A 72,089-nucleotide genomic window follows, 5' to 3' on the forward strand; every position below is an offset into this window, starting at 1 on the left:
CTAGGAGCATGCATGTACTACTTTGTTTCGATAGCTAATAGATTTTTGCAATAAGTATGTGAGTTATTTATGACTAATATTGAGTCCATGGATTATAAGCACTCTCACCCTTCCATCATTGCTATCTTCTTCAGTGTCGTGCAATGCCCTTTATCACCTTGAAAGTCGGTGCAAAATTCGCCGGTGCATCCAAACCCCGTGATATGATACGCTCTATCACACATAAGCCTCGTTATATCTTCCTCAAAACAGCCACCATACCTACCTATCATGGCATTTTGATGACCCACAGGTCTAGGGGATCTATCGTAGTCCTTTTGATAAGTAAGAGTGTCAAACCCAACGAGGAGCAGAAGGAAATGACAAGCGGTTTTCAGTAAGGTATTCTCTGCAAGCACTGAAATTATCGGTAACAGATAGTTTTATGATAAGGTAATTTGTAACGGGTAACAAGCAATGAAAGTAAATAAGGTGCAGCAAGGTGGCCCAATCCTTTTTGTAGCAAAGGACAAGCCTGGACGAATTCTTATAATGAGAAAAGCGCTCCCGACGACACATGGGAATTATCGTCAAGCTAGTTTTCATCACGCTCATATGATTCGCGTTTGTACTTTGATAATTTGATATGTGGGTGGGCTGGTGCTTGGGTGCTGCCCTTTCTTGGACAAGCATCCCACTTATGATTAACCCCTATTGCAAGCATCCGCAACTACAAAATAAGTATTAAGGTAAACCTAACCACAGCATGAAACATATGGATCCAAATCAGCCCCTTACGAAGCAACTTATAAACTAGGGTTTAAGCTTCTATCACTCTAACAACCCATCATCTACTTAGTACTTCCCAATGCCTTCCTCTAGGCCCAAATAATGGTGAAGTGTCATGTAGTCGATGTTCACATAACACCACTAGAGGAGAGACAACATACATCTCATAAAAATATCGAACGAATACCAAATTCACATGACTACTAATAGCAAGACTTCACCCATGTCCTCAGGAACAAATGTAACTACTCACAAAGCATATTCATGTTCATGATGAGGAGTATTAATATGCATTAAGGATCTGAACAAATAATCTTCCACTGGAGAAACCAACTAGCATCAACTACAAGGAGTAATCAACACTACTAGCAACCCACAGGTACCAATCTGAGGTTTAGGTACAAAGATTAGATACAAGAGATGAACTAGGGTTTGAGAGGAGATGGCACTAGTGAAGATGTTGATGGAGATTGACCCCCTCCCAATGAGAGGATTGTTGGTGATGATGATGGTGATGATTTCTCCCTCCCGGAGGGAAGTTTTCCTGGCAGAACAGCTCCGCCGGAGCCCTAGATTGGTTCCGCCAAGGTTCCGCCTCGTGGCGGCGGACTTTCGTCCCGTAAGCTTGATTATGATTTTTTCCAGGGTAAAAGACTTCATATAGCAGAAGATAGGCACCAGAGGGCTGCCAGGGGGCCCACGAGGCAGGGGGACGCACCCTGTAAGGGTGGGCGCGGACCCCACCCTCGTGGACGGTGGGTAGCCCCCCTCAGTTATTTCTTCTGCTGAATAATGATCATTAATTCCAAAAATGACTTTCGTGGAGTTTCAGGATTTTTGGAGCTGTGCAGAATAGGTCTCCAATATTTGCTCCTTTTCCAGCTGAGAATCCCAGCTGTCGGCATTCTCCCTCTTCATGTTAAACCTTGTAAAATAAGAGAGAATAGCCATAAGTATTGTGACATAACGTGAAATAACAACCCATAATGCAATAAATGTCGATATAAAAGCATGATGCAAAATGGACGTATCAACTCCCCCAAGCTTAGACCTCGCTTGTCCTCAAGCGGAAGCCGATATCGAAGAATATGTCCACATGTTTAGAGATAGAGGTGTCGATAAAAATAAAATACGGACATGAGGGCATCATGATCATTCTTATAATAGTAACATATATATATATATATATATATATATATATATATATATTGTCATATGATTACTTATGCTCAAGTGACAAGCTATTCACAATGTCAAGTATGATTCAGAAACTTCATTGAGAACTAACAAACTATAATCTCAGTCATTGAAGCAATTGCAATTTATCATAACATCAGAAAGAGTCAATAATAGAGCTTTTCAGCAAGTCCACATACTCAACTATCATTTAATCTTTCATAATTGCTAACACTCACTCAATACTTATGGTTATGGAGTTTTAATTGGACACAGAGAAAGATAGGGGCTTAGAGTGTTGCCTCCCAACCTTCTACCTCAAGGGTAATGTCAACAATAATAGTTCATGCTAACTTACATCCAATTGGATATATATATATATATATATATATATATATATAGTGTTACTATTCATCACCCAGGGTGCAGAGTAAGTTATTCTTCACCCGAGGCAATCTTACGATTATTTTATAAATAAATTATGTTTCAAATACAAATAATTACCGTAATGTTGATTCGCTGCGTAAAATTTGGCATAAAAAAGTCAAAAGACCAGAAAAATTACATTTTATGTACATTTTACACTATGTTTTTACATCTGTAATTTACGTAACATAAAGTATTTTTTATGGTGATTATATATTTTCTTACTTTCTCTTTTTACATCTGAAATAAGACAAATTTACGGAACGTAAAATTACGGTGCATTGATGTCAAAATAGAGGGGGGTGAAGAATAACTATTCCTCACCCAGGATGACGAATAGCGCGACCCTATATATATCAGGATCTTTCCAACACGAGGTGCTTGCCAAAGGATAAAATATAAAAAGGAAAGGTGAAGATCACCATGACTCTTAATGTAAGACAAGAAGTAAAAGATAGGCCCTTCGCAGAGGGAAGTAGAGGTTGTCATGTGCTTTTTGGTTGGATGCACGAAATCTTAATGCAAAAGAACATCACTTTATATTGCCACTTGTGATATGAACCTTTATTATGCAGTCTGTCGCTTTTATTCTTCCATATCACAAGATCGTATAAAGCTTATTTTCTCCACATTAATACGTCATACATATTTAGAGAGCAATTTTTATTGCATGCAACATGACAACTTACTTGAAGGATCTTACTCAATCCATAGGTAGGTATGGTGGACTCTCATGGCAAAACTGGTTTGAGGATATTTGGAAGCACAAGTAGTATCTCTACTTGGTGCAAGGAATTTGGCTAGCACGAGGGGGAAAGGCAAGCTCAACATGTTGGACAGACAATATACTTTAACTGAGATGTGAGAAAACAGAACCCATTATGTTGTCTTCCTTATCGAACATCAACTCTTTAGCATGTCATACTTTAATGAGTGCTCACAATCATAAAAGATGTCCAACATAGTGTATTTATATGTGAAAACCTCTCTTTCTTTATTACTTCCTATTAATTGCAGCGATGACCAAAACTATTCTTGCCAACTCTCAACAACTTTTAAGCCTCATACTCTCTATATGTGAAGTCATTACTATCCATAAGATCAATATGAACCCTTTTATTTCTTTTTATTCTTTTATCCACTCAAGATCATGGTAAGATACTAAAGCCCTTGACTCAACACTAATCTTTATTATATATAGCTCACGAACTCGATTACATAAAGGGATCACAAAGCAAAACTCAAAACTAATTCATACCAAAACTTTATTCTACTAGACTAAGATATTACCAAAAGGATCAAATTAAGTAAAACGGTAAATATAGGAGTGTGATGGTGATACGATACCGGGGCACCTCCCCCAAGCTTGGCAGTTGCCAAGGGGAGTGCCCATACCCATATGATTATGTCTCATTTGCTGGTGAAGAAGGTGGTGATGATGATGGATAGTCGCACATCGAGTGTAGAAGCTCTTCCAATTTGCGGATAATGCCCTTAAGTGCGACGATATGCTCCTTCAACAAAAAAATTTCCTGTGTGAGATACTTGTTTTGTATGCGAGCTAACTCAATCATCTTGAAAGCTTCAATCTCAGTTGAGGTAAAGAGGTTAGGTAGAGGTTGAGGGATGTTTTCTTCTTCTGCCGCCGGAACTTGATCCTCCATGGCCTTCTTGATCCCTTCATCCTTGTTGATCTCCTCGGGTTCTTCTCTCTTCAGCTCTATCTTCAATAGCCAAGCATCCTTGTCTTCATTGTTGGAGGAGGGTGCCATCATGATGCTCAAGATCAGTCAGAAAAACAGCTCGAAACAAAGACATAAGATTTTTGCGTGATACAGTGGTCAAAACCTTCGGGTGATTATATAATGAATTTTTGCCGACCAAAAGAAGTATCGTGCAAGAAAACAGAGTCTGGAGAGCACACGAGGTGCCCACAAGGTAGGGGGCGCGCCTAGTAAGGTAGGGTGCACCCTCCACCCTCGTGGATGCCTCGTGTCCTTCCCGGACTACTTCTTATTTTTCTATTTTCTTAAATATTCCAAAACGGAGAAAAATTGCTATTAGAACTGTTTTGGAGTCGGTTTACTTACCGTACCACATACCTATTCCTTTTTGGAGTCTGAAACGTTCTAGAAAGTGTCTCTTATGTATTCCTCCGGGGTCACGGTTTCAATAATATCAGATTCAATATTTATTGGGTTACCTGAGATATAATGTTTGATTCTTTGACCGTTCACCACCTTCGGATTTGTGCCTTCGAAGTTGTTAATTTTTATGGCACCAAAACGGTAGAATTCCTCGATGACGTAAGGACCTTCCCATTTAGAGAGAAGTTTTCCTACAAAAACTCGTAAACGAGAGTTGAAAAGCAAAACATAATCACCTACATTAAACTCACGCTTTTGTATCCTTTTGCCATGCCATCTTTTAACTTTTTCTTTAAACAGTTTGGCATTCTCGTAGGCTTGGGTTCTCCATTCATCAAGTGAGCTAATATCAAATAACCTCTTCTCACTGGCAAGTTTGAAATCATAATTGAGCTCTTTAATGGCCCAATATGCCTTATGTTCAAGTTCGAGAGGTAAGTGACATGCTTTTCCGTAAACCATTTTATACGGAGACATACCCATAGGATTCTTATATGCAGTTCTATAGGCCCATAATGCATCATCAAGTTTCTTGGACCAATTCTTTCTAGACCTATTAACGGTCTTTTGCAAAATTAATTTGAGCTCTCTATTACTCAATTCTACTTGACCACTAGACTGTGGGTGATAAGGAGATGCAATTCTATGATTAACATCATACTTAGAAAGCATTTTACGAACAGCGCCATGAATAAAATGTGAACCACCATTAGTCATTAAGTATCTAAGGACTCCAAACCTCAGAAAAATAACTTCTTTAAGCATATTAATAGAGGTGTTATGATCAGCACTACTAGTTGGAATAGCTTCTACCCACTTAGTAACGTAATCAACATCAACTAAAATATGTGTATACCCATTGGAGGCAGGAAACAGTCCCATATAATCAAAACCCCAAACATCAACTGGTTCGATAACAAGAGAATAATTCATAGGCATTTCTTGACGTCTACTAATATTACCAATTCTTTGACATTCATTGCAAGACAAGACAAACTTACGGGCATCTTTGAAGAGAGTAGGCCAATAAAAACCGGATTGCAATACCTTATGTGCAGTTTTATCTCCAACGTGGTGTCCAACATATGCCTCGGAGTGACACTTGCATAGGATCTGTTCCGGTTCATGCTCAGGTACACAACATGTAATAACACCATCTACTCCTTCTTTATAAAGGTGTGGGTCATCCCAAAAGTAATGTCTTAAATCATAAAAGAACTTTTTCTTTTGTTGGTTTGTGAAACTAGGTGGTATAAATTTAGCAACAATGTAATTAGCATAATCAACATACCATGGAGCAGTACGAGAAGCATTTATGACATCTAATTGTTCATCAGGAAAGTTATCATCAATAGGTAGTGGGTCATCAAGAACATTCTCTAACCTAGACAAGTTGTTTGCAACGGGGTTCTCAACTCCCTTTCTATCAATAATATGCAAATCAAATTCTTGCAGCAAGAGAACCCATCTAATAAGTCTAGGTTTAGCATCTTCTTTTCCATGAGATATTTAATAGCAGCATGATCAGTGTGAGTAGTTACTTTAGAATCAACAATATAAGGTCTGAACTTATCACAAGCAAATACAACTGCTAAGAATTCTTTTTCAGTAGTAGCATAATTTCTCTGGGCAGTGTCTAGAGTTTTACTAGCATATTGAATAACATTTAGTTTCTTATCAACTCTTTGCCCTAGAACAGCACCTACAACATAATCACTAGCATCACACATAATTTCAAAGGGTAAGTTCCAATCAGGTGGCTGAACAATAGGTGCAGAAATCAAAGCTTTCTTAAGTATTTGAAACGCTTCTACACAATCATCATCAAAGACAAAGGGAATATCTTTTTGCAATAAATTAGTCAGAGGCCTAGAGATTTTAGAAAATACCTTAATGAACCTCCTATAAAAACCGACATGACCAAGGAAAATTCTTATACCTTTAATGTCCTTGGGACACGGCATCTTTTCAATAGCATCAACTTTAGCTTTATCAACTTCAATACCTCTTTCAGAAATTTTATGCCCCAAGACAATGCCTTCATTAACCATAAAGTGGCACTTTTCCCAATTGAAGACGAGACTAGTATCTTCACATCTTTGCAAAACTCGATCAAGGTTGCTCAAGCAATCATCAAAAGAGGGTCCGTAGACGGAGAAATCATCCATGAATACCTCACAAATCTTTTCACAAAAGTCAGAGAATATAGCCATCATGCATCTTTGAAAGGTAGCAGGTGCATTACATAAACCAAAAGGCATACGTCTATAAGAAAAAGTACTGAAAGGGCAAGTAAAAGTGGTCTTTGCTTGATCGTCCGCTGACACACGTATTTGAGAGAAACTAGAGTAACCATATAGAAAGCAAAAATGTGTATGTTTGGATAGTCTTTCTAGCATTTGATCAATAAAAGGTAAAGGGTAATGATCTTTCTTAGTTGCTTTATTTAATTTGCGGAAATAAATTACCTCCTATAACCTGTAATAATTCTTTGCGGGATCAATTCATCTTTATCATTAGGAACAACAGTAATACCTCCCTTCTTAGGGACACAATGGACAGGACTTACCCACTGACTATCAGCAACGGGATAAATTATACCTGCCTCGAGGAACTTTAGTATTTCCTTTCTTACCACTTCTTTCATCTTAGGATTTAACTGTCGTTGATAATCTCTAACAGGTTTGGCATCTTCTTCCAAATTTATTTTGTGTTGGCATAAGGTGGGACTAATGCCCTTAAGATCATCAAGAGTATATCCAATAGCAGAGCGGTGCTTCTTCAGAGTTTTCAATAATCTTTCCTCTTCCTGCTCTGAAAGGTTAGTACTAATAATAACAGGATATATCTTCTTTTCATCAAGATAAGCATATTTAAGAGTATCAGGCAATGGTTTAAGCTCAAACATGGGATCACCCTCGGGTGGAGGGGGATCCCCTAGGATTTCAACAGGCAAGTTGTGTTTCAGAATAGGACCCTGTTTAAAGAATACTTCATCTATCTCCCTTCTTTCATTCATAAACAAATCATTTTCATGGTCTAGCAAATATTGTTCTAAAGGATCAGTAGGAGGCACGGCAATAGAAGCAAGACCAATTATTTCATCCTTACTAGGAAATTCCTTATCATGTGGTTGTCTACGAAATTTAGCAAAATTAAACTCATGAGACATATCTCCTAAGCCAAGCGTAACAACATCCTTTTGCAATCTATCCTAGCATTAGCAGTATTCAAGAAGGGTCTACCAAATATAATGGGACAAAAGCTATCTTGTGGGGAACCAAGAACAAGAAAATCAGAAGGATATTTAACTTTCCCACACAAGACTTCAACATCTCTAACAATCCCAATTGGTGAAATAGTATCTCTATTGGCAAGCTTAATTGTAACATCAATCTCTTCTAACTCAGCAGGTGCAATATCATGCATAATTTATTCATATAAGGAAAAAGGTATTGCACTAGCACTATCACCCATATCACTAGCACTATCACCCATATTAGCAGCTTCAACACAGAAATAAATAACATGCCCATCAATATTATCGGCCAAGAGATCTTTAACCATAGCAATACTAGGTTCAACTTTAATTTGCTCAGGACGTGTATATGTTCTAGTATTACTTTTGCGAACAACAGTTGAAGCTTTAGCATGATCCTTTATTCTAATAGGGAAAGGTGGTTTCTCAACATAAGTAGTAGGATCAATAGGATCATTATAAGTGATAGTCTTTTCTTCAATTGAATAGGTGAAACTACTTTTAGTTTAGTGGGTGGATTATATTTAAACCACTTCTCCTTAGGGAGATCAACGTGAGTAGCAAATGATTCACAGAAAGAAGCTACTATCTCAGAGTCAAGTCCATATTTAGTGCTAAATCCATGAAAAGCATCGGTATCCATAAAAGATTTAACACAATCAAACTTAGGTGTCATACCTAACTCCTTACCATCGTCGGAATCCCAATCTTTAGAGTTGCATTTAATTCTTTCCAATAAGTCCCACTTGAATTCAATAGTCTTCATCATATAAGAACCAGCACAAGAAGTATCGAGCATGGTGCGATCATTGAGAGAAAGCCGAGCATAAAATTTTTGAATAATCATTTCTCTTGAGAGATCATGATTGGGGCATGAATATAACATTGACTTAAGCCTCCCCCAAGCTTGAGCGATGCTTTCTCCTTCGCGAGGCAAAAAATTATATATATAATTACGATCACGATGAACAAGATGCATAGGATAAAACTTCTGGTGAAATTCCAATTTCAATCGTTTATAGTCCCAAGATCCCATATCATCACATAGCCTATACCATGTGAATGCATCTCCCTTCAAAGATAAAGGGAAGACCTTCTTCTTAACAACATCATCGGGCATACCTGCAAGCTTAAATAATCCACAAACTTCATCCACATAGATAGGTGTAAATCAGGATGCAATGGTCCATCTCCTGCAAAGGGATTAGCTAGCAGTTTCTCTATCATACCCGAAGGAATTTCAAAGTAAACATTTTCAGCAGGTTCAGTAGGTAGAGGAGAAACTCTTTTCTCTACTGGTCGGGGTGAAGATACCTCGAACAAGCCCCACAAAGGATTAGTTTCCATAGTAATAAGTGACACTAAATTTCAGCACACTATATAAATGTTTCCTTACCAAGTTCCACTCACCAAAGGCGCTTCACTCCCTGGCAACGGCGCCAGAAAAGAGTCTTGATGACCCACAAGTGTAGGGGATCTATCATAGTCCTTTGGATAAGTAAGAGTGTCGAACCCAACGAGGAGCAGAAGAAAATGACAAGCGGTTTTCAGTAAGGTATTCTCTGCAAGCACTGAAATTATCGGTAACAGATAGTTTTGTGATAAGGTAATTTGTAACGGGTAACAAGCAATGAAAGTAAATAAGGTGTAGAAAGGTGGCCCAATCCTTTTTGTAGCAAAGGACAAGCCTGGACAAATTCTTATAATGAGTAAAGCGCTCCCGAGGACACATGGGAATTATCGTCAAGCTAGTTTTCATCACGCTCATATGATTCGCGTTTGTTACTTTGATAATTTGATATATGGGTGGACCGGTGCTTGGGTGCTGCCCTTTCTTGGACAAGCATCCCACTCATGATTAACCCCTATTTCAAGCATCCGCAACTACAAAATAAGTATTAAGGTAAACCTAACCACAGCATGAAACATATGGACCAAATCAGCCCCTTACGAAGCAACTTATAAACTAGGGTTTAAGCTTCTGTCACTCTAGCAACCCATCATCTACTTATTACTTCCCAATGCCTTCCTCTAGGCCCAAATAATAGTGAAGTGTCATGTAGTAGATGTTCACATAACACCACTAGAGGAGAGACAACATACATCTCATCAAAATATCGAACGAATACCGAATTCACATGATAAATAATAGCAAGACTTCACCCATGTCCTCAGGAACAAACATAAATACTCGCAAAGCATATTCATGTTCATGATCAGAGGTGTATTAATATGCATTAAGGAACTGAACAAATAATCTTCCACCGGATAAACAAACTAGCATCAACTATAAGGAGTAATCAACACTAATAGCAATCCACAGGTACCAATCTGAGGTTTAGGTACAAATATTGGATACAAGAGATGAATTAGGGTTTGAGAGGAGATGGTGCTAGTGAAGATGTTGATGGAGATTGACCCCCTCCCGATGAGAGGATCGTTGGTGATGGCGATGGTGATGATTTCCCCCTCCCAAAGGGATGTTTCCCCGGCAGAACAGCTCCGCCGGAGCCCTAGATTGGTTCCGCCAAGGTTCCGCCTCGTGGCGGCGTTTCATGCCGTAAGCTTGCTTATGATTTTTTTCCAGGGTAAAATACTTCATATAGCAGAAGATGGGTACCGGAGGGCTGCCAGGGGGCCCATGAGGCAGGGTGCGCGCCCTGTAAGGGTGGGCACGCCCCCCACCCTCGTGAACGGTGGGTGGCCCCCCTCAAGTATTTCTTCCGCTGAATAATTATCATTAATTCCAAAAATGACTTCCGTGGAGTTTCAGGATTTTTGGAGCTGTACAGAATAGGTCTCCAATATTTGCTCCTTTTCCAGCCCAGAATCCCAGCTGCCGGCATTCTCCCTCTTCATGTTAAACCTTGTAAAATAAGAGAGAATAGCCATAAGTATTGTGACATAATGTGAAATAACAGCTCATAATGCAATAAATATCAATATAAAAGCATGATGCAAAATGGACGTATCACATTTCCATAGCCATTCCGAGATATATTGCCATGCAACTTACTCATCAACATATACATGACTTAAGAATTCATTGTCATATTGATTTGCATGATCGTAAGATAGCTAGCATGATATTTTCATAGCTTGTCCATTTGCTGATATCTTTACTATGTTAGATCACTGCCCATCCTGGTACACCGCCAGATGCATTCATATAGAGTCATATTTTGTTCTAGTATTGAGTTGTAAGTAAATAAATGTGTGATGATCATCATTATTAGAGCATTGTGATAACCTACAAGTATAGGGGATCACAGCAGTTTTCAAGGGTAGAGTATTCAACCCAAATTTATAGATTCGACACAAGGGGAGCCAAAGAATATTCTCAAGTATTAGCAGCTGAGTTGTCAATTCAACCACACTTGAAAGACTTAATATCTGTAGCAAAGTATTTAGCATCAAAGAAAGTAACGGTAATGGTGGCCAAAGTAACAGTAACAGTTTTGTAGCAATCGTAACAGTGGCAACGGAGAAGTAACTAAGCAAGGATCAATATGTGAAAAGCTCATAGGCAATGGATCAATGATGGATAATTATGTCGGATGCAATTCATCGTGCAATAGTTATAACATAGGGTGACACAGAACTAGCTCCAGTTTGTCAATGTAATGTAGGCATGTATTCTGAATATAGTCATACGTGCTTATGGAAAAGAACTTGCATGACATCGTTTGCCCTGCCCTCCCGTGGCAGCGGGGGTCCTATTGGAAACAAAGGGGTATTGAGGCCTCCTTTTACTAGAGTACCGGACCAAAGCATTAGCACTTAGTGAATACATGAACTCCTGAAACTACGGTCATCACCGGGAAGTGTCCCGACTATTGTCACTCCGGGGTTTGCCGGGTCATAACACGTAGTAGGTGACTATAACTTGCAAGATAGGATCAAGAACTCACATATACTCATGAAAACATAATAGGTTCAGATCTGAAATCATGGCACTCGGGCCCTAGTGACAAGCATTAAGCATGGCAAAGTCATAGCAACATCAATCTTAGAACATAATGGATACTAGGGATCAAACCCTTACAAAACTAACTCGATTATGGTAAATCTCATCCAACCCAACACCGTCTAGCAAGCCTACGATGGGATTACTCACGCATGGCAGTGAGCATCATGAAATTGGTGATGGAGGATGGTTGATGATGATGATGGAGAAGGATTCCCCTCTCTGGAGCCCTGAACGAACTCCAGATCAGCCCTCCCAAGGAAGATTAGGGCTTGGCGGTGGCTCCGTATCGTAAAACATGATGAATCCTTCTCTCTGATTTTTTCTCCCTGAACGTGAATATATGGAGTTGGAGTTGAGGTTGGTGGAGGTCTAGGGTGCCCACGAGGTAGGGGGCACCCCCAGGGGGGTGGGCACGCCCTACACCCTCGTGGACAGGGTGTGGGACCCCTCTGTTGATTCTTTCACCAATATTTTTTATTAATTCCAAAACATGACTCCGTGGAGTTCTAGGCAATTCCGACAACTTTTATTTCTGCACAAAAATAACACCATGGCAATTCTGCTGAAAACAGCGTCAGTCTGGGTTAGTTCCATTCAAATCATGCAAGTTAGAGTCCAAAACAAGGGCAAAAGTGTTTGGAAAAGTAGATATGTTGGAGACGTATCAACTCACCCAAGCTTAAACCTTTGCTTGTCCTCAAGCAATTCAGTTGACAAACTGAAAGTGGTAAAGAAAAACATTTACAAACTCCGTTTGATCTTGTTGTTGCAAATATGTAAAGTCAGCATTCAAGTTTTCAGCAAAGGTTATGAACTAACCATATTCACAATAACACTTAGGTCTCACATTTACTCATTATCAATGGCATAATCAACTAGCGAGCAATAATAATAAATCTCGGATAACAACACTTTCTCAAAACAATCATAATATGATATAACAAAATGGTATATTGCTAGCCCTTTCTGAGACCACAAAACATAAATGCAGAGCACCCCTGAAGATCAAGGACTGACTAGACATTGTAATTCATGGCAAAAGAGATCCAGTCATAGTCATACTCAATGTAAATTAATAACAACGCATACAAATGCCAGCGGTGCTCTCCAACTGGTGCTTTTTAATAAGAGGATGATGACTCAACATAAAAGTAAATAGATAGGCCCTTCGCAGAGGGAAGCAGGGATTTGCAGAGGTGCCAGAGCTCGAGTTTTGAAATAGAGATAAATAATATTTTGAGCGGCATACTTTCATTGTCAACATAACAACCAAGAGATCTCGAAATCTTCCATGCTACATACATTATAGGCGGTTCCCAATAGAATGGTAAATTTTATACTCCCCCACCACCAACGAGCACATTCCTTGGCTAGCCCGAAACAACGGGTGCTGTCCAACTAACAAGAATCCTGGGGGAGTTTCGTTTGCAATTATTTTTATTTGATTTGAGCATGGGACTAGGCATCCCGGTTACCGGCCATTTTCTCGTGAATCATGAGCGGAGTCCACTCATCGCGAGAATAACCCACCTAGCATGGAAGATATAGATAGTCCTAGTTGATACATGAGCTATTCGAGCATACAAAATGGAATTTCATTTGAAGGTTTAGAGTTTGGCACATGCAAATTTACTTGGAACGACAGGTAAATACCGCATATATGAAGGTATGGTGGACTCAGATGGAATAACTTATGGGTTTATGGAAGTGGATGCACAAGCAGTATTCTCTCTTAGTACAAGTGAAGGATAGAAAGAGACTGAGAAGCGACCAACTAGAGAGCGACAATAATCATGGACATGCATTAAAATTAACCAACAATGAGTGCAAGCATGAGTCAGATATAAATCACCATGAACATAAATATCGTGGAGGCTATGTTGATTTTGTTTCAACTACATGTGTGAACATGTGCCAAGTCAAGCCACTCGAATCATTCAAAGGAGGATACCACCCTATCATACCACATCACAACCGTTTTAATAGCATGTTGGCACGCAAGGTAAACCGTTACAAACTCCTAGCTAATTAAGCATGGCATGAGCAACTATAATCTCTAATCATCATTGCAAACATGTTTCATTCATAATAGGCTGAATCAGGAACGATGAACTAGTCATATTTACAAAAACAAGATAGGTCGAGTTCATGCCAGCTTCTCTCATCTCAATCATTTCATCATATATCGTCATTTTTTCCTTTCACTTGCACGACCGAATGGTGTGGATAATAATAATAGTGCACGTGCATTGGACTAAGCTGGAATCTGCAAGCATTTAATACAAAGGAGAAGACAAGGTAATATGGGCTCTTGGTTAGATCAACAGTAATGCATATGAGAGCCACTCAACATTCTCATCGTGGTCTTCTCCTCTCGACCCCCAAAGAAAAGAAAAGAAATTCAAACAAAAATAAAACTATTTACACGGGAAAGCTCCCAACAAGAAAAAGAAGAACGGGAAATCTTTTTGGGTTTTCTTTTAATTACTACCACAAGCATGAAAAGTAAACTAGCTAAAAGCTACAACTAATTTTTTTTGTTTTTTAACAAAGTTTTTCAAACACACAAGAAGAAAGCAAGAAAATAAAATAAAGTAGCATGGATAGTACAATGCAAAAGTATGAACACCAACAACTGGAATGAGTGTGTGAATGATTGTAATGTCGGTGAGAAATACGTACTCCCCCAAGCTTAGGCTTTTGGCCTAAGTTGGTCTATGGCCACGGCTGGCCTGGTGGATATCCAAAGTCGTAATCAGGGTTGTACTGGGATGCATCAGCTACTGCCTGGAGAGTTGCAGCCTGGAGGCGAGCCGCCTCCATCCTCCTCTCGTATTCATTTGCCTCCTCCCTGGTTATAAAATATCTCCTGTTTGCCTGCAAGTTAAAGAAAGTAGGAGTGGGGAGAGTAATATGGACAATACGCCATCTGTCAAAGATTAGTCGGTACTGAAGGAACTGGTCGTTCCTCTCAAGAAACTGATGGTGAACCATAGCATTATAATCTAGATAAGCAGGTGGCAACTCAATATCATTTCCATTATGGGTACACCAAGATAATCAGCTAAACGAGTTGCATAAATTCCACCAAACAAATCTCCACTTTTATCATTAAGATGTAACCTCCGTGCAACAATGGCCCCAAGTTATATTATTTATCACCTAATACGCACTCTTGAGGACACTAAGATCTAGAACGCACATGTGACAAAGCTCATCTTTACTGTTAATGCATCTACCTATAAAGAGGGCAAAGTAATGTATGGAAGGGAAATGAATGCTCCCTATGGTAACTTGTGTGATCTCTCTAGTTTCTCCCACAATGATACTAACAAGAAAATCTTTATATTCATATTTGCGAGTTTCACTAAAGTTACCCCATTGTGGGATTTTACAAGCAGTGTTAAAATCTTCAAGGTCCATGGTATATGATTTATCATAGAGGTCAAATAAAACAGTGTGAGTGTTGCGCGTGGATGAAAATTTAAACCTCCTCACAAAGGAATCAGTGAGGTAATAGTATTGTTGGCACTTATCTGATATGAAGTCCTCAAGATCAGCATTACGTACATACGCATCAAATTCATCCTTGAAGCCTGCTTGGACCATAAACTCTTCCGACGGCCATTCACAAGGCCGCACTTGAGCTTACCTTGGTGGTTTAAGGTCCGGCTCACGTATCGCGAGCCTTGGTTCTTGCTTCCTTGCAGAACCACCTTCGTACATTTTCCTAAACATTTTTCTTCCTCTGAAAAATTTCTGAATTTTTTAGTGATTCAAAATAAAAGTGAACCGAACTCAACAAGATTGATAGTGACTACTCCCACAAGTGCCTAGAGGCTATATGATGCATTAAAACTACTTTGGACCATAAAAATTTGACATGCAAGCTCAAGAACAGGGTCACCTCAGTAGCAAAAAATTGCAATAAATAAAGCACTTGAACAAAAACTAATTAGACCATTGGAGGAGTCACATACCAAAGAACAATCCCCCAAAGCAGTTCTGTGAATGGAGCTTTGACCAAGGAGATCAAAAATGGCAGCAAAACGAGCTAGAACATGGGTTTGAGCTACGGGATGATTTTTTCTGGAGGAAGACGAAGTGTGTGGGTGCTGGAATAAGTGGAGGGGGTCAACGTGGGGCCCACGAGGCAGGGGGCGCGCCCAAGGGGGGTGGCCGCACCCTGTACCCTCGTGGCCAAATGCTGGGTCCCCATGGTGTGTTCTAAGTGCCAGAAATTCTTAAATATTCTACAAAAAATCATACTCCATTTTGAGGGTATTTGGAGAACTTTTATTTTTGGGGTATTTTTTTATTGCACGCATAATTCAGAAAACAGAAAGAAAATAGTATTTTTTTTATTTATTTAATCTAAATAACAGAAAGTAAAAGGAGGGTACAGAGAGTTGTGCTTTCTAACTTCATCCATCTCATGCTCCTCAAAAGGAATCCACTAACAAGGTTGATCAAGTCTTGTTAACAAACTTCTTCCGAATAACATGAAACCGGAGAATTTTCGAATAACACTAGGTTACCTCAACGGGGATATGCATGTCCCCAACAATAAGAATATCATATTTCTTTTTTACATTAGGAAGAGGGAATTCAAAACCTCCAATAGTAATCGTTGAAAATTTTCCAATAGAATTGATACTATGAACTTGAGGTTGTTTCTTCGGCAAGTGTATCGTATGCTCATTACCATTAACATGAAAAGTGGCATTGCCTTTGTTGCAACCAATAACAGCCCCTATAGTATTTAGAAAAGCTCTACCAAGAATGATCGGCCTACTTTCGTCCTCGGGAATATCAAGAACAACAAAGTCCGTTAAAGATAGTAACGTTTGCAACCACAACAAGCACGTCCTCACAAATACCAACGGGTATAGTAGTTGATTTATCGGCCATTTGCAAAGAGATTTTAGTAGGTGTCAACTTATCCAAATCAAGTCTATGATATAAACAGAGAGGCATAACACTAACACCGGCTCCAAGATCACATAAAGCAGTTTTAACATAGTTTCTTTTAATGGAGCATGGTATAGTTGGTACTCCTAGATCTCCTAGTTTCTTCGGTATTCCACCCTTAAAGGTATAATTAGCAAGCACGGTGGAAATTTTAGCTTCCGGTATCTTTCTTTTATTTGTAACAATATCTTTTATATACTTAGCATAAGGATTCATTTTAAGCATATCAGTCAAACGCATACGCAAAAAGATAGGTCTAATCATTTCAACAAAGCGCTCAAATTCCTCATCATCCTTTTTATTGGATGGCTTAGGAGGAAAAGGCATGGGTTTCTGAACCCATGGTTCTCTTTCTTTACCATGCCTCCTAGCAACAAAGTCTCTCCTATCATAACGTTGATTCTTTGATTGTGGGTTATCAAGATCAACAACAGGGTCAATCTCTAAATCATTGTTATTACTAGGTTGAGCATCAACATGAACATCATCATTAACATTATCACTAGGTTCATGTTCATTACCAGATTGTGTTTCAGCATCAGAAATAGAAATATCATTGGGGCTCTCAGGTGTGTCAATAACAGGTTCACTAGAAGCATGCAAAGTCCTATCATCTTTCTTTTTCTTTTTATTACAAGGACTAGGTGCATCAACATTAGTTCTTTGAGAATCTTGCTCAACTCTCTTAGAATGGCCCTTAGGATACAAAGGTTCTAGGGTCATTCTACCACCTCTAGTCATAACTCTAATAGCGTATCATTTTTTTAATTATTTAATTCATTGAGAAAATCATCTTGTGCCTTCAGCACTTGTTCTACTTGAGCGGTAACCATGGATGCATGTTTACTAATAAGCTTAAGGTCGCCCTTAACTCTAGACATATAATGGCTCAAGTGTTCAACCATATAAGCATTATGTTTCAATTGTCTACCAATATAAGCATTGAAGTTTTCTTGTTTAACAATGAAATTATCAAACTCATCCAAGCATTGACTGGCAAACTTAGTAGATGGGATTTCACACTTATCAAAACTATAGAGAGAATTTACCTTTACTACCTGTGTTGGGTTATCAAGATCATGTATTTCTTCAATAGGTGGTAAATTCTTAACATCTTCGGCTTTAATACCTTTTTCTTTCATAGATTTCTTTGCCTCTTGCATATCTTCAGGACTGAGAAAGAGAATACCCCTTTTCTTCGTAGTTGGCTTGGGAATTGGTTCAGGAAGTGTCCAATCATTATCATTGCTCAATATATTATTCAATAGCAATGCAGCTTGCTCAACAGTTCTTTCCCTAAAAACACAACCAGCACAACTATCCAGGTGGTCTCTGGAAGCATCGGTTAGTCCATTATAAAAGATATCAAGTATTTCATTTTTCTTGAGAGGATGATTAGGCAAAGCATTAAGTAATCGGAGAAGCCTCCCCCAAGCTTGTGGTAGACTCTCTTCTTCAATTTGCACAAAACTAAATATTTCCCTTAAGGCAGCTTGTTTCTTATGAGCGGGGAAGTATTTTGCTGAGAAGTAAAAAAATCATATCCCGGGGACTACGCACACGACCAGGAGCAAGAGAATTAAACCATATCTTAGCATCACCCTTCAATGAGAAAGGAAACAATTTAAGGATATAATAATAGCAAATTTTTTCCTCATGAGTAAATAGGGTGGCTATATCATTCAATTTAGTAAGATGTGCCACAACAGTTTCAGATTCATAGCCATACAAAGGATCAGATTCAACCAAAGTAATTAACTCAGGATGGACAGAGAATTCATAATCCTTATTAGTAACACAGATAGGTGAAGTAGAAAAAGCAGGGTCATATTCCATTCTAGCATTAAGAGACTTTTCTTTCAGCTTAGCTAACAGTTTCTTAAGACCATATCTATCACTACAAGCAAAAAGGTCTCTAGCAGTTTCTTCATCCATAACATAACCTTCACGCACAACAGGCAATTCATATCTTGGGGGAGAATCGTCATCATCACTTTCATTAATATCATCAGTTTCAATAATTTCATTCTCTCTAACGCTAGCAAGTTGTTCATCAAGAAATTCACCTAATGGCACAGTATTATCAAGCAGAGAAGTAGTTTCATCATAAGCATCATGCATAGCATAAGTGACATCATCAATAACATGCGACATATCAGAATCAATAGCAGGTGCAGGTGTAGGTGTCGCAAGTTTACTCATAACAGAAGGTGAATCAAGTGCAGAGCTAGATGGCAGTTCCTTACCTCCCCTCGTAGTTAAGGGAAAAATATTGGTTCTTTCATCTTTCAAGATCCTCATAGTGATCAACAGATATAAATCCCAAGTGACTCAAAGAATAGAGCTATGCTCCCCGACAACAGCGCTAGAAAAAGGTCTTGATAACCCACAAGTATAGGGGATCGCAACAGTTTTCGAGGGTAGAGTATTCAACCCAAATTTATTGATTAGACACAAGGGGAGCAAAAGAATATTCTCAAGTATTAGCAGCCGAGTTGTCAATTCAACCACACCTGAAAGACTTAATATCTGCAACAAAGTATTTACTAGCAAAGTAGGATGGAAGTAACGGTAACGGTAGCAAAAGTAACGGTAACAATTTTATAGCAATTGTAACAGTGGCAACTGAGAAGTAACTAAGCAAGGATTAATATGTGAAAAGATCATAGGCAATGGATCAATGATGGATAATTATGTCGGATACAATTCATCGTGCAACAGCTATAACATAGGCTGACACGGAAGTAGCTCCAGTTCGTCAATGTAATGTAGGCATGTATTTCGAATATAGTCATACGTGCTTATGGAAAAGAACTTGCATGACATCTTTTGTCCTACCCTCCCATGGCAGTGGCGTCCTCTTGAAAACTAAGGGATATTAAGGCCTCCTTTTAATAGAGTACCGGACCCAAGCATTAGCACTTAGTGAATACATGAACTCCTCAAACTACGGTCATCACCGGGAAGTGTCCCGACTATTGTCACTCCGGGGTTTGCCAGATCATAACACGTAGTAGGTGACTATAAATTGTAATATAGGATCAAGAACTCACATATATTCATGAAAACATAATAGGTTCAGATCTGAAATCATGGCACTCGGGCCCTAGTGACAAGCATTAAGCATGGCAAAGTCATAGCAACATCAATCTTAGAACATAATGGATATCGAGGATCAAACCCTAACAAAACTAACTCGATTACATGGTAAATATCATCCAACCCATCACCGTCCAGCAAGCCTATGATGGGATTACTCATGCACGGCGGTGAGCATCATGAAATTGGTGATGGAGGATGGTTGATGATGACGATGGCGACGGATTCCCCTCCCCGGAGCCTAGAATGGACTCCAGATTAGCCCTCCCGAGGAAGATTAGGGCTTGGTGGTGGCTCCGTATCATAAAACACGATGAATCCTTCTCTCTGATTTTTTTTCTCCCCGAACGTGAATATATGGAGTTGGAGTTGAGGTCGGTGGAGGTCCAGGGGGCCCACGAGGCATGGGGCGCGCCCCAGGGGGGTGGGCGCGCCTTGGACCCTCGTGGACTGGGTGTGGGCCTCCTCTGTTGATTCTTTTGCCAGTATTTGTTATTAATTCCAAAACATGACTCCGTCGAGTTTCAGGTCATTCCGAGAACTTTTATTTGTGCACAAAAATAACACCATGGCAATTCTGCTGAAAACAACGCCAGTCCGAGTTAGTTCCATTCAAATCATGCAAGTTAGAGTCCAAAACAAGGGCAAAAGTGTTTGGAAAAGTAGATACGTTGGAGACGTATCACATTTCCCCTGTGAGGAAAGGATGATGGAGACTGTGATTGCCCCACAAGTCGGGATGAGACTCCCGACGAAAAACAAGAAGAGGCCAAAAAAAGAGGAGCCCAAAAAAACAAAAAGAAAAAGAAAAAAATTGAGAGAAAAAGAGAGAAGGGGCAATGGTACTATCCTTTTATGACACTTGTGCTTCACAGTAGCATCATGTTCTTCATATAGAGAGTCTCTTGAGTTGTCACTTTCATATACTAGTGGGAACTTTCATTATAGAACTTGGCTTGTATATTCTGATGATGGGCTTCCTCAAATGTGCGAGATCTTCATGAGCAAGCAAGTTGTATGCACACCCACTTAGTTTCTTTTTGAGCTTTCATAAACTTATAGCTCTAGTGCATCCGTTCCATGGCAATCCCTACTCATTCACATTGATATCTATTGATGTGCATCACCATAGCCCATTGATAGGCCTAGTTGATGTGAGACTATCTCCTTCTTTTTGTCTTCTCCACAACCACCATATTCTATTCCACCTATAGTGTTAGGTCCATGGCTCATGCTCATGTATTGTGTGAAAGTTGAAAAAGTTTGAGAACGTCAAAAGTATGAAACAATTGCTTGGCTTGTCATTAGGGTTGTGCATGATTTGAATACTTTGTGTGATGAAGATGGATCATAGCCAGACTATATGATTTTGTAGGGATAAATTTCTTTGGCCATGTTATTTCGAGAAGACATGATTGCTTTATTAGTATGCTTGAAGTATTATTGTCTTTATGTCAAATGATAGACTATTGCTTTGAATCACTCGTGTCTTAATATTCATGTCATGATTATATTATGTGATCAAGATTATGCTAGGTAGCATTTCATATCAAAAATTATCTTTGTTATCATTTACCTACTCGAGGACGAGCAAGAATTAAGCTTGGGGATGCTGACATGTCTTTGTCATATCCATAATTTTTAATTGTTTCATGCCAATATTCTACAACTTTCATACACTTTTGGCAACTTTTATACTATTTTTGGGACTAACAGAGATTTTATGTTTGTTGCAATCGCCTAACAGAGTGCCCAGTGTCAGTTCCTGTTTGTTGCATGTTTTATGTTTCGCAAAAAATCCATATCAACCTAAGTCCAAACGTGATAAATACTTACAGAGATTTTTTTGGAATATATGTAATTTTTGGGAATTGGAATCAATGCGAGACGATGACTGTCGGTGTCAAAACCCGCGGATCTCGGGTAGGGGGTCCCGAACTGTGCGTCTAGGCGGATGGTAACAGGAGACAAGGGACACGATGTTTTACCCAGGTTCGGGCCCTCTTGATGGAGGTAAAACCCTACGTCCTGCTTGATTAGTATTGATGATATGGGTAGTACAAGAGTGGATCTACCACGAGATCAAGGAGGCTAAACCCTAGAAGCTAGCCTATGGTATGATTGTTGTAATGTATGTTGTGTCCTACGGACTAAAGCCCTCCGGTTTAGATAGACACCGGAGAGGGCTAGGGTTACACAGAGTCGGTTACAATGGTAGGAGATCTACATATCCGTATCGCCAAGCTTGCCTTCCACGCCAAGGAAAGTCCCATCCGGACACGGGATGGAGTCTTCAATCTTGTATCTTCGTAGTCTTGGAGTCCGGCGGTAGCCCCTGAACCAGGCTTCAATCTTGTATCAATCTTGTATCTTCGTAGTCTTGGAGTCCGGACACCCCCTAGTCCAGGACTCCTTCAGTAGCCCCTGAACCAGGCTTCAATGACGATAAGTCCGGCGCGCATAATGTTCGGCATTGCAAGGCGGGTTCCTCCTTTGAATAATCCAGTGAAGATCATGAACACCAGGATAGTGTCCGGCTCTGCAAAATAAATTCCACATTCCACCGTAGAGAGAATAAAATGTACACAAGCTCAATCTGCTGACGTATTTTGCGGCATGACGTCACACCACTATCAAGCCTTTACTTGAATTGTTTTTTATTATACCACCTCAGCACGTTTAGCGAAGCGGTTTCCTTGGCACGTCTTGTCGAAGCAGAGATCGTGTTCCCCTTATTCCGGGATTCTCATCAATACGGACGTGGGTAAGCCAACCGTGCCCGTCGCCATGCCTCCTCTATCGAAGGTGAATCCCGAACGGTCACGGAGACGGCTCTTGGTATTTTCCCTCTTTATAAGAGGACCAAGGCTCGTTTCTTTTCTTCAATCTTCCATCGAATCTTCTCACTGCTCCAAGTTCCAACACCTAGAGCCCCAGATTCGAGCGCTTCGGACCTTGAACAATGTCCGGCTCCGACCTTCAGGGTCGGTGGATGCCCTCCTCCGTCACGGAGGAGGACGTGTTAAAGCTGCGTGAGGCCAAGTACCTGTCTTACGAGATTTCGCACAGGTTGCCCGCCCAAGGGCAGGCCGTACCTACTCCCGAGCCCGGTGTGTACGTCGTCTTCCTATCCCACCTCCGTCGGGGTTTAGGCTTCTCGACGGACCCCTTCGTGAGAGGGCTCATGTTCTACTACGGGCTGGATTTTCACGACTGGGCTCCGGAGTCCATCCTCCATATTTCCGCATTCATTATCGTCTGCGAAGCCTTCCTCCGCGTCACCCCACACTTCGGCCTGTGGCTGAAGACCTTCAATGTGGAGCCGAAGATGATCGGGGGGCGTCAAGCAGAGTGCGGCGGGGCGGCCATAAGCAGGAGGACCGATGCCCCGTGGCCCGAGGGCTCCTTCCAAGAGGAGCTCGGCTTGTGGCAGCAGGAGTGGTTCTATATCACCGCTCCGAAGGGCAGCAGGCAAAAGCCGCCGCCTTCATTCCGCCCGGGACCTCCACGACGGCTGATGTCGTGGGTCAACCAAGGGCTCAATTGGGGGCCGTCAGAAGACATGCCCCTATTGCAGGGCCGGATTCGAGACCTCCAAGCGAGGGAGATCGATCTGGTTGTGGTGATGCAGGTCATGCTAATCAGGCGTCTTCTACCCTGCAAACGCCGTCCTCTCCGATTATGGGAGTTCAATCCGGAGGGACCATGAATTCTCCAACACTTCATGGGTACGACAGATGTACAAGTTGTTCTTCGGACCGCAGGTGGCATGTCCGGAATTGACCGAGGACGCAGGCCTAAGCTGCAATCGCCCGGATACTCAGGTAAGTAGCTCAGTGTCCGGACGTTCCGTTTGTTTGCTTTTCTATAATTCGCCTTCTAACCCATTATCCTTCATCAGGAGTGGGCAGCGCGAGCGAAGCTGATAAGTTGTCCGGCCCCCCTCCCAGAGACCGCACCGGAGCCCGTGCTGGTCAGAATGCTGGAGGTTGCGCCCATAAAAGAAGGCAATGGGGAAAATAGAGGAGCTATCACCTCGCCCAAGGGGGCGCTTGAAGAGGGGGGGATCGAGAATCCCTCCTTCCAGGGGGAGAAGAGGACCGCCTCCGAAGACCCGGAGGCCAAAGCCCCTAAGCGGGGGAAGAAATCTTCACCGGAGGGTCCTGCGTCCGGGGAGACCCCGGGCGTGCAATCGTCTCTAAAGGATCAGCCCTCCAGCGAGCCGTGAGTAGGAAAAGGGGAGTTCATTAATAAGAAAGTATCCCTATTTGTGCTTCTGAGGATAACCGAAATTTTTACCTTGCAGTTCGGATCTGCGGCCTTCTCAGATGAGTTCGTCTTCGGGGGATCTTCGTCCGCAGATGATGGAGAGCGAAACGCCTCCGTCTGCTGCACCGTCGGACAGGGCGGACGAGCCTGAAGTGTCATCATGGAGGGTATCCCCGAGTTCGGCAGAGCCGGAGAGTTCGGCGCCGACTAGTGTTCGGCCGGGGGATCTGAAGGATCTACTTGAGAGGGCGTCCATCTCAGAAGATCACCGTGCATTGATGAGCATGGTGATTGGAAGGATTTCGTCCGACGAGAGCGGATTGCATAATGTCGTCAGGAGTTTGCTGGCGGGATTTGAGGTACGTAAAAACGACGCACCTTTTTGATAGTTTTGCACATACAAGTGCGCCCTCTATAGATAGTAGCCCCTGGGACTCGGTAGGTTGTCGAAAACGACAGTGTGCCGAGGATCAAAATCGCAGGTATTGAGTGTCGCCTTTCCTATGCAGTTGGCGGATAGTCCGGGGGCTAGCCGGACTGGTGGAGTTGTCGAGTTAATGCGGCAACTTGATGTGGCGGATGCGGACATCGCGCTTGTCAACCGGCGACTTGACGAGTCGCAAGGTAAATGAATTCTCCGCAGTCACTAATTTAAGGGAGCCAAAGCCCGCCTCTTACAATATTTATGCTGTGATGCAGATGGTGCTGCTGCTATGGAGAGCCTTCGGGCCGAGCTTGCTCAAGCCAAGGAGCAAGCCAGAAGGAGTGATGCGGCTGCCTCGAGGGCGGCCGAGGAGTTAAAAGCCGAAAGGGCTGCACACTGCCTAAGCAGGGAAGAGATGGCCGGATTGGCCGTGAAATTGAAGGATGCTACCGACCGCAATGAGGCTCTTAAAAAGGAGCGCCTATCGGAGCGAGAAGACCTGGGGAAGGCCACTGCCGAGGCCAAGGATGCCCGTTCTGCAATGCGGGCTATGAAGGAGGAGCTGCGCCAGGCCGGAGACATTGTGGCTGGCAAGCCTTTTCTGCTGCGTCGCCGGTTTACGGATCCGAATTATGCCCAGCTTGGCCAGCTGTGGGGTCTGGAGGATCCATATATGGACTTACCGGCAAGTGCGGCGGATGCCGTGGTGCACTTCCGGAGTCAGAAGGATCACAAGACGGAAGAGTTGTTTTGGTCTCAATTCCACAGTCTGGATCGTTCACTTCCGCTGACCGATCGGTTGGCCGAATGGGCTGAGCTGAACAGGTTGTCCGGACTTGCCATGACTGATATCGTGGCTCATGTCTGGCCGGAGAGGCCCAAGGCGACGAGCTATTTTGGCTTATTGCAGCAATTTCTTGGAGCGGTGCCGCATATCAAGGAGATGAAGCGGTCGGCCTGCATAGAAGGTGCGCGGATGGCCCTTGCCCATGTGAAGACACATTGGACAGAGATGGATGCCACTGCTATTGCAACCCAGGGTTCGGACGAAAGCCGGTTAGCCGCCGAGGACTATTTTGGGGAAGTTATGCGTGGTGCTCGTGTAATAGAGTCGCAGTGCTCGAAAAATGTCACGTTCAAATGAATGTTTTATCTTGTAAAACAATGATTATGATGTAACCGCTTTTTATACTTGTGCGTTCCAAGTATTGAAATATCTCCTATGAGGCCGTTTATGTATACGTTTGTATAACCTGAAAGATGGCAGTCTTCGGCTTCAGCCCCCACGCACAAGGTGCGGGGGTGTTCGCAAAAAATAGCGCGTTTTCACACTTAATCCGACGTCTCGGTCCTGTTAAGGAGGTGGTAGCATAGCAAACGAGGCAATCCAGACTATGATGCTTTATCACTTTCACTTAGCCATTGGAGTTCGAGGGTGGGGCTACGATATAGCCCCTGGGTGCACCGCGCTTCTCCGGATTCGGGGCGCGTGTGTGCCTGACCGGGAAACGGTCCTTCGTCAAAGCGGGGAATTCTAAACATTCCGGTAGTCGATCGAGTGGTTGACCAGTCTCTCGCTGTATCATGACAGTCAGTTTTCGGCTTTCTCTACTGAGGTGCTCGCCCAGCCGAACTGGGGCACAATCGCAGTAGTTCTCCTGGTGCCGCATTAGCCGATGATACGGAACATAAGGCAGCAAAACACAGGAGTCGGGCAAACCCAACATTTGACCAAAGACATGATTCGGAGCTGATGCATATAAGGCCTAACTCGAGACGCCGAACACTCCCTAAGGTGTTCGGTCTTTATAATAATGGGCAGAACAATGCCCTAAGCCCCTAGTGTCCAGGTACGGGCAAGGTCTTCTGATGCAGCCGATGCCAAAACGTCAGGCTCCACTCTGGTTATAATGAGAAACCAGGGGATTATAGCAACAAGAGACAGTAAAAAAGTTTTACGCAGGGTCTTAATCTGAAAAGAATCCTTGTGACGGGTCCCTACTGCACGTCTGCACCTGTGTCTCTGTTGTGCTGTTATCCTGGACGGGTGTGCATGTTGTTCATCTGTAAAAAGAGAGGAACTTAGTTTGGAAGGAAATCGTGCGAAAAATATATACGAAGGAAAAAATATAAATAAATAAGTAAAGCGGAGTCTATATGAGCTTGCTGTTGCTTATGTGCACAGCCCCTTGTGAAGGGGTGTGCGGCTAGGGAGCCCCTAGCTTATTTTTGCCGGACTCGTCTAGCCATGTCCGGGGTCTTTAAATGACCCTCGCACTGAAATGATGCCACGTGGACCGGGCATCTTAAGTGTAAGAGACGCGTAATGTGGTATGGCGTTGAAGCGGACAAAAGCTTCTCGTCCCAAGAGTGCTTGATAGCTACTTTTAAATGGGACGACATGAAAGATTAGTTTTTCGCGTCGAAAGTTGTTCGGTGACCCGAAGACAACTTCTAGTAATAAGGAGCTTGTGCACTTGGCGTAAGGGCCTGGCGTCACTCCTTTAAAGGAAGTGCGGCTGTGTCGAATTTTAGTAAGGTCTATCCCCAACTTGCGGATTGTGTTTGGGTACCGCAGGTTTAAGTCGCTGCCTCCGTCCATCAGGACTTGTGTAAATTGCAGTCCGTCGATTATAGGATCCAATATCAGGGCAGTCCATCCTGCATTTCGAACGCTTCTGGAATAATCCAGGTGGTCGAAAGTGATTGGTTTTGATATCCAATCTCTATGTTCCGTTGGGTTGGACCGTGTGAGACCCATTTTAGCGGGTGCCGCATTGTTTTGTCGTATTATCACATGAAGTGAATTTACTGCTTTGACCTCTTGTGGGAAAGTCTTTTGTTTTCCGGTGCTCTGCTGGTGGGGTTTATCATCATCCTCACTTGATGCGTCGAGCCCCTTGTGTTCGGCGTTTAGTCGGCCGGACTGTTTGAAAACCCAACAATCTCGGTGGGTGTGGTTTGCAGGCCTTCCGGGGGTACTGTGGATTTGACAAATCCGACCCAAAATTTTGTTTAAGTTGGATAGCTCATCGCTGTTATCCTTAAGAGGCGGTGTTTTGTTGTTTGGCCGCGAGCTTTTGAATCCGGCGTTGACCGCCGTGTTCTTTGGGCTTTTCTCTTTATTCCGGCGCTGATCTTTTCTGCGCCGTGATTTTCCGTTTCCATCTCTGATCTCGGATGTACTTGGGTCGCTGGTGCTGCATCTTGCTAGCCAGCTATCCTCTCCCGCGCAAAAGCGGGTCATGAGGCTTGTTAGCGCGGACATTGTCCTCGGCTTCTCTTGGCCGAGGTGTCTGGCGAGCCATTCGTCTCGGACGTTGTGTTTAAAAGCTGCTAAGGCTTCGGCGTCCGGACAGTCGACTATTTGGTTCTTTTTGGTGAGGAACCTGTTCCAGAATTTGCGCGCTGACTCTCCGGGCTGTTGAGTTATATGACTTAGATCATCTGCATCCGGAGGGCGGACATAAGTTCCTTGAAAATTTGCTCTAAACGCGTCCTCGAGCTCTTCCCAACTTCCAACAGTGTTTTCTGGGAGGCTTTTGAGCCAGTGACGGGCTGGCCCTTTGAGCTTGAGGGGTAGGTATTTTATGGCATGGAGATCATCTCCTCTAGCCATGTGTATGTGTAGTATATAATCCTCTATCCAGACTCCAGGGTCTGTTGTTCCGTCGTAAGCCTCTATGTTTATGGGTTTAAATCCTGCTGGGAATTCATGATCCAGCACCTCGTTGGTGAAACATAGTGGGTGTGCGGCTCCCCTGTATTTGGGTGTACCGCTGTCTTCGGACACTTGGCGTGTTGCGTTGCTTCCTGGGGCCCTCTTTTTTGGCCCGTAAATGGACCTGGCTGGGCCATCTGTTTTTCCAGGGTCATTAGTCGGCTTATGTGCAGCGCCGCTTTTAGATTTTGGCCTATCATCTGGCCGTCTATCCGACCAGGTGGCCTCTTTGTTTTTTGACTGTGGGGGCTCTATGGCCTCCTCGTCAAATTCTGGCAGCAGCTTGCGCTTCGGGTAGCTCTTTGATTTATGGCCATTGCCGTATTTGTCTGCGGTTTTGAGCACTTTGCTCCACCTCATTCTGAGTGTATCTTTCGCTGTTTTGAGCTTTCGTTTTTCCTTCTTCAAACTTCTTGCGGTGGCGACGAGTCTTTTCCGAAGGTTTTTATTCTCCGGCGGTGTGTCCTGCGTAAGGTCGTCTCGACTGTTGTTTTCGCCGGGCCTGGACTGATTATCTGACTCGTCCTATTCGGGCGGTTGCTTGTCTGCGTGTTCGTCGTCCACTGGTTTGCCCTGCTGTATTGCTGGGTCATTAGGAGCGCTGTTTTTGTCGAGGCGGGACTTAGGGCGGCGTCTGCGTCGCTGTTTTGGTTGTTTGTCGGCGGCATTATCTTCTGCCGCGCCCCGTTGGTCCTCGTTATCGCTTCCTTTTGGGGTATCCACCATGTATACGTCGTATGACAAGGTGGTCTTCCAGTGCCCTGTAGGCGCTGGTTCTTGTTCATCTCCGGCATCATCGTCCATACGGTCGATGTCTTCGGAGTCATAGTCTAGCATGTCGGTTAGATTGTCGACAGTGGCTACAAAGTGGGTGGTGGGTGGGCTTTGAATTTCTTCGTCGTCCGTATCCCAACCATCCTGGCCATAGTCCGGCCAGGTCTCTCCGGATAGCGAGAGATGCTTTAGTGAATTTAGGATGTCGCCGAAGGGCGAGTGTTGGAAGATGTCCGCGGCGGTGAACTCCATGACCGGCGCCCAATCAGCTTTGATTGGCAGGGGCGCGGGAGGTGCGGAGTCCGGCAGGGAGTCCGGTACCTCGGAGTCACGAGCTTTACAGAGGACTAGGTTAGTGTTCGGCTCCATCGCCGTGGAAGTTGCAGCCCCCGAGGCGGTGCCCAGCCACCGATCCTCGATCTGGGCGATCGGCTCCGGACTAAGGGCCAGAGCGGATTCGTGTGCGGCCACCAAGGCACTGTCTGGCGGCAGAGCTAGATCATGCCCATCGTGACACTGCGGCATGCTCGGCTGTGGCTCGAGTCCGTCGAAGATCAAGTCCCCGCGGATGACGGCCGTGAAGTTTAGGCTTCCGAACCCGACCTGATGGCCAGGGGCGTAGCTTTCGATCTGCTCCAGATGGCCAAGTGAATTAGCCCGCAGTGCGAAGCCGCCGAATACAAAGATCTGTCCAGGGAGAAAAGTCTCATCCTGGACAGCGTGGTTGTTGATTGAAGAAGCCATCGAGCTTATCGGTGACGACACAGAGGAACTCTCAATGAAAGCACTAATGTCGGTGTCAAAACCGGTGGATCTCGGGTAGGGGGTCCCGAACTGTGCGTCTAGGCGGATGGTAACAGGAGACAAGGGACACGATGTTTTACCCAGGTTCGGGCCCTCTTGATGGAGGTAAAACCCTACGTCCTGCTTGATTAATATTGATGATATGGGTAGTACAAGAGTGGATCTACCACGAGATCAAGGAGGCTAAACCCTAGAAGCTAGCCTATGGTATGATTGTTGTAATGTATGTTGTGTCCTACGGACTAAAGCCCTCCGGTTTATATAGACACCGGAGAGGGCTAGGGTTACACAGAGTCGGTTACATTGGTAGGAGATCTACATATCCGTATCGCCAAGCTTGCCTTCCACGCCAAGGAAAGTCCCATCCGGACACGGGAGGGAGTCTTCAATCCTGTATCTTCGTAGTCTTGGAGTCCGGCGGACGATGATAGTCCGGCTGTCCGGACACCCCCTAGTCCAGGACTCCCTCAATGACCGAGGCGGCGGCAAGGCAGGGGAGCGCCCTGGGCCCTTGTGGTTGCCCCGTAAGGCGGTTGATGCCCTTCTTCGGCCGCAAGAAAGCTAATATCCAGATAAAAATCGTGTTATAATTTCAGCCCAATCGGAGTTACGGATCTCCGGAAATTTACGAAACGGTGAAAGGCCAGAATTTGGGAGCGCAGAAACAGAAGGAAACAGAGAGAGAGAGAGAGAGAGAGAGAGAGAGAGAGAGAGAGGGAGAGGGAGAGAGAGAGAGAGAGAGAGAGAGATCCAATCTCGGAGGGGCTCTAGCCCCTCCACCCCATGGACCAGAGGGTAAACCCTTCTCCCATCTAGGGGGGAGGTCAAGGAAGAAGAATAAGGAGGGGGATCTCTCCCCTTCTCTCCCGGTGGCGCCGGAACGCCGTCGGGGCCATCATCGTGATAGCGATCTAGACCAACAACTTTGCCGCTGTCATCACCAAATATCTCCCACTCTATGCAGAGGTGTAACACCCCTTCTCCCCACTGTAATCTGTACTTAAACATGGTGCTCAACGCTATATATTATTTCCCAATGATGTATGGTTATCCTATGATGTTTGAGTAGATCTGTTTTGTCCTATGCATTAATTGATGATCGAGATTGGTTTGAGTTGCATGTTTTATTATTGGTGATGTCCTATGGTGCTCTCCGTGTCATGCAAGCATGAGGGATCCCCACTGTAGGGTTTACAATATGTTCATGATTTGCTTATGGTTGGTGGCGTGAGTGACAGAAGCACAGACCCGAGTAAGTAGATTGTTTGCGTATGGGAATAAAGAGGACTTGATACTTTAGTGCTATGGTTGGGTTTTACCTTACTGATCTTTAGTAGTTATGGATGTTTGGTGGAGTTCGAATCATAAGTGCATATGATCCAAAAATAGAAAGTATGTTAGCTTATGCCTCTCCCTCATATAAAATTGCAATAACGATTACCGGTCTAGTTATCGATTGCCTAGGGACAAATAACTTTCCCGTGACAAAAAGCTCTCTACTAAAACTAACTTAGTTGTTTCTTTATCTAAACAGCCCCTAGATTTTGTTTACGTGCTCTTTATTATCTTGAAAACCTATCCTATCACACCTACAAAGCACTTCTAGTTTCATACTTGTTCTAGGTAAAGCAAACGTTAAGCGTGCGTAGAGTTGTATCAGTGGTAGACAAAACTTGAGGGAATATTTGTTCTACCTTTAGCTACTCTTTGGGTTCGACACTCTTATTTATCGAGAAAGGCTACAACTGATCCCCTATACTTGTGGGTTATCATAAGAAGTATTCCAATCAATCAATATCAAGATGTGTTCTCAATGATTTCTTCTCGCGACCCGATCTCCATGTGTGAGTAGTCCGGTAAGGTATGGGGTGAAGCATGAGCCTTTCAGCCCCAGGTATTTGGTGAAGGGATCACTGGAAGTCTTTGATACAACATCTTTTATGTGAAAAATAAAATTGCATCATGAAGTATCTCTTGTCTTGTCCGCGAGCTTCATCCCTGCAGGTACCCAAGATCATGGAGAAGAAGTAGAACATCCACATCAGCTGATATCATCGTCACCCAGGTAAAGTAGGAGACCGTCAATGTCCACATCAGCTGACATCATCAAGGAGAATTAGAACATGGAAGGACGTTGTCGCTTGGGTCCCATGAAGGCCGCTGCCGAGGCGACGCCGGCATACACAACCGGTATCTTGCCCGATGGCAGGTTGTAGCGATCCAACCTCAAATGGTCAAACCTCTGTGCTTACGTGTCATCCTTGGATCGGTAATGCTGACACACAAAATACTCGAGGGATTTATAACAGAGTGCAATCACACACTTATTACATTGAATGTCTCAAAAGAGAACTTATTACAATAATATGGCTTAAGGCCATCTAAATAAGATAACAGCGGAAGGCTTGGAAGATAAAGTGAGTCCATCAACTCCAACGGCATAGCTGAGTGCACAACAACGACCTAGCGCACCTTACTCTCCGTCTGAAAAGTCTGCAACATGATACGTTGCAACCTGAAACGGGTCAGCACATGGAATATGCTGGCAAAATAACACTGTAGAGCAATGAACAAGATAAATGCTAACACTACATGCATATATGGCTTGTGGAAAGCTCTATGGTTAATGTTTTGCATAAAGCCAACTTTTCCCTACAACAAAGGAATAAATTTTATTTAACTATCATGGTGGTTGTTAAACATTGAGAAGGTTCCTCCAACTCAATCCCAATTAAACAATATTAATAACCCAACAAAATTAATTTAGAGTGATGAGATCAACATGATAATCCAAGAACCAGATACTCAAGATGTCCATAACCGGGGACACGGCTAACCATGATTAGTTTGTACACTCTACAAAGCTTTGCGCGCTTTCCCCGTAAGACTCGATCTCCTCCATTGGATTATCGTGCATTGAATGAGGTGACGATCAAGAACAAGTACCCACTGCTGATGATCAATGATTTGTTTGACTAGTTGCAAGGAGCTAAAGTATTTTCCCAGATCGACCTGCGATCGGGATACCATCAGCTGAAGATCCGAGAGCATGATATACCTAAGACAACTTTTACCACAAGGTATGGGCTGTATGAGTACACGATTATGTCATCTGGATTGACTAACGCCCCTGCCTATTTCATCAGTATGATGAATAAGGTGTTCATGGAATTCTTGGATAAGTTTGTGGTAGTATTCATTGATGATATTTTGGTATACTCGAAGAATGAAGAGGATGAGCAAAGGAAAAGCCAAAGGATTTCGTGAGGATGAGCACGACACCTTATGGTTTGGGGACCGTGTTTATGTACCCAATAACGAAGAGATCAGAAAGTTGATACTTCAAGAAGCCCATGACTCGCCATACTCGATACACCCAGGAAACACCAAGATGTATTTGGATTTAAAGGAGTGTTTCTGGTGGACTGGTATGAAGAAGGATATAGCCGAGTATGTAGCAGTATGTGATGTATGTCAGAGAGTGAAGGCAGAACATCAGAAGCCAGCCGGATTACTGCAGCCTATGCCGATACCCGAATGGACGTGGGACAAGCTTGGCATGGATTTCATCAGCGGATTACCCAGGACCCGATCGAGATATGATTCTATTTGGGTAGTAGTGGACCGTTTGACAAAAGTGGCTCACTTTATCCCAGTGAAAACCACCTATACGAGTGCGAAAGTGGCCAAGATATATATGACCAGGATCGTATGTCTGCATGGAGTTCCGAGGACCATCGTATCGGATAGAGGAACACAGTTTTGAAGGAAATATGCCCTAGAGGCAATAATAAAGTTGTTATTTATATTTCCTTATATCATGCTAAATGTCTATTATTCATGCTAGAATTGTATTAACCAGAAACTTAGTACATGTGTGAATACATAGACAAACATAATGTCACTAGTATGCCTCTACTTAACTAGCTCGTTGAATCAAAGATGGTTGTGTTTCCTAACCATAGACATGAGTTGTCATTTGATTAACAGGATCACATCATTAGAGAATGATGTGATTGACTTCACCCATTCAGTTAGCTTAGCACTTGATCGTTTAGTTTGTTGATATTGCTTTCTTCATGACTTATACGTGTTCCTATGACTATGAGATTATGCAACTCCCGAATACCGGAGGAACACTTTGTGTGCTACCAAACGCCACAACGTAACTGGGTGATTATAAAGGTGCTCTACAGGTGTCTCCGATGGTACTTGTTGAGTTGGCATAGATCAAGATTAGGATTTTTCACTCTGATTGTCGGAGAGGTATCTCTAGGCCCTTTCGGTAATGCACATCACTATAAGCCTTGCAAGCAATGTGACCAATGAGTTAGCTGCGGGATGATGCATTATGGAACGAGTAAAGAGACTTGCCGCTAACGAGATTGAATTAGGTATTGAGATACCGACGATCGAATCTAATGGCAAGTAACATACCGATGACAAAGGGAACAACGTATGTTGTTATGCAGTTTGACCGATAAAGATCTTCGTAGAATATGTAGGAGCCAATATGAGCATCCAGGTTCCGCTATTGGTTATTGACCGGAGACGTGTCTCGGTCATGTCTACATAGTTCTCGAACTCGTAGGGTCCGCGCGCTTAACGTTCAGTGATGATCAGTAATATGAGTTTATGTGTTTTGATGTACCGAAGGTAGTTCGGAGTCCCAGATATGATCACGGACATGACGAGGAGTCTCGAAATGGTCGAGACATAAAGATCGATATATTGGATGACTATGTTTGGACTTCAGAAGAGTTTCGAGTGAGTTTGGACAAATACCGGAGTACCGGGGGGTTACCGGAACCCCCCGGGGAGTGTAATGGGCCTCATGGGCCATGGTGGAGAGAGGAAGGGGAGGCCAGGGCAGGACGCGCGCCCCCTCCCCTCTAGTCCGAATTGGACAAGGAAGGGGGGCGGCGCCCCCCTTTTCCTCCCCCCTCGCTCCTCTTTCCTTCCTCCTACTCCTACTCTTGGAAGGGGTGGGATCCTACTCCTACTCCCCTTGGGGCGCGCCTAGGAGGCCGGCCTCCTCCCCCCTCCTCCACTCCTTTATATACGGGGGAGGGGGCACCCCATAGACACACAATTTGATCATTGACATTTTAGCCGTGTGCGGTGCCCCCTCCACCATAATGCACCTCGGTCATATCGTAGTGATGCTTAGGCGAAGCCCTGCGTCGGTAGCTTCATAAACACCGTCATCACGCCGTCGTGCTGATGGAACTCTCCCTTGAAGCTCTACTGGATCATGAGTTTGTGGGACGTCACCGAGCTGAACGTGTGCATATCATGGAGGTGCCGTATGTTCGGTACTAGGATCGGTCGATCGTGAAGATGTATGACTACATCAACCGCGTTGTCATAACGCTTCCGCTTACGGTCTACGAGGGTACGTGGACGACACTCTCCCCTCTCATTTCTATGCATCACCATGATCTTGCGTGTGCGTAGGAAATTTTTCGAAATTACTACGTTCCCCAACAGTGGCATCCGAGCCAGGTTTATGCGTAGATGTTATATGCACGAGTAGAATACAATTGAGTTGTGGGCGATACCAGTCGTACTTCTTACCAGCATGTGATACTTTGATTCGGCGGTATTGTTGGATGAAGTGGCCCGGACTGACATTATGCTTACGCTTACGCGAGACTGGTTCTACCGACGTGCTTCGCACACAGGTGGCTGGCGGGTGTCAGTTTGTCCAACTTTAATTGAATCGAGTGTGGCTACGCCCAGTCTTTGTGAAGGTTAAAACAACACATACTTGACGAAATATCATTGTGGTTTTGATGCGTAGGTAAGAACGGTTCTTGCTTAGCCCATAGCAGCCACGTAAGACTTGCAAACAACAAAGTAGAGGAAGTCTAACTTGCTTTTGCAGGGCATGTTGTGATGTGATATGGTCAAGACATGATGCTATATTTTATTGTATGAGATGATCATGTTTTGTAACGGAGTTATCGGCAACTAGCAGGATCCATATGGTTGTCGCTTTATTGTATGGAATGCAATTGCCATGTAATTGCTTTACTTTATCACTAAGCGGTAGCGATAGTCGTGGAAGCAATAGTTGGCGAGACGACAACGATGCTACGATGGAGATCAAGGTGTCGTGCCGGTGACGATGGTGATCACGATGGTGCTTTGGAGATGGAGATCAAAGGCACAAGATGATGGCCATATCATATCACTTATAATGATTGCATGTGATGTTTATCTTTTATGCATCTTATTTTGCTTAGATCGACGGTAGCATTATAAGATAATCTCTCGCTAAATTTCAAGGTATAAGTGTTCTCCCTGAGTATGCACCGTTGCGAAAGTTCGTCGTTCCGAGACACCACGTGATGATCGGGTGTGATAAGCTCTACTTCACATACAACGGGTGCAAGCCAGTTTTGCACACGCAGAATACTCAGGTTAAACATGACGAGCCTAGCATATGAAGATATGGCCTCGGAACACTAGGATCGAAAGGTCGAGCGTGAATCATATAGTAGATATGATCGACATAGTGATGTTCACCATTGAAAACTACTCCATCTCACGTGATGATCGGACATGGTTTAGTTGATATGGATCACGTGATCACTTAGATGATTAGAGGGATGTTTATCTAAGTGGGAGTTCTTAAGTAATTTGATTAATTGAACTTTAATTTATCATGAACTTAGTACCTGATAGTATTTTGCATGTCTATGTTGTTGTAGATAGATGGCCCGTGTTATTGTTCCGTTGAATTTTAATGCGTTCCTTGAGAAAGCTAAGTTGAAAGATGATGGTAGCAATTAAACGGACTAGGTTCGTAACTTAAGGATTATCCTCATTGCTGCACAGAAGAATTACGTCCTGGAAGCACCGCTAGGTGCAAGACCTGCTACAGGCGCAACATCGGACGTTGTGAACGTCTGGCAGAGCAAAGCTGATGACTACTCGATAGTTCAGTGTGCCATGCTTTACGGCTTAGAACCGGGACTTCAACGACGTTTTGAACGTCATGGAGCATATGAGATGTTCCAGGAGTTGAAGTTAATATTTCAAGCAAATGCCCGGATTGAGAGATATGAGGTCTCCAATAAGTTCTACAGCTGCAAGATGGAGGAGAGTAGTTCTGTCAGTGAACATATACTCAAAATGGCTGGGTATAATAATCACCTAATTCAACGGGGAGTTAATCTTCCGGATGATAGTGTAATTGACAGAATTCTTCAAGCACTGCCACCAAGCTACAAGAGCTTCGTGATGAACTATAATATGCAAGGGATGAACAAGACAATTCCCGAGCTCTTCGCAATGCTAAAGGCTGTGGAGGTAGAAATCAAGAAGGGCATCAAGTGTTGACAGTTAACAAGACCACCAGTTTCAAGAAAAAGGGTAAAGGGAAGAAGGGGAACTTCAAGAGGAACGGCAAGCAAGTTGCTGCTCAAGTGAAGAAGCCCAAGTCTGGACCTAAGCCTGAGACTGAGTGCTTCTACTGCAAAGGGACTGGTCACTGGAAGCGTAACTGCCCCAAATATTTGGCGGATAAGAAGGATGGCAAGGTGAACAAAGGTATATGTGATATACATGTTATTGATGTGTACCTTACTAATGCTCGCAGTAGTGCCTGGGTATTTGATACTGGTTCTGTTGCTAATATTTGCAACTTGAAACAGGGACTACGGATTAAGCGAAGATTAGCTAAGGACGAGGTGACGATGCGCGTGGGAAATGGTTCCAAAGTCGATGTGATCGTGGTCCGCACGCTACCTCTACATCTACCTTCGGGATTAGTTTTAGACCTGAATAATTGTTATTTGGTGCCAGCGTTGAGCATGAACATTATATATGGATCTTGTTTGATGCGATATGGTTATTCATTTAAATTTGAGAATAATGGTTGTTCTATTTATATGAGTAATATCTTTTATGGTCATGCACCCTTGAAGAGTGGTCTATTTTTATTGAATCTCGATAGTAGTGATACACATATTCATAATATTGAAGCCAAAAGATGCAGAGCTGTTAATGATAGTGCAACTTATTTGTGGCACTACCGTTTGGATCATATTGTTGTAAAGCGCATGAAGAAACTCCATTCTGATGGACTTTTGGAATCACTTGATTATGAATCACTTGCTATTTGCGAACCATGCCTCATGGGCAATATGACTAAAACTCCGTTCTCCGGAACAATGGAGCGAGCAACAAATTTGTTGGAAATCATACATACTGATGTATGTGGTCCGATGAATATTGGGGCTCGCAACGGGTATCGTTATTTTCACACCTTCACAGATGATTTGAGCAGATATGGGTATATCTACTTAATGAAACATAAGTCTGAAACATTTGAAAAGTTCAAAGAATTTCGGAGTGAAGTGGAAAATCATCATAACAAGAAAATAAAGTTTCTACGATCTGATCATGGAGGAGAATATTTGAGTTACGAGTTTGGTCTTCATTTGAAACAATGCGGAATAGTTTTGCAACTCACACCACCCGGAACACCACAACGTAATGGTGTGTCCGAACGTCGTAACCACACTTTATTAGATATGGTGCGATCTATGATGTCTCTTACTGATTTACCACTATCGTTTTGGGGTTATGCGTTAGAGACGGCTGCATTCACGTTAAATAGGGCACCATCTAAATCCGTTGAGACGACGCCTTATGAACTGTGGTTTGGCAACAAACCAAAGCTGTCGTTTCTTAAAGTTTGGGGCTACGATGCTTATGTGAAAAAGCTTCAACCTGATAAGATCGAACCCAAATCGGAGAAATGTGTCTTCATAGGATACCGAAAGGAGACTATTGGGTACACCTTCTATCACAGATCCGAAGGCAAGACATTCGTTGCTAAGAATGGATTCTTTCTAGAGAAGGAGTTTCTCTCGAAAGAACTGAGTGGGAGGAAAGTACAACTTGGTGAGGTAAATGTACCTACTCCCTTATTGGAAAGTAGTTCATCACAGAAATCAAGTTCATGTGATCCCCTAACCAATTAGTGAGGAAGCTAATGATAATGATCATGACACTTTAGATCAGTTACTACCGAACCTCGTAGGTCAACCAGAATAAGATTCGCACCATAGTGGTACGATAATCCTGTTCTGGAGGTCATGTTACTTGACCATGGCAAACCTATGAACTATGACGAAGCGATGATGAGCCCAGATTCCACGAAATGGCTTGAGGCCATGATATCTGAGATGGGATCCATGTATGAGAACGAAGTGTGGACTTTGGTTGACTTGCCCGATGATCGGCAAGCCATCGAGAATAAATGGATCTTCAAGAAGAAGATTGGCGCTGACAGTAATGGTACTATCTACAAAAGCTCGACTTGTTGCGAAAGGTTTTCGACAAGTTCAAGGATTTGACTAAGATGAGACCTTCTCACCCGTACTGATGCTTAAGTCCATCCAAATCATATTAGCAATTGCCGCATTTTATGATTATGAAATTTGGCAAATGGATGTAAAGACTGCATTCCTGAATGGATTTCTGGAAGAAGAGTTGTATATGATGCAACCTGAAGGTTTTATCGATCCAAAGGATGCTAACAAAGTGTGAGCTCCAGCGATCCATCTATGGACTGGTGCAAGCATCACGGAGTTGGAATAAACATTTTGATAGTGTGATCAAAGCATATGGTTTTATACAGACTTTTGGAGAAGACTGTATTTACAAGAAAGTGAGTGGGAGCTCTATATAATTTCTAATATTATATGTGGATGACATATTGTTAATTAGAAATGATATAGAATTTCTGGATAGCATAAAAGGATACTTGAATAAGAGTTTTTCAATGAAGGACCTCGGTGAAGCTGCTTATATATTTGGCATCAAGATCTATAGAGATAGATCAAGATGCTTGATTGGACTTTCACAAAGCACATACCTTGATAAAGTTTTGAAGAAGTTCAAAATGGATCAAGCAAAGAAAGGGTTCTTGCCTGTGTTACAAGGTGTGAAGTTGAGTCAAACTCAATGCCCAACCACTGCAGAAGATAGAGAGAAAATGAAAGGTGTTCCCTATGCTTCAGCCATAGCCTCTATAATGTATGCAATGCTATGTACCAGACCTGATGTGTGCCTTGCTATTAGTTTAGCAGGGAGGTACCAAAGTAATCCAGGAGTGGATCACTGGACAGCGGTCAAGAACATCCTGAAATACCTAAAAAGGACTAAGGATATGTTTCTCGTTTATGGAGGTGACAAAGAGCTCGTCGTAAATGGTTACGTCGATGCAAGCATTGACACTGATCCGGATGACTCTAAGTCACAAACCGGATACGTGTTTATATTGAATGGTGGAGCTATCAGTTGGTGCGGTTCTAAACAAAGCATCGTGGCGGGATCTACGTGTGAAGCGGAGTACATAGCTGCTTCGGAAGCAACAAATGAAGGAGTCTGTATGAAGGAGTTCATATCCGATCTAGGTGTCATACCTAGTGCATCGGGTCCAATGAAAATCTTTTGTGACAATACTGGTGCAATTGCCTTGGCAAAGGAATCCAGATTTCACAAGAGAACCAAGCACATCAAGAGACGCTTCAATTCCATCCGCGATCAAGTCAAGGAGGGAGACATAGATATTTGCAAAATAAATACTGATCTGAATAATGTAGACCCGTTGACTAAGCCTCTCTCACGAGCAAAACATGATCAGCACCAAGACTCCATGGGTGTTAGAATCATTACTGTGTAATCTAGATTATTGACTCTAGTGCAAGTGGGAGACTGAAGGAAATATGCCCTAGAGGCAATAATAAAGTTGTTATTTATATTTCCTTACATCATGTTTATTATTCATGCTAGAATTTTACTAATCGGAAACTTAGTACATGTGTGAATACATAGGCAAACATAATGTCACCAGTATGCCTCTACTTGACTAGCTCGTTGAATCAAAGATGGTTGTGTTTCCTAACCATAGACATGAGTTGTCATTTGATTAACGGGATCACATCATTAGAGAATGATGTGATTGACTTGACCCATTCCGTTAGCTTAGCCCTTGATCGTTTAGTTTGTTGCTATTGCTTTCTTCATGACTTATACATGTTCCTGTGACTATGAGATTATGCAACTCCCGAATACCGGAGGAACACTTTGTGTGCTACCAAATGTCACAACGTAACTGGGTGATTATAAAGGTGCTCTACATGTGTCTCCGATGGTACTTGTTGAGTTGTCATAGATCAAGATTAGGATTTTTCACTCTAATTGTCGGAGAGGTATCTCTGGGCCCTTTCGGTAATGCACATCACTATAAGCCTTGCAAACAATGTGACCAATGAGTTAGCTGCGGGATGATGCATTATGGAACGATTAAAGAGACTTGCCGCTAACGATATTGAACTAGGTATTGAGATACCGACGATCGAATCTAATGGCAAGTAACATACCGATGACAAAGGGAACAACGTATGTTGTTATGCAGTTTGACCGATAAAGATCTTCGTAGAATATGTAGGAGCCAATATGAGCATCCAGGTTCCGCTATTGGTTATTGACCGGAGACGTGTCTCGGTCATGTCTACATAGTTCTTGAACTCGTAGGGTCCGCACGCTTAACGTTCAGTGATGATCAGTAATATGAGTTTATGTGTTTTGATGTACTGAAGGTAGTTCGAAGTCCCGGATATGATCACGAACATGATGACGAGTCTCGAAATGGTCGAGACATAAAGATTGATATATTGGATGACTATGTTTGGACTTCGGAAGAGTTTCGAGTGAGTTTGGACAAATACCGGAGTACCGGGGGGTTACCGTAACCCCCCAGGGAGTGTAATGGGCCTCATGGGCCTTGGTGGAGAGAGGAAGGGGCGGCCAGGGCAGACCGCACCCCCCTCCCCCTCTAGTCCAAATTGGACAAGGAAGGGGGGACAGCGCCCCCTTTTCCTTCCCCATCTCTCCTCTTTCCTTCTCTCCTACTCCTACTCTTGGAAGGGGTGGAATCCTACTCCCGATGGGAGTAGGACTCCCCTTGGGGCGCGCCTAGGAGGCCGGCCTCCTCCCCCTCCTCCACTCCTTTATATACGGGGGAGGGGGGCACCCCATAGACACACAAGTTGATCATTGATCTTTTAGCCGTGTTCGGTGCCCCCCTCCACCATAATCCACCTTGGCCATATCATAGTGGTGCTTAGGCGAAGCCCTGCGTCGGTAGCTTCATCAACACCGTCATCACACCGTCGTGCTGACAGAACTCTCCCTCGAAGCTCCACTAGATCGTGAGTTCGTGGGACGTCACCGAGCTGAACATGTGCAGATCGCGGAGGTGCCGTACGTTTGGTACTAGGATCAGTCGATCGTGAAGACGTACGACTACATCAACCGCGTTGTCATAACGCTTCTAAGGGATTCCTGGATTAGGGGGTATCCGGATAGCCGGACTGTGTACAACGTCCGGACTATTGAAGCGTGAAGATACAAGACTCAAGACTTCGGCCGTGTCCGGATGGGACTCTCCTTTGCGTGGGAGGCAACCTTGGCGATCCGGATATTATATTTCCTTCCTTGTAACCGACTCCATGTAAAGCCTAGCTGAGGGAGTCCTGGACTAGGGGGTGTCCGGACAGCCGGATTATCATCGTCCGCCGGACTCCAAGACTACGAAGATACAAGATTGAAGACTCCGTCCCATGTCCGGATGGGACTTTCCTTGGCGTGGAAGGCAAGCTTGGCGATACGGATATGTAGATCTCCTACCATTGTAACCGACTCTGTGTAACCCTAGCCCTCTCCGGTGCCTATATAAACCGGAGGGCTTTAGTCCGTAGAACACAACATCCATTACAACAATCATACCATAGGCTAGATTCTAGGGTTTAGCCTCCTTGATCTCGTGGTAGATCCACTCTTGTAATACACATCATCAATATTAATCAAGCAGGACGTAGGGTTTTACCTCCATCAAGAGGGCCCGAACCTGGGTAAAACATCATGTCCCTCGTCTCCTGTTACCATCCGCCTAGACACACAGTTCTGGACCCCCTACCCGAGATCCGCCGGTTTTAACACCGACATTGGTGCTTTCATTGAGAGTTCCTCTGTGTCGTCACCGATAGGCTCGATGGCTTTTTCAATCAACAACAACGCCGTCCAGGGTGAGACTTTCTCCCCGGACAGATCTTCGTATTCGGCGGCTTCGCACTGCGGGCTAATTCACTTGGCCATCTGGAGCAGATCGAAAGCTATGCCCTTGCCGTCAGGTCAGATTTGGAAGCCTAAACTTCACGGCGGACATCCGCGGAGACTTGATCTTCGATGGATCCGATCCGCAACCGAGCGAGCCGCACTGTCGCGATGGGCATGATTTAGCTCTGCCGCCGGACAGTGCCTTGGAGGCCGCACACGAATCCGCTCCGACCCATAGTCTGGAGACGATCGCGCAGATCGAGGACGGATGGTTGGACACCTCCTCGGGAGCTGTGACTTCCACGGCGATGGAGCCGAATACTGACCTTGTTCCCTATAAAGCTCGTGACTCTAAGGTACCGGACTCCCTGCCGGACTCTGGACCTCCTGCGCCCCTGCCAATCGAATCCGATTGGGCGCCGATCATGGAGTTCACCGCCGCTGACATCTTTCAGCACTCGCCCTTCGGCGACATCCTAAATTCGCTAAAACATCTCTCGCTATCTGGAGAGCCCTGGCGGAATTATGGCCGGGATGGTTGGGATGCGTACAATGAAGAAATTCAAAGCCCACCCACCACCCACTTTGTAGCCACTGTCGACGATCTAACCGACATGCTAGACTACGACTCCGAAAACATCAACGTTATGGACGACGATGCCGGAGACGATCAAGAACCAGCGCTCACAGAGCACTGGAGGGCCACCGCAACCCATGATGTATATATGGTGGACACCCCGAAAGGAAGCGATAACGAGGACCAACGGGGCGCGGCAAAGGATAATCCCGCCGATAAACAACCAAAATAGCGATGCAGACGCCGCCCTAAGTCCCGCCTCGACAACAACAGCGCTCCTAATGACCCAGCAATAGAGCAGGGCAAACCAGTGGACGACGAACATGCAGCCAAGCAACCGTCCGAACAGGACGAATCGGATAATCAATCCATGCCCGGCGAAACCAACAGTCCAGACGACCTCACGCCGGACACACCACCGGAGAATAAGAGCCTTCGCAAAAGACTCGTCGCCACTGCAAGAAGTCTGAAGAAGGAAAAACAGAAGCTCAAAACAGCGGAAGACATACTCAGAATGAGGTGGAGCAAAGTGCTCAAAACCGCAGACAAATACGGCAATGGCCATCAATCAAAAGAGCTACCCGAAGCGCAAGCTGCTGCCAGAATTCGACGAGGAAGCCATAGAGCCCCCACAGTCAAAAAACAAAGAGGCCGCCTGGCCGGATAGACGGCCAAATGATAGGCCAAAAACTATAAGCGGCGCCGCACACAAGCTGGCCCATGATCCTGGGAAAATAGATGGCCCAGCCAGGTCAATTTACGGACCAAAAAAGAGGGCCCCAGGAAGCAACACAACACGCCAAGTGTTCGAAGACAGCGGTACACCCAAATACACGGGCGCCGCACACCCACTATGTTTCACCAATGAGGTGCTGGATCATGAATTCCCAGCAGGGTTTAAACCCATAAACATAGAGGCTTATGATGGAACAACAGACCCTGGAGTCTGGATAGAGGATTATATACTACACATACACATGGCCAGAGGAGATGATCTCCACGCCATAAAATATTTACCCCTCAAGCTCAAAGGGCCAGCCCGTCATTGGCTCAAAATCCTCCCAGAAAACACTGTTGGAAGTTGGGAAGAGCTTGAGGACGCGTTTAGAGCAAATTTTCAAGGAACTTATGTCCGCCCTCCGGATGCAGACGATTAAGTCATATAACTCAACAGCCCGGAGAGTCAGCGCACAAATTCTGGAACAGGTTCCTTACTAAAAAGAACCAAATAGTCGACTGTCCGGACGCCGAAGCCTTAGCAGCTTTTAAACACAACGTCCGAGACGAATGGCTCACCAGACACCTCGGCCAAGAGAAGCCGAGAACAATGTCCGCGCTAACAAGCCTCATGACCCGCTTTTGCGCGGGGGAAGATAGTTGGCTAGCAAGATGCAGCACCAGCGACCCAAGTACATCCGAGATCAGAGATGGAAACAGAAAATCACGGCACAGAAAAGATTAATGCCGGAATAAAGTGAAAAGCCCAAAGAACACGGCGGTCAACGCCGGATTAAAAAGCTCGCGGCCAAACAACAAAACACTGCCTCTTAAGGACAGCAGTGACGAGCTATCCAACCTAAACAAAATTTTGGATCGGATATGTCAAATCCACAGTACCTCCGGAAGGCCTGCAAACCACACCCACCGAGATTGTTGGGTTTTCAAACAGTCCGGCCGACTCAACACCGAACACAAGGGGCTTGACGCACCAAGCGAGGACGACGACGAACCTAACCAGCAGGGCACCGGAAAACAAAAGACTTTCCCACAAAAAGTCAAAGCAGTAAACTCACTTCATGTGATAATGCGGAATAACAATGCGGCACCCGCTAAGATGGGTCTCGCACGGTCCATCCCGGCGGAACCCCGAAATTGGATGTCAAAACCAATCACTTTTGACCACCTGGATTATTCCAGAAGTGTTCGAAATGCAGGATGGAATGCTCTGATATTAGATCCTATAATTGACGGACTACAATTTACACAAGTCCTGATGGACGGCGGCAGCGATTTAAACCTGCTATATCCGAACACAATCCGTGAGTTGGGGATAGACCTTACTAAAATTTGACATAGCCGCACTTCCTTTAAAGGAGTGACGCCAGGCCCTTACGCCAAGTGCACAGGCTCCTTATTACTAGAAGTTGTGTTCGGATCACCGGACAACTTCCGACGCGAAAAGCTAATCTTCCATGTCGCCCCATTCAAAAGTAGCTATCAAGCACTGCTGGGACGCGAAGCTTTTGTCCGCTTTAATGCAATACCACATTACGCGTCTCTTACACTTAAAATGCCTGGTCCACGTGGCGTCATTTCATTAAGAGGGTCATCTAAAGACCCCAGACACGGCTAGACGAGTCCGGTATAAATAAGCTAGGGGCTCCCCAGCCGCACACCCCTTCACAAGGGGTTGTGCGTATAAGCAATAATGAGCTAATATAGACTCCGCTTTATTTATTTATAGATATTTTTCATACACTTTTTCGCATGATTTCCTTTCAAACTAAGTTCCTCTCTTTTTACAAATGAACCCGTGCACACCCGTCTAGGATAACGGCACAACGGAGACACAGGCGCAGACGTGCAGTAGGGACCCGTGGCTAGGATTCTTTTCAGATTAAGACCCTGCGTAAACCATTTTTACTGTCTCTTGTTGCTATAATCCCCTGATTTTTCATGACAACCAGAGAGGATACTGACGTTTTGGCATCGGCGGTGTCAGAGGACCTCGCCCATACCTGGACACAAGGGGCTTAGGGCATTGTTTTGCCCGTTATTATAAAAGACCGAACACCTTAGGGAGTGTTCGGCGTCTCGAGCTAGGCCTTATATGCATCAGCTCCGAATCATGTCTTTGGTCAAATGTTGGGTTTGCCCGGCTCCTGTGTTTTGCTGCCTTACGTTCCGTATCATCGGCTAATGCGGCACCAGAAGAACTACTGCGATTGTGCCCCAGTTCGGCTGGGCGAGCACCTCAGTAGAGAAAGCCGAAAACTGACTGTCATGATACAGCGAGAGACTGGTCAACCACTCGATCGACCACCGGAATGTTTAGAATTCCTCCGCTTTGACGAAGGACCGTTTCCCGGTCAGGCACACACGCGCCCCGAATTCGGAGAGCGCGGTGCCCCCAGGGGCTATATCATAGCCCCACCCTCGAACTCCAATGGCTAAGTGAAAGTGATAAAGCATCATAGTCTGGTTGCCTCGTTTGCTACGCTACCACCTCCTCAACAGGACCGAGACATCGGATTAAGTGTGAAAATGCGCTATTTTTGCGAACACCCCCGCACCTTGTGCGTGGGGGCTGAAGCCAAAGACTGCCATCTTTCAGGTTATACACACGTATACATAAACGGCCGCATAGGAGATATTTCAATACTTGGAACGCACAAGTATAAAAAGCGATTACATCATAAGCATTGTTTTACAAAATAAAACGTTCATTTGAACGTGACATTTTTCGAGCACTGTGACTCTATTACACGAGCACCACGCATAACTTCCCCAAAATAGTGCTCGGCGGGTAACTGGCCTTCGTCCGAACGCTGGGTTGCAACCGCGGTGGCATCCATCTCTGTCCAATGTGTCTTCACACGGGAAGGGCCATCTGCGCACCCTCTATGCAGGCCGACCGCTTCATCTCCTTGATATGTGGCACCGCCCCAAGAAACTGATGTAATAAGCCAAAATAGCTCGTCGGCTTGGGCCTCTTCGGCCAGACATGAGTCACGATATCCGTCATGGCAAGCCCGGACAACCTATTCAGCTCAGCCCATTTGGCCAACCGATCGGTCAGCGGAAGTGAACGATCCGGACTATGGAATTGAGACCAAAATAGCTCTTCCATCTTGTGATCCTTCTGACTTCAGAAGTGCACAACGGCATCCGCCGCACTCGCCGCTAAGTCCATATATGGATCCTCCGGACCCCACAGCTGGCCAACCTGGGCATACTTTGGATCCGTAAATCTGCGGCGTAGCAAAAAAGGCTTGCCAGCCACAATGTCTCCGGCCTGATGCAGCTCCTCCTTCATAGCCCGCATTGCAGAACGGGCATCCTTGGCTTCGGCGGTGGCCTTCCCCAGGTCTTCTCGCTCCGATAGGCGCTCCTTTTAAAGAGCCTCATTGCGGTCCGTAGCATCCTTCAATTTAACGGCCAGTTCGGCCATCTCTTCCCTGCTTCGGCAGTGTGCAACCCTTTCGGCTTCTAACTCCTCGGCCGCCCTCGAGGCAGCCACATCACTCCTTCGGGCTTGCTCCTTGGCTTGAGCAAGTTCTGCCCGAAGGCTCTCCACAGCAGCACCACCATCTGCGTCAAGCATAAATATTGTAAGTGGTACGCTTTTGCTCCCTTAATAGGTGACTGTGGAGACACAATTTACCTTGCGACTCGTCAAGTCGCTTGTTGACTAGCGCGATGTCCGCATCTGCAACATCGAGTTGCCGCATTAATTCAGCAACTCCATCAGTCCGGCTACCCCCTGGACTATCCGCCACCTGCATAGGAAAGGCGACACTCAATACCTGCGATTTTGATCCTCGGCACGCTGTCGCTTTCGACAACTTACCAAGTCTCGGGGGCTACTATCTATACAGGGCGCACTTTCATGTGCAAAACTGTTAAAAAGGTGCGTCGTTTTTACGTACCTCAAACTCCGCCAGCAAACTCCTGACGGCATTATGCAATCCGCTTTCGGCGGACGAAATCCTTCCAATCACCATGCTCATCAATGCACGGTGATCTTCTGAGATGGACGCCCTCTCAAGCAGATCCTTCAACTCCCCCGGCCGAACACTAGTCGGCGCCGAACTCTTCGGCTCTGCCGGGCTCGGGGATACCCTCCGTGACGACACTTCAGGCTCGTCCGCCCTATCCGACAGCGCAGCAGACGGAGGCGTCTCGCTCTCCATCATCTTCGGACGAAGATCCCCCGAAGACGAGCTCATCTGAGAAGGTCACAGATCCGAACTCCAAAGTAAAAATTTCGGTTATCCTCAGAAGCACAAATAGGGATGTTTCTTATTAATGAACTCCCCTTTTTCTACTCACGGCTCGCTGGAGGGCTGATTCTTTAGAGAAGATTGTGCGGCCGGGACCTCCCCGGACGCAGGACCCTCTGGTGAAGATTTCTTCCCCCGCTTAGGGGCTTTGGCCTCCGGGTCTTCGGAGGCGGTCCTCTTCTCCCCCTGGAGGGAGGGATTCTCGATCCCCCCCTTCTTCAAGCGCCCCCTTGGGTGAGGTGGTAGCTCCTCTATTTTCCCCTTCGCCTTCTTCTGAAGGCGCAACCTCCAACATTCTGACCAGCACGGGCTCCGGCGCGGTCTCTGGGAGGGGGGCCGGACACCGTATCAGCTTTGCTTGCGCTATCCACTCCTGTTGAAGAATAACGGGTTAAAAGGTAAATTGTAGAAAGGCAAACAAACGGTGCGTCCGAACACTGAGCTACTTACTTGAGTATCCGGGCGATTGCAGCTTAGGCCGGCATCCTCGGTCAATTCCGGACACGCCGCCTGCGGTCCGAAGAATAACTTGTACATAGCCGGAGAATCAGTGGTCCCTCCGGATTGAACTCCCATAGCCGGAGAGGACGGCGTTTGCAGGGCAGAAGACGCCTGATTAGCATGACCTGCATCACGACGACCAGATCAATCTCCCTCGCTTGGAGGTCTCGAATCCGGCCCTGCAATAGGGGCACGTCTTTTGACGGCCCCCAATTGAGCCCTTGGTTGACCCACGACATCAACCGTCGTGGAGGTCCCGAGCAGAATGAAGACGGCGGCTTCTGCCTGCTGCCCTTTGGAGCGGTGATATAGAACCACTCCTGCTGCCACAAGTTGAGCTCCTCTTGGAAGGAGCCCTCGGGCCACGGGGCATCGGCCCTCCTGCTTATGGCTGCCCCGCCGCACTCTGCTTGATGCCCCCCAATCATCTTCGGCTCCACATTGAAGGTCTTCAGCCACATGCCAAAGTGGGGGGTGACGCGGAGGAAGGCTTCGCAGACGATAATAAATGCGGAAATATGGAGGATGGACTCCGGAGCCAAGTCATGGAAATCCAGCCCGTAGTAGAACATGAGCCCTCTCACGAAAGGATCCGTCGAGAAGCCTAAACCCCGACGGAGGTGGGATACAAAGACGAGAACTCACCGGGCTCAGGAGTGGGTATGGCCTACCCTTCGGCGGGCAACCTGTGCGAAATCTCGTAGGACAGGTACTTGGCCTCTCGCAGCTTTAGCACGTCCTCCTCCATGATGGAGGAGGGCATCCACCGGCCCTGAAGGTCGGAGCCGGACATTGTTGAAGGTCCGAAGCACTCGAATCTGGGGCTCTGGGTGTTGGAACTTGGGGCGAGGAGAGGATTCGATGGAGGATTGAAGAAAAGAGACAAGCCTTGGTCCTATTATAAAGAGGGAGAATATCAAGAGCCGTCTCCGCGATCGTTCGGGATTCGCCTTCGATAGAGGAGGCATGGCGACGGGCGCGGTTGGGTTACCCACGACCGTATTGATGAGAATCCCGGAATAAGGGGAACACGATCTCTGCTTCGACAAGACGTGCCAAGGAAACCGCTTCGCTAAACGCGCTGAGGCGGTATAATAAAAAACGATTCAAGTAAAGGCTTGGTAGTGGTGTGACGTCATGCCGCAAAATACGTCAGCAGATTGAAGCTGTGTACATATTATTCTCTCTACGGTGGAATGTGGAAATTATTTTGCAGAGCCGGATACTATCCTGGTGTTCACAATCTTCTATGGATTATTCAAAGGAGGAACCCGTCTTGCAATGCCGAACATTATGCGCGCCGGACTCATCGTCATTGAAGCCAGGTTCTGGGGCTACTGGGGGAGTCCTGGACTAGGGGGTGTCCGGACAGCCGGACAATCATCGTCTGCCGGACTCCAAGACTACGAAGATACAAGATTGAAGACTCCGTCCCGTGTCTGGATGGGACTTTCCTTGGCGTGGAAGGCAAGCTTGGCGATACGGATATGTAGATCTCCTACCATTGTAACCAACTCTGTGTAACCCTAGCCCTCTCCGGTGCCTATATAAACCGGAGGGCTTTAGTCCGTAGGACACAACATCCATTACAACAATCATACCATAGGCTAGCTTCTAGGGTTTAGCCTCCTTGATCTCGTGGTAGATCCACTCTTGTAATACACATCATCAATATTAATCAAGCAGGACGTAGGGTTTTACCTCCATCAAGAGGGCCCGAAACTGGGTAAAACATCGTGTCCCTCGTCTCCTGTTACCATCCGCCTAGACGCACAGTTCGGGACCCCCTACCCGAGATCCGCCGGTTTTGACGCCGACACTAGCCCTCTCCGGTGTCTATATAAACCGGAGAGGTTGGTCCTTAGAAGGCCGATCACAATTACATTCATACCATCATAGGCTAGCTCTTAGGGTTTAGCCTCTACGATCTCGTGGTAGATCTACTCTTGTACTACCCATATCATCAATATTAATCAAGCAGGAAGTCGAGTTTTACCTCCATCGAGAGGGCCCAAACCTAGGTAAACATCTGTGTCCCTTGCTTCCTGTTACCATCAGCCTTGACGCACAGATCGGGACCCCCTACCCGAGATCCGCCGGTTTTGACACCGACATTGGTGCTTTCATTGAGAGTTCCTCTGTGTCGTCGCTGTCAGGCTTGATGGCTCCTTCAATCATCACCAACAATGCTGTCCAGGGCGAGACTTTCCTCCCCGGACAGATCTTCGTGTTCGGCGGCTTTGCACTGCGGGTCAATTCACTTGGCCACCTAGAGCAGATCGATAGCTATGCCCCCGGCCACCAGGTCAGGTTCAGAAACTTGAACTACACAGCGGATATTCGTGGGGACATGATCTTCGACGAATTCGAGCCGACGCCAGAAGCGCCGAACAGTCACGATGAGCACAGCTTGGACATGCTGTCAGACGTTGCGAGGGATATCACCCCGGCAGAAGCCTCAGATCTGAATTCGGGGCAGGTCGTGTTACCTAAGGACAGAGGGCTGGACCCCGCCCCACAGGCCATACCCTCGTCAATGATGGAGCCGAACACAGGTCTCACCTCCGAGGGAGCCTGTGACTCCAGACCCCCGGATTCATATCCGGATGTAGGTCCCAGTCCGCGCGCCCCCGATCCCGCCGATCCTGGTTGGGCTCCGGTGATGGAGTTCACCGCGGCGGACATCTTTCAGCACTCGCCCTTTGGCGACATGCTGGACTTATTGAAGTCTCTCTCCTTGTCAGGAGATTCCGTGCCAAACTATGTCCGGCTCGAGTGGGAAGCGGACAACAATGGAATTCGTTGCCCACCCGCCACCCACTTCATTGCCACGATCGATGATCTAACCGACGTGCTTGACTTCAACTCCGAAGACATCGACGGTACGGACGACGATGTAGGAGAATTACAGGAGCCACCGCTCACCGGGCGGTGGACGGCCACCTCCTCATATGATATGTATATATATATATATATAGTGGACACTCTGAAGGAAACAAATGGCGATGAGGCAACGGAGGATAACCCCTCCGAAAGAAAAACAAAGCATGGGCGTCGGCGGCGCCGCTCCAAGCCCCGCCACAGCAATACAGGCCCCGGAGATGAAAATAATCCGGATGGCGCCGAAGAAGAATACGACCCTGACCAGCCCGCCTTCGAGCAGGCCGAATAGGAAGATGAGCAGCCCAGAACAGGCGACAGACGTATACCCGGAGGAGGATAACTACATGCCCCCCTCCGAAGACGAGATTAGCCTCAGCGACGACGAATTAAGCGTGCCCGAGGATCCCGTGGAGCAGGAGCGCTTCAAGCTTAGGTTTATAGCCACTGCGAGGAGCCTGAAGAAGAAGCAGCAGAAACTCCAAGCTGATCAAGATCTGCTCACAGATAGATGGACTGAAGTCCTGGCAGCCGAGGAATACGGACTTGAACGCCAAACGGCTGACCGGCCACCCCGTGGTCGGGACAAAATGGGATATCAGCCCGGATACCAGCCCGCACCCCCACGCCGATACACTACGGCTCAGGGTAACAGGCAAGACCTGCAAGATATTCTGGAAAATAAAGCAGGACAGCCAAGATCGATTTACGGATCGTGGGGGCGCGCCCCAGCGTGCGATGATGACCGTCACACCAGATACATCATCAACAAGTCCGGCCAGGCCGAACACAGCAACCCAGACCAATCCGACCTACATAGCCACATAGCCCGGCACAGAGGCGCCACACACCCCCTCTGCTTCACTGACGAAGTAATGGATCATGAGTTCCCAGAAGGGTTCAAACCCGTAAACATCGAATCGTACGATGGCACAACAGACCCCGCATTATGGATTGAAGATTTCCTTCTCCACATTCACATGGCCCGCGGAGATGATCTACACGCCATCAAGTATCTTCCCCTCAAGCTCAAAGGACCAGCCCTGCACTGGTTAAACAGCCTGCCAGCAAATTCCATTGGCAGTTGGGAAAACCTAGAAGATGCATTCCTTGATAACTTCCAGGGCACATATGTGCGACCACCAAACGGCGATGACCTGATCCACATTACTCAACAGCCGAGAGAGTCAGCCCGGAAATTCTAGACTCTGTTCCTTACTAAAAAGAACCAAATAGTCGACTGTCCGGACGCCGAAGCCCTGGCGTCTTTCAAGCATAATATCCGCGACGAGTGGCTCGCTCGACACCTCGGCCAAGAAAAGCCCAAGTCTATGGCAGCTCTCACTACCCTAATGACCCGCTTTTGCGTGGGTGAGGATAGCTGGTTGGCCCGCAGCGGCACCACGCCACATTCCGGCACTTCAGACAGCCGCGATGCTAACGGCAAGCCATGGCGTAACGGGCATAAGAGACGGAGCAACGGCGACATCCCTGAAGACACGGCGGTCAATGCCGGATTCAGCGGATCTAAGTCCGGTCAGCGGAAAAAGCCGTTCAAAAGAAATAATCAGGGACCGTCCAGCCTGGACCGCATACTGGAGCGCTCGTGCCAAATCCATGGCACCCCGGACAAGCCAGCCAACCACACTAATAGAGACTGTTGGGTGTTCAAACAGGCTAGTAAGATAAACACCGAAAACAAGGACAAGGGGCTGCGCAGCGACGATGACGAAGAGCCCCGGCGTCCGAACACAGGGGGGCAAAAGAAATTCCCCCCTGAGGGAGTCCTAGATTAGGGGGCGTCCGGATAGCCGAACTATCACCTTTGGCTGGACTCCTGGACTATGAAGATACAAGATTGAAGACTTCCCCCCGTGTGCGGATGAGACTTTCCTTGGCGTGGAAGGCAAGCTTGGCGATACGGATATGTAGATCTCCTACCATTGTAACCGACTCTGTGTAACCCTAACCCTCTTCGATGCCTATATAAACCGGAGGGTTTTAGTCCGTAGGACGAAAAACAATCATACCATAGGCTAGCTTCTAGGGTTTAGCCTCTCTGATCTCGTGGTAGATCTACTCTTGTACTACCCATATCATCAATATTAATCAAGCAGGAGTAGGGTTTTACCTCCATCGAGAGGGCCCGAACCTGGGTAAAAACATCGTGTCCCTTGTCTCCTGTTACCATCCGCCTAGACGCACAGTTCGGGACCCCCTACCCGAGATCCGCCGGTTTTGACACCGACATTGGTGCTTTGATTGAGAGTTCCTCTGTGTCATCATCTTTAGGCCCGATGGCTCCTCCGATCAGCAACAACGATGCGGTCCAGGGTGAGACTTTTCTCCCCGGATAGATCTTCGTATTCGGCGGCTTTGCACTGCGGGCCAATTCGCTTGGCCATCTGGAGCAGATTGAAAGCTACGCCCCTGGCCATCAGGTCAGATTTGGAAGTTTGAACTATATGGCTGACGTCCACGGGGACTTGATCTTCGACGGGTTCGAGCCACAGCCGAGCGCGCCGCACTGTCACGATGGGCATGATCTAACTCTGCCGCCGAACAGTGCCCTGGGGGCCGCACCAGTGCCCGCTCCGACCCTTAGTTCGGAGCCGATTGCGCCGATCGAGGACGGGTGGCTGGACTCCGCCTCGGGGGCTGCGATCTCTACGGCGATTGAGTCAAACACCAACCCTGTCCTTTGCGAAGCTCATGACTCCAAGGTGCCGGACTCCTCTCCGGACTCCGAACCTTCCGCGCCCCTGTCAATCGAATCCGATTGAGCGCCGATCATGGAGTTCACCACCGCGGACATCTTTCAGCACTCGCCCTTTGGCGACATCCTGAATTCACTAAAGTCTCTCTCTTTATCAGGAGAGCCCTGGCCAGACAATGGTCAGCAAGGTTGGGATGCGGACGACGAAGAAATTTGTCTCCCACCCACCACCCACTTCGTAGCCACTTTCGAAAGTTTAAATGACGTGCTCGACTTCGACTCCGAAGACATCGACGGTATGGACGACGATGTAGGAGACAAACATGAACCAGCACCTATAGGGCACTGGACAGCCACCTCATCTCACGATGTATACATGGTGGACACACCTAAAGGAAGTGACGATGAGGAACAACGGGACGCCACGAGGGATCATTCCCTCGAAAAGCAGTCAAAATGGCAATGTAAGCGCCGCTCAAAGTCTCGCCTCGACAAAGACAGCAGCCATACAGACCCGGCCATAGAGCAGGGCGAACCAGTGGACGATGAACATGCTATTGAGCAACCGTCTGAACAGGACAATCTAGATAAACAACCCATCCCCGGCGAAGATAACAGTCCGGACGATCTCACGCCGGACAAGTTGCTGGAGCAGAAGAACCTCCACAAAAGGCTAGTCGCCACTGCGCGAAGCCTGAAAAAGCAGAAGCAGAAGCTCAAAACAGCGGAAGATGCGCTCAGAATCAGATGGAGCAAAGTACTCAACACCACAGACAAATACGGCGATAGTCGCCGAACAAAGAGCTACCCAAAGCGAAAACTACTGCCCGAATTTATGAGGAGGCCGTAGAGCCCCCGCAATCAAAGAACAAGGAGACCACCCGGTGGGATAGACGACCCCATGGCAAACATAGAGCGGCAAACGGCGCCGCACACAAGCCGGCACGCGATCCGCACACGGATTCGCATCAAAAAGATGGCCCAGTTAGATCTATCTACGGGCCAAGAAAGCAAGCTCTAGTAAGCAATGCAACACATCAAGTATCCGAATATTACGGTACACCTAAATATAGGGGTGTCGCACACCCCCTATGTTTCACCGATGAGGTTCTGGATTATGAATTTCCAGGGGGATTCAAGCCCGTAGACATAGAGGCATACGACGGAACAACAGACCCTGGAGTCTGGATCGAGGATTACATCCTCCACTACACATGGCTAGAGGAGATGACCTCCACGCCATAAAATACTTACCCCTCAAGCTCAAAGGGCCAGCCCGGCATTGGCTCAGAAGCCTCCCCGAAAACACCATTGGAAGTTGGGCAGAGCAAGAGGATGTTTTTCGGGCAAATTTTCAAGGGACCAATGTCCGACCTCCGGATGCAGACGATTTAAGTCACATAACTCAACAACCCGGAGAGTCAGCCCGAAAATTCTGGAACAGATTCCTTACTAAAAAGAACCAAATAGTCGACTGTCCAGACGCCGAAGCCTTAGCAGCTTTCAAACACAACGTCCGAGACGAATGGCTCGCCAGACACCTCGGACCAGAAAAGCCAAGAACAATGGCCGCATTAACAAGCCTCATGGCCCGCTTTTGCGCGGGAGAGGATAGCTGGCTGGCAAGATGCAGTACCAGCGACCCAAGTACATCCGAAGTCAGGGATGGAAACGGGAAACCGCGACGCAGCAAGGATCAGCGCCGGACAAAGGGAAGCAGCCCGAAGAGCACGGCAGTCAACGCCAGATTCAAAAGCTCATGGCAGAATCATAAAAAACTGCCCCTTAAGGATAATAGGGACGAGCTATCTAACTTAAACAAAATCTGGGACAAGATATGCCAAATCAACAGTACTCCCAGGAAGCCTGCAAACCATACCCACAGAGATTGTTGGGTCTTCAAGCAGTCCGGCAAACTCAACGCCGAACACAAGGGGCTCGACACACCAAGCGAGGACGATGATGAACCCCACAAGCAGAGCACCGGAAAACAAAAGAATTTCCCACAAGAAGTCAAAACAGTAAACTCACTTTACGTGACAAAAGGGAAAAACAGAATGGCGCCCATAGATATACGCGCCATACGGCCTATCGCAGAGAAGTCCTGCCACTGGTTGTTAAAACCAATCACCTTCGACCATCAGGATTACTCTAGAAGTATCCAGAATGCAGGATGGACTTCCTTGATATTAGATCCAATAATCGACGGACTCCAATTTACACAAGTCCTAATGGACGGTGGCAGTGATCTAAACCTGCTATATCAGGACACAATCCGCAAAACGGGGATAGACCCAACCAAAATTCGCCATAGCAACACTTCCTTTCGAGGGGTAATGCCAGGCCCATATGCCCATTGTACGGGCTCTCTACTGCTAGAAGTTGTGTTCGGCTCACCCGACAACTTCCGCCGCGAAAAGTTAACCTTCCACCTCGCCCCATTCACAAGTAGCTACCAAGCACTACTGGGACGTGAAGCTTTCGCCCGCTTTAACGCAATACCGCATTATGCATCCCTTACACTTAAAATGCCCGGTCCGCGAGGCATCATCTCCTTAAAGGGAAATACCGAGTGTTCCTCGAGTGCGGAAGATTGTGTGACTGCCTTGACAGCCACACACTAAACCGGCTTCACCAATCAAAGCACCTAAACAGGTCGTTCAGAGCCCGGACACGGCTAGACGAGTCCGGCGTAAACATACAAGGGCTTACTAGCCGCATACCCCTGTACAAGGGGCTCCGCGCATGTACAACAAGAGACAATAAAGCTCAATTTTATTCATTTTTTGAATCGTACTTTGTTTATTTAACATAATGTACATTTTCGCATGATCTTTTTCAACTAAGTTCCTCTCTTTTACAAATGAACACCGTGCTACACCCGTCCAGGATACGGCACAATGGAGACACAGGCGCAGACATGCAGTAGGGACCCGTGACAAGGATTCTTTTCAGATTAAGACCCTGCGTAAACCTTTTTTTACTCTCTCTTGTTGATACACATCGCCTGCTTCTTGCTATAACCGAGGAGGAGGCTGGCATTTTGGCATGGGCCACGTCAGAATTTTGCGCGTACCTGGACACCAGGGGCTTATTACCAAGGGCGTTGTTCGGCCCGTTTTCATAAAGACCGAATACCTTAGGGAGTGTTTGGCGTCTCGAGTTAGGCCTTATATGCATCAGCTCTGAATCATGTCTTTGGTAAAATGTTGGGTTTGCCCGGCTCCTGTGTTTTGCTGCCTTACGTTCCGCTCTATCGGCTAAGGCGGCACCAGGAGAACTACTGCGATTGTGCCCCGGTTCGGCCAGGCGAGCACCTCAGTAGAGAAAGCCGAAAACTGACTGTCATGATATACCGCGAGACTAGTCAACCACTCAATGACCCGCCGGAATCTTTAGGATTCCTCTGCCTTGACAAAGGGCCATTTCTGGGTCAGGCAAATACGCGCCCCGAATTCGGGTGAGCGCGGTGCCCCTAGGGGCTATATAGTAGCCCCACTGTCAAACTCCCATGGCTAAGTGAAAGTGATAAAGCATTATAGTCTGGTTGCCTAGTTTTCCATGCTACCACCTCCTTTATAGGACCAAGACGTTGGATCAAGTGTGAAAATGCGCCTTTTGCAAACACCCCTGTATTATATGCGTGGGGGCTGAAGCCGAAGACTGCCATCTTTCAGGTTATATATACATATACATTAGCGGCCGCACAGGAGGTATTTTAATTCTTGAAAGGCACAAGTATAAAAAGCTTTTATATTCCATCGATACATTGTTTCAAAATAATACATGTTATTCGAACATAATATCCTTCGAGCACTGCGTCTCTATTAAACGAGCGCCCTACAGAACTTCCTGAAAATAGTGCTCGACAGGTACTCGGCTTCCGTTCGAATCTTGGGATGCAACATCGGTGGCCCTCATCTCCGCCCAGTATGTCTTGACACGGGCAAGAGCCATCCGTGCACCCTCTATGCATGCCAACCTCCTCATTGCATTGATATGCGGCACCGCACCAAGGAACTGTTGCACCAAGCCAAAATAACTCTTCGGCTCGGGCCTTTTCGGCCACAAAAGACTCACGACATCCTTCATGGCAAGTCCGGATAACCTATTCAGCTCCGCCCATTCGGCCAAGCGATCGGTTAATGGAAGTGGGCGCTCTGGATTATGGAACTGCGACCAAAAAACCTTTTCCATTTCGTGATCCTTTTGATCTCGGAAGTGTTCAGCCGCGTCCGCGGCACTTGCCGCCAAGTCCAGATAAGCATCCTCCGCACTCCACAGCCGGTCCAACTAAGCATATTTAGGATCCATGAATTTCCTCCGCAGCAGAAAGGGCTTTCCAGCCGCGATATCTCCGGCCTGACGCAGCTCCTCCTTCATAGCTCTCATCACAGAGCGAGCATCCTTGGCCTCGGTAGTGGCCTTCTTCAGGTCCTCTTGTACCGCTCGATCTTCTTTTTCAAGAAGCTTGCAGCGGTCGGCAGCATTCTTCAACTTAATGGCCATCTTGGCCATTTCCTTCTTGCTTCGGCAGTGAGCAGCCTGTTCAGCTTTTACCTCTTCGGCCGCCTTTAAGGCAGCCGCATCACTCTTTCTGGCCTGCTCCTTGGCTCGGGCGAGCTCCGCCCGAAGGTTCTCCATGGCAGCGGCACCATCTGCATCAAGCATACATGTTGTAAGGCACGGTCATCAAGCTCCCTTACCAGGTGTCCGCGGAGAAATTGCATACCTTGTGACTCGTCAAGTCGCTTATTGACAAGCGCAATGTCGGCATCCGCCACGTCAAGTTGCCGCTTTAGTTCAGCAAATTCATCAGTCCGGCTAGCCACCGGACCCTTGGCCACCTACATAGGAAGGGAGACATATTATACCTGGGATTATGATCCTTGGCGCGCTGTCATTTTTTGACAACACACCGAGCCTCAGGGGCTACTATCTACACAGGGCGCATTTTATATGTGGAACTATCAGAAGGTACATCATTTTGCGTACCTCAAAACCTGTCAGTAAACTTCTGACGGCTTCGTGCAATCCGCTCTCAGCGGATGAAATCCTTTCAATCACCGTACCCATTAACGCACGCTGATCTTCTGAGATAGACGCTCGCCCGAGCAGATCCTTCAGCTCCTCCGACCGTACACCAGGTGGTGCCAGACTCGTCTGATGGCCTTTTTCGAAGGCCGGACATGGAGGGCTTTGAGGGGACATACGACTGCCTTCCGGCCCCGCCGGACTCGGAGAAACCCTCCGCGATGACACCTCAGGGTCGCCCGCCTCGCAAGACGGTACGGTAGGGGGAGGCGTTTCGCTCTCCATCATCTCCGGACGAAGATCCCCCGAAGATGAGCTCTGCTGAGAAGGGCTGAGATCCGAACTACAAGGTAAAATTTCAGTTATCTTCATCAGAAATAGGGCAGGGATATCCTTTATTATAAAAAGAACTCCCCTTTTTACTTAAGGCTCGGTGGAGGGCTGATCCCCTTGGGGGCACAATGCGGCCGAGGCATCTCTCGGCACAGGACCCTCTGACGGAGATTTCTTCCCCCTCTTTGAGACCATGGTCTCCGGGTCTTCAGAGGCGGTCCTCTTCTTCCCTTGGATGGAGGGATTCTTGATCCCTCCTTTCCTGACAGCCTCCTTCACGGAGGCGGTAGCTTCCTTGTTTCCCCCTTCACCTTCTTCCAAAGGCGCAACCTCCAGCATCCTGGTTAACACGGGATCCGGCGTGGTCTCAGGGAGGGGGGCCGGACACCTGATTAACTTTGCTTTCGCTATCCACTCCTGTTCAAGGGACAGCTCTTTTATAGGGCAAGTTCGTGATAGATGTGGGATAGCGTGTCCGGGTACAGGGCTACTTACTTGAGTATCCGGGCGATTGCAGCTCAGACCTGCGTCCTCGGTCAAGTCCGGACACATCGCTTGTGATCCGAAGAAAAGCTTGTACATCTCCACGGGCGTCGCGCCCATAAAATGTTGGAGAACTCATGGTCCCTCCGGGTTAAATTCCCACAGGCGGAGGGGGCGACGTTTGCAGGGCAGGGTACGAGTACGACGAATCAGCATGACCTGCGCTACTACGAATAGAGTGATCTCTCTCTCTCTAGGAGGTCTTGAATGCGGCCCTGCAACAAGGGCAAGTCCTCGGACGGCCCCCAGTCAAGTCCTTTATTGACCCATGACGCCAGCCGCGGTGGAGGACCCGAGCAAAAGGCAGGTGGCGCCACCCATTTTGTGCCCCTGGGATCTGTGATATAAAACCACTCTTGTTGCCATAGGCTGAGCTCCTCTTGAAAAGAGCCCTCGGGCCATGGAGCATCAGCATTCTTGCTTATAACAGCCCCTCTGCACTCTGCCTGCTGCCCCTTGATCATCTTCGGCTCCACTTTGAAGGTCTTGAGCCACAATCCGAAGTGAGGGGTAATGCGGAGGAAGGCTTCGCATACGACAATGAATGATGAGATGTGGAGGATGGACTCCGGATCCAAGTCATGAAATTCCAACCCATAGTAAAACATGAGCCCCCTCACGAAGGGGTCCGTCGGGAAGCCTAGCCCCCGAAGAAAGTGAGACGCGAACACTATGCTTTCGCCAGGCTTGGGAGTGGGAATAACCTGCCCTTGGGCAGGCAGCCTATGCGAAATTTCACTGGTTAGATACCTGGCATCTCTTAGCTTTAGCACGTCTTCTTCCGTAACGGAGGAAGGCATCCACCGGCCTTGCAGGACGGAGCCGGACATCACCGAAGTTCTGAAGCACCTGAATTTGGAGCTTTGGGTGTTGGAACTCGAGGCGAGGGTCGGATTCGATTGAGATTGAAAGAAAGGAGTGGAGCCTTGGTCTCTTTATAAAGAGGTTGAATACCAAGAGCCTTCCCCGTGACTGTTCGGGACTCGCCTTCGATAGAGGAGACGTGCCAACGGGCATGACTGGGTTACCCGCGCCCGTATTAATGAGAATCCCAGAATAAGGGGACATGATCTCTGCTTTGACAAGATGTGCCAAGGAAACCTCCTCCCTAAACGCGCTGAGGTGGGACAGTAAAAATGATTCGAATAAAGGCTTGGCCGTGGTGTGATGTCACACCATGGAATACGTTAGTAGATTGAATTTGTGTAAATATTATTTTGTCTACAGTGGTATGTGGAACTTATTTTGCAGAGCTGGACACTATCCTTGTGTTCAAAATCTTCTATGAAGTATTCGGAGGAGGAACCCGCCTTGCAATGCCGAAGACAATATGCGCGCCGGACTCATCGTCATTGAAGCCTGTTTCAGGGGCTACTGAGGGAGTCCTGGATTAGGGGGTGTCCGGATAGCCAAACTATCACCTTTGGCCGGACTCCTGGACTATGAAGATACAAGATTGAAGACTTCGTCCCGTGTCCGGATGGGACTTTCCTTGGCGTGGAAGACAAGCTTGGCGATACGGATATGTAGATCACCTACCATTGTAACCGACTCTGTGTAACCCTAACCCTCTTCGGTGCCTATATAAACCGGAGGGTTTTAGTCCGTAGGACGAACAACAATCATACCATAGGCTAGCTTCTAGGGTTTAGCCTCTCTGATCTCGTGGTAGATCTACTCTTGTACTACCCATATCATCAATATTAATCAAGCAGGAGTAGGGTTTTACCTCCATCGAGAGGGCCCGAACCTGGGTGAAAACATCGTGTCCCTTGTCTCCTGTTACCATCCGCCTAGACGCACAGTTCAGGACTCCCTACCCGAGATCCGCCGGTTTTGACACCGACACCCCCCAGGTGAAAAGGGTCAACATGATCTACGCCACCCATATCCCCTAGCGGGAATGGAAGCGAGCACTACGGGACGTCTATGCGATGGAGCCAGTCACCCCCAAATTCAACCCATGGTCAGCGTGTCCGATCACCTTTGATCTTAGAGATCATCCTACCAGCATCCGCCATGGCAGCTCAGCCGCATTGGTCTTAGACCCAATCATTGACAGATTCCACCTCACGCAAGTCCTTATGGACAGCGGCAGCAGCCTGAACCTACTTTTAAAGGTGTAATTCCTGGAGTAATTCCTGGAGTAGAGGCCCGCTGTACGGGCTCTATAACACTGGGAGTGGTCTTCGGATCGCCGGATAACTTCCGGAGCGAAGAGTTAATCTTCGACATCGTCCCTTTCCGCAGTGGCTACCATGCACTGCTCGGACGAACCGCATTTGCTAGATTCAATGCGGTACCACATTATGCATACCTCAAGCTCAAGATGCCAGGACCGCGCAGGGTCATCACTGTCAACGGAAATATGGACCGCTCCCTTCGAACAGAAGAGCATACGGCAGCCCTCGCGGCAGAAGTACGATGCGGCCTCCTCCGACAAACCAATCCGGCGACAACCTCGAGCATAGTCAAGCGAGTCGGGAGTACCCTTGCAACAGGATCATCAGGAACGCCAAGAGCGTGATTAGCAGTCCGGCCTCCGCTCAAGCCCCTTCAAAGCAGCATTCGTTCCACCGTACACAATTACGCACTCAAGATACCATGGGCATAGGCGGAGGCGCATCAACGACTCAGACAATAGTGCGGGTAACCGCCAAATACCTTCATACTCTTTCCCTCTTACATTTCATGATACCGTGTTAGTGTAGCATCCTCAGAAGAGCCGAATTGCCGGACTCATATGGAAGAGACATCCAAGGAGGCAACAGACATTGTGTGCCGAAGGAAATACCTAGGTGGAATCTATTTACGATCATTATACCTGCTTCATCTATCTGTACACAGCCTGCCCCTGGATAGGACATGTCAAATAGTCCTATTTTTATATCTGCTTAATGCATCCATTGTAAACATACGCTTAAACGTATTTTTCGTCAACGGGAGATTATATATAGCGTCAGCTTATTATCCTTATTTGAGAATTTTTCTCTTATAAATGTTTATTTTGTATTGCATCCGTACACCTTGGTACGGCCAGTTTGCCAGGGGCTTCTGATGGCACCCTGAAGTATGGCAAATAAAGTCCGAACACTTTAAACAGTGCGGCGCCCCGAACTTATAGCATTATATGCATCAGCTCCGAATCATGTCTTGGGTCTACAATTGGGATAGCCCGGCTCCCTTGTTTTGGTGCATTACATTCCGTTATATCGGCTAAGGTAGCGCAGGGAGAACTACTGCGATTGTGTCCCGGTTCTTCCGGATGAGCACCTCAGTAGAGAAAGCCGAAAACTGACCGACATGATATTGCGAGAGCTGGTCGCTGTTCGAGAGGTCTTAAAATCCTTAAAGATTTTCCGCTTTAGGCGATATATCGGCTTCGTCCGATCTAGGCGTGTATAGCGCCCCGACTCGGCCTTCCGGATTCCAGGGACTTCACCGAAATTAAAAATTGTAGACTTCTATGGCTAAGTGAAAGTTATCAAGCCGCATAGTCCGATTGCCTTGTTCGCTGCGCCGGACACCTCCTTAAAGGACCAAACATTTGGATAAAGAGTGCCCGGGTTTTCCACGAACACCCCAGTACTAGTTACACAGGGGAGGAAGCCGACGACTGACCTACTTTCAGAATTTTATAAACAGACGCACAGAAGGTAATATTTTAAATAACAAAAGCACTACATAGCGCAAGTAACTTCGTCCTTAAAATACAAATATGACAGAAGTGAATTCATTCAAAAATGGTGTCCTTGGTACACTCATCAGCGACGAGACAAGCACCCTTCATAACGCCATCATAGTACAGCTCCGGATGGCGATGCGCCTTGCCCTCCGGTGGCCCGCCCTTGACCAGCTTCTCCGCATCCAGCTTGCCCCAATGCACCTTGACGCGGGCAAGGGCCCAGCGGGCACCCTCGATGCACACGGATCGCTTGATCACTTCAAGCCGTGGGCAGGCATCCACCATCCGCTTGATCAGGCCGAAGTAGCTACTAGGCATGAGCTCACCAGGCCACATCCGGACTATGAAAACTTTCATAGCCAGCTCGGCCGCCCTGTGGAGTTCGACCAACTGCTTCAGTTGGTCACTCAGAGGCATCGGGTGTTCGGCCCCAGCATACTGGGACCAGAACAGCTTCTCCGTTGAGTTCCCCTCCTAGGCACGGTAGAACTCCGCAGCATCTGATACGCTGCGTGGCAGATCTGCGAACGCCCTTGGAAAGCTCCGAATTCGAGTAAGTAAAAGAAAGGCCTCCTCCACATGTTTGCTTTGCATAAAGAACTTCTTACCCGCTGCTATCTTCTTGGCCTCCTGGATCTCCTGCTGTGCTTTCTCGGCTTCGGCCTTGGTGTCCTTCAAATTCACAAGGGCCTTCGCAAGCTCGGCCTCTTTCGCCTTCAGATCATGCTCCACGGACTCGTATTTTCTTGCCGAGGTCCTGGAGCTCTTGCTGTACCTCACCTACCCTAGCACTTTGCTTTTCACGCTCTTTACACTCCGAGGCCGCCTTTTCTTCGGCCTCGGATAGCGCCTTCTTTAGGGACGCCACCTCGGTGGTGGACCCTGTTACACAGTCACGACACTTAGGCGTTAGACTCGTCAATTCTTAGTATCCTCACATGCATAAGAGAGGGAATCACTTACCCTTGTTCTGTTCGAGCTGCCTCTTCGTGAGGCCAAGCTCTCCCTACGCCTGCTCCAGGTCCCGTTTCAGTTCGGCAACCTCGGCAGTACGGGAAGCAGCAGCAAGCAGCACAGCCTGCTTATTCACAACATTACTTATCATTAGACTCCTGCAGATTATCATTGACCCTCCGTTTGGCTTTTCCTTCCGAACACCAAACAGAGTATCAGGGGCAACTACCTATCGGGTGGTAATTTTGCACATATTTATTACTTACCTCAAAGCCTGTCAGGAGGCTGGTGCAAGCTTCGGTTAGTCCGCTTTTGGCGGACAAAACCTTTCGAATCACCGTACTCATGAGAGTACGGTGCTCTTCATCTATGGAAGCGCCGCAAAGCGCTTCCAGCAGATAGTCTGGCGCCTCAGGCGCGATGGAAGTCCTCGATACAGACGACTCGCCCTCCCTAACGAGGGGTCGCCCGCCTGAGTTCGGAACCATCGAAGGTTCCGGAATTGTGTGCGGATCAGAGCCCGGCTGGCCGTGGCTCTCGTCGACACGATCCGCGGGGATCTTGAACCCCGCATGTCCGACGTCTGGGACCCCGCCTCGGGGCGTCTCCAGAGTCACCTCCCCCCGCTCTGAGAGCCTTTGGGACAACACCTCCGTGTTGTCCGCGGGTTGAGGAGTAGTGGCCGTCGGAAGCGAATTCATCTCCGAATTGCTCGGGGACCCGGAGGAGGATACCTCGGGGTGATCCCTGGCTGGGCTGCACATATATTCGTCATTATAAATACAAAAACTGTGAAGTGAAGTCATGATAGAATGCAAACACTTACGATCGCGCTAGGGGCTTCCCCCTGGGCAGCCACCCCTCCTCGCTGAGAGCGGCCGTGGCGGAGTAGTCCGGAAGGGGCCCTTCCCCTTCTTGGATGCCCCGGCCTCCCCTCCTGGTGCGGCTTTTCTCTTCTTCTCCCCCCCCCCCCCGGTGGGGGGAGGTAGGATCTCTTCCTGATTCCCCCTGCCTCCGCGGGAGGAATCCGACTCGTCGTCATCGGACGATAGGGGAATGACGGCCATGCGCCGAGGACCTTTTCCGGCCCCCGGTCCGCTTCCCCAGGCCCCTCATCCTCTCCGGATGGGGCGTCTTCTTCTTCTTCCTCCTCCCCTTTGTGGGAGGACTCTGCCTTGTCGTCTTCGGACGAGGCTTCTGGCACAACCTTACGTCGGAGACCCTTTCGGATCCCCGAGGCCTTCTTCTCGGCCTTCTTCTCCGGCACCTTGTACGGTGCCAGGACCAGCATCTCCATCAGGAGAGCATCCGCTAGGCCTTCTGGCAGCAGAGCCGGACAGTAGACCTGCTCCGCTGTCTCCACATAGTCCTGAAGCAAATATACACAACTACTTAAGGCACTCTCATGAATATATCGGGGAGAACTGGGTCCGGAGTCAGTCCAAGAACTCACTGGCCTAGGAGCCCGTGTGGCGTGAAGCCCGCGGTCCTCGGATGTTGGAGGAGGTGCTTCGGAGGCCTTGAACAGCACCTTCCATTCACCTTTGTGTGTCATATCGTAGAGCTTCTAGAGCGTTCGGTGTTCGGTTGGGACAAACTCCCACAGATTGACCGCCCGCCTCTGGCAGGACAGGATCCGGCGAACGAGCATGACCTGGATCACGTTGACAAGCTTGATGTTCTTGTCCTTCATGCTTTTGACGCATGTCTGGAGTCCGGCCAGCTCCGTGGAATCGCCCCAGGACAGGCCCTTCTTCTCCCAGGAGGTGAGCCGCACGGGGGCTCCGGATCGGAACTCGGGGGTCGCTGCCCAGTTGGCACCGCGCGGCTCAGTGATGTAGAACCACCCCGACTGCCATCCTTTTACGGTCTCCGCAAAGGAGCCATCGAGCCATGTGACGTTGGGCATTCTGCCCACCATGGCCCCTCCGCACTCCGCTTGTTGACCGCTTACAACCTTCGGCTTCACGCAGAAGGTTTGCAGCCATAGGCCAAAGTGAGGCCGGCGAATGCGGAGGAAGGCCTCGCATATGACGATGAACGCCGAGATGTTGAGGACAAAGTTCGGGGCTAGATCGTGGAAATCTAGCCCGTAGTAGAACATGAGCCCGCGAACGAAGGGGTGGAGTGGAAATCCCAGTCCACGGACGAAGTGGGCGATGAATACGACCCTTTCGTGGGGTCCTGGGGTCGGAATGACCTGCCCGGCGTTTGGTAGACGGTGCGCTATATCCGCGGTCAAGTATTCGGCCACCCGAAGATTTGCGATGTGCTTCTCCTTGACGGTGGAAGCCTCCCACTTGCCTCCTGCTCCGGACATGTTTAGCTGTGCGGAGAAGATTTGAGCTTGGGCGCTGGAGCTCGAGGGGGGAAAGACTGGGCAAAGGAAGAAGAAGGCGTGGGTGAAAATGGGGAAATCCTATCCCTTTATAGAGGAGCCGAGAGCGGTGCGTCTCCCCACTTGCCCGTTGGGAATCGCTTGTTTCCCAAGCGCCACGATTAATGGCGTGGTGAGATTACCCATACCCGTATTGATGAGAATCCCATGATAAGGGGACACGATCTCTGCTTTGACAAGACGTGTCAAAGAAACCGCCTCGCAATATGCGCTGTAGCTGGTTGTGGGGAAACGGATCGAATAATGATTCGGCCGTAATAACATGTCACATCATTAGAAAAAGCTGTCAGTGGATTGCATTTGTAAAATATCATTCTCTCTACGGTGGTATATGAATATTATCTCGCATATCCGGACACGGTCTAAGTGTTCGATGATCACTTTGGAGTATTCGGAGGAGGAACCCGCCTTGCAATGCCGAAGACAATACTGCGTACCGTACTCATAGTAATTGAAGCCTAGTTCAGGGGCTACTGAGGGAGTCCTGGATTAGGGGGTATCCGGACAGTCAGACTGTGTACAGCGTCCGGACTATTGAAGCGTGAAGATACAAGACTCAAGACTTCGGCCTGTGTCTGGATGGGACTCTCCTTTGCGTGGGAGGCAAGCTTGGCGATCCGGATATTATATTTCCTTCCTTGTAACTGACTCCATGTAAACCCTAGCCCTCTCTGGTGTCTATATAAACCGGAGAGGTTAGTCCTTAGAAGACCGATCACAATTACATTCATACCATCATAGGCTAGCTCTTAGGGCTTAGCCTCTACGATCTCGTGGTAGATCTACTCTTGTACTACCCATATCATCAATATTAATCAAGCAGGAAGTAGGGTTTTACCTCCATCAAGAGGGCCCGAACCTGGGTAAACATCTGTGTCCCTTGCTTCCTGTTACCATCAGCCTTGACGCACAGATCGGGATCCCCGACCCGAGATCCGCCGGTTTTGACACCGACAGCTTCCGCTTACGGTCTACGAGGGTACATGGACAACACTCTCCCCTCTCGTTGCTATGCATCACCATGATCTTGCATGTGTGTAGGAATTTTTTTGAAATTACTACTGAAAGTGCTAGTATCGACTAGAGGAGGGGTGAATAGGCGATTTTTATGAAAGTCTTCAAAACATGGAAGTTTCAAAGACAAACAATTGAAATGCCCTAGTTGATATGCAGCGGAAGATAAACTACTGTGAGCAAACCATAGTCAAGTATGCAATGATGTGAAAGCACAGGACTAATAGCAGCAAGTAATAAGGATCAGGATGGAAGATAGTATGAAGCCAATCAATGATAGTAGTCAAGCAATGAAGTCAAATAGGTACAACAGATAGGCAATGACTTCACGAAGACAAACTTAAGTAAAGGATGGAAAGGGATAGAACCAGTTGCCCGTTGAAGACACAAGATTTGTTGGACTAGTTCCAGTTGCTGTGACAACTGTATGTCTGGTTAGGGAGGCTGAGATTTAACTCAGAAGGCCGTGTCTTCACCTTATTCCCCTTGAGCTAAGGACACCCAGTCCTCGCCCAATCAGTCTGGTAAGTCTTCAAGGGAGACTTCCAAACCTTCACAGACTTCGTTCACCGGCAATCCACAATGACTCTTGGATGCTCAGAACGCGACGCCTAACCGACTAGAGGATTCACAGTCCTCAAGTGTAATAAGTCTTCAGGTCACACAGACAGAAAGACTTCAGTGATGCCTAACACTCTTTGGCTCTGGGTGTTTGGGCTTGGTCCTCGCAAGGATTTCTCTCTCTCAAATGCTTCGAGGTGGGTTGCTCTCAAACGACAAAAGCCGTGCACTAACTCTGAGCAGCCACCAATGTATGGTGTAGGGGGTGGGCTATTTATAGCCACAAGGCAACCCGACCTGATTTGTCCGAAATGACCCTGAGTCACTAAGGAACTGACACATGTTCCAACGGTCAGATTTCAAACACACACGACAACTTTACTTGGGCTACAAGCAAAGCTGACTCATCCAGCTCTGGATAAGATTTGCTCTCATTGTCTTCGCTCGAAGACATAGGATTTGGGTTGAGCATCACTTCAGTCACTCTGACTTAGTTCACTTGGACCCCACTTAACAGTACGGTGGTTCCTATGACTCAACAAAGAAGAAAAGGAAACAGCGAAACCACACAGTCTTCGCGCTCCATAGTCTTCACGTAATGTCTTCTCATGTCATAGTCTTCAATACGAATATCTTCTCATACCACCATTGTCTTCAATGTCTTCATACATTTTTAGGGGTCATCTCCGGTAGGTAAACCGAATCAATGAGGGACACTACCTGCGTTATCCTGCAATTCTCACAAACGCATTAGTCCCTCAACCAACTTTGTCATCAATACTCCAAAACCAACTAGGGGTGGCACTAGATGCACTTACAATCTCCCCCTTTTTGGTGATTGATGACAAACTGGTTGAAGTTTTCAATGGGGATGAAGTATGTGAAATTGTAAGGATAGGGAATTGTCTTCATAAGTAGCAAGGGCTCCCCCTGAAGATGTGCATATAAGTAATTTTCTTTTGGAATGCAAATGCACATGGCAGGTTGTACTTGTGGAGATCCTCTTCAACTTATGAAGATAATTCATCATGCATGAAATGATATAGCAAATAGAATGACATGCACAATGAAAAATGGACGTCTACATAATGATCTAAGTGCGGAAGTTATCGTCGCACATGCGGAATTTATCATCGCATCACAGTAAAGCAAATAAGTAGCAGACGACCATCGAGTTTAAGTGTTACAACTCAAATAACCAAATGTTTCAAAAGCAAGAGTTGTAAGCATGAGGCAAAATATAATGCAACCGCCCGTATGAACCCGCTTGAAGACTATCAACTCATACGCTTCTCCCCCTTTTGTCAGTAATGACCAAAAAGGTTTGAAGACATAGAGCATCTACTCGTCCTCATGAGTAGGTGAAGCAGCAGGGTTGTCGTCGTTGGTTGGCGGTGCAGACGTACTTGGTGCAGTGTCGATGCGTGCAGTCGTAGGAGGCGGTGAAGTAGCATCATCTTCATCATGGATCACTCTGGCATTCACAGTTGCCGATGAGGAAGAATAGTCAGACTCTTCAAGAGATGGAGTTCGACGTAGGACAGCAGTCCATGGAGGAGTGGAGTCGAACTTGAATCTTTCATTGAAGCCATCGTCTTGAAGATCTGCTTCAGCACTGAGCAGGGTCAAGCTCTTCCATGATCTCCGGCAAGTTTCATGAGCCACAAATGCATTCTTGGTGGCAAGGTTTCGAATGTGATTGACATCCACCAAGAGGCTTTGCATCTATCTCTTGAGCCAATAGTGATGCTTATCCTATTTCTGATGAAGGGCCACAAGAAGTTCTCGGTCATTGAGGACACGAGAGCGCTTCCGAGGCCTTTGGGCAATGGTGCTTTCAGTGGCTTCAGTAGGGGCACGATGAGGCAGACGAGTATTTCCAGCCATTGGATAGATTCGTGTTGCAGCTTGGACGCCTTCAATGGGTTGAGTGAAGCTTTGGTGCTCGACATTCTGAAGACAAAGAGGCTTCTTGGCAGGGTCAGAGTATATGGCTTCAACTGACATATCAACCTCTGGTAAAAAGATCACATGATTGCGAGCAGAGGGTTGATAGTTGACAGATGAGTGTTGCTTGATGAGGCGCATGACCCATGGAGCATAGAACTTCAGACCAAAGAGGTCAGATCCAGAAGCAGCAAGTTGCCTGATGAATAATTCTTGAGTATTGAAGCTGATGCCATTGAGAATGTAAAAGATCAAAGTCTTCATGTCTCCTTCAAGCTTGGCCGCTGATGAATGTCCTTTGATAGGCCATAGAGTTCGCCTGATAATATGATATATTGTGCATGGCAGATACTCAAGGTCGTCAACAAAGAACTCTGTTGGATATTCAGCGTCAGATGGCAAGGGCTTCATAATGCTCAACATCTGGCTCATATTGGGTTCAGGCTTGTGGAAGATGCTCTCCAATGCATTGTGGTGTAGTTGACAATCAGGTTCATATAGCTCTCCAGGAGTGGCTAGCCCTGTAAGCTCGATGATGTCAAGAGCTTTGGCTTCATGATGAACATTTCCGGTCATCCACTCGAGAACCCATGTCTTGATATCTCTGTTGTAGCCGCGAATGTGTAGAGTAGCATAGAATTGAACCAATAGCTCTTCATTCCAGTGTTGTTTGTCTGTCACAAAGTTGAGCAGACCAGCATCACGAAAGCAATCAAGTGCTTCTTCTAAGCACGGCAGTCCAGCAATAGCTTCAGTGTCAAGGCGCATGTGAGGGAAAATGCGCCCTTGATCATACAGAACGCATGAGTAATAGCTTCGCTGTTGATAGCTCCAGAAACGATGTGATGATATCCTTGGCTTTGAGTAGGGGTTCTTGGCGCTGTCAAAGAAGGTATTGTGGCTTTTGAAGCCATTGGCATTAAAGGACCCTGGTGAGTTGGCAGTGCCTGGAAACCGTGGCAGTCTTGGCTTTGGCTTCTGGACCTGAGGCCTAT

Source organism: Triticum dicoccoides, chromosome 2B, assembly GCF_002162155.2.
Source record: "Triticum dicoccoides isolate Atlit2015 ecotype Zavitan chromosome 2B, WEW_v2.0, whole genome shotgun sequence".
Lineage (NCBI taxonomy): Eukaryota > Viridiplantae > Streptophyta > Magnoliopsida > Poales > Poaceae > Triticum > Triticum dicoccoides.